Source organism: Nicotiana tabacum, chromosome 17 (assembly GCF_000715075.1).
Source record: "Nicotiana tabacum cultivar K326 chromosome 17, ASM71507v2, whole genome shotgun sequence".
Classification (NCBI taxonomy): domain Eukaryota; kingdom Viridiplantae; phylum Streptophyta; class Magnoliopsida; order Solanales; family Solanaceae; genus Nicotiana; species Nicotiana tabacum.
Window position 1 is genome coordinate 65,375,839 of NC_134096.1, and position 72,089 is coordinate 65,447,927.

At 35.7% G+C, this 72,089-nt stretch overlaps 3 protein-coding genes, 1 long non-coding RNA gene and 2 pseudogenes across 5 annotated transcripts; 2 read left to right on the top strand and 4 right to left on the bottom strand.

The window, feature by feature from the left end:
- Positions 1-2,677: 2,677 nt before the first annotated feature.
- On the top strand, positions 2,678-4,861 carry LOC107815914 (uncharacterized). Its single transcript, XM_075234417.1, has 3 exons — positions 2,678-2,832; positions 3,043-3,131; positions 4,556-4,861. Exons 1-3 carry the CDS (start codon positions 2,791-2,793, stop codon positions 4,701-4,703), a joined length of 279 nt encoding a protein of 92 aa, XP_075090518.1. The 5' UTR covers positions 2,678-2,790; the 3' UTR covers positions 4,704-4,861.
- Positions 4,862-5,682: 821 nt separating this feature from the next.
- LOC107815913 (protein transport protein SEC13 homolog A-like) lies at positions 5,683-6,795 on the bottom strand (annotated as a pseudogene).
- A 5,959-nt stretch (positions 6,796-12,754) lies between these two features.
- On the bottom strand, positions 12,755-15,637 carry LOC107815916 (uncharacterized; annotated as a pseudogene).
- A 34,585-nt stretch (positions 15,638-50,222) lies between these two features.
- Positions 50,223-53,399, top strand: LOC142171558 (uncharacterized). Its single transcript, XR_012701256.1, has 2 exons — positions 50,223-50,913; positions 51,077-53,399. It is a non-coding gene; the product is annotated as an uncharacterized LOC142171558 (long non-coding RNA).
- A 3,493-nt stretch (positions 53,400-56,892) lies between these two features.
- Positions 56,893-60,285, bottom strand: LOC107815915 (senescence-associated carboxylesterase 101). Its single transcript, XM_016641567.2, has 4 exons — positions 60,087-60,285; positions 59,594-59,963; positions 58,144-58,707; positions 56,893-58,045 (listed from the first exon to the last, which is right to left on the bottom strand). The coding sequence occupies exons 1-4, from the start codon at positions 60,101-60,103 to the stop codon at positions 57,239-57,241; spliced, it is 1,758 nt and encodes a 585-aa protein (XP_016497053.1). The 5' UTR covers positions 60,104-60,285; the 3' UTR covers positions 56,893-57,238.
- A 4,542-nt stretch (positions 60,286-64,827) lies between these two features.
- Positions 64,828-71,742, bottom strand: LOC107798671 (uncharacterized). 2 transcript variants are annotated; one of them, XM_016621690.2, is made up of 10 exons: positions 71,596-71,742; positions 70,963-71,105; positions 70,386-70,544; positions 69,319-69,378; positions 68,504-68,602; positions 67,243-67,335; positions 67,016-67,159; positions 65,788-65,895; positions 65,325-65,376; positions 64,828-65,231 (listed from the first exon to the last, which is right to left on the bottom strand). In XM_016621690.2, the coding sequence occupies exons 2-10, from the start codon at positions 71,059-71,061 to the stop codon at positions 65,197-65,199; spliced, it is 849 nt and encodes a 282-aa protein (XP_016477176.1). In that variant the 5' UTR covers positions 71,062-71,105; positions 71,596-71,742; the 3' UTR covers positions 64,828-65,196. The 2 variants fall into 2 exon arrangements, with proteins under 2 accessions (XP_016477176.1, XP_016477175.1); XM_016621689.2 differs by having other exon boundaries at positions 67,243-67,350.
- Positions 71,743-72,089: the final 347 nt, after the last annotated feature.

Here is a 72,089-nt window from a genome sequence, read left to right on the forward strand (position 1 = left end):
TATATGTTAGGGTGTGTTTGCTATAACGAAATTTTTTTTCAAGAAAATAAGTAGTAATCTTACTTATTTTCCGGTGTTTGGTTTGCATATTAAGGAAAATAACTTCTCAAGGGTAATCATAAATAATTTAGATACAATAAACATGAATCCATAAACTTTCGAACCAACAACCTTCCGAACCCACAAATTTCATAAATTTCCGAACCGCTAAACTTTGGAACCCGTAAACTCTATAATTTCTAAACACTCAAACTTCTAAACACATAAACCTTCGAACTCATAATTTTGGAACTCGCAAACTTTCGAACTTGTAAATTGAAAAATAAAAAAACAAGAATTGAAAATATAAAAAAAATATTTTTTGCCGCAAGGGGGGTTGGGGGCGGAAAAACGAAAAAACAAAAAATTGGAAATACACAAAAAAAAAAAAGTGGTGGTGGTGGTGGAGAGGTAGCATGGGGGGTGGTGACGGAAAAGGAAAAAAAAACTGAAATGTGAAAAAAAAACCTTTTGGGAGAGAGGTGGGGTAGGGGAGAGAAAGGGGAGGGGGTTGGGGTTAGATGTGAGGGTAGATAGAGTTTTTGAAAAATATTTTCCTAACTTTTTCTAGGGAAGTTATTTTCACCCAATTTAAAGAAAATATGATATCTAGAAAAATATTTTTCAAACTATTTTATGCAACCAAACAATGAAAAATGGAAAACGTTTTCCATCATACCAAACACACCCTTAACGTTCAAATTTTCTGATTGTCGTCCATTAGCAATGTCTTTGCTTTCTCATACTATTTTATTAATCGGCAAAGGGCCAAATATACCCTTCTACTTTCGAAAATGGTCTAAGAATATCCCTCGTTATACTATTGAGTTATCTATACCCCTGCAGTCATACTTTGGGTTCAAATATACCCCTTATTTAAACGGAGGGACACATGTCATCGTCCCGTTGGTCAATTCTAAATATCTCCTAATTAATTAAAAAGACCCATTATCCATACCCGAAAAATAATTTTTTTTTTTGTAAAAACTGGAAAAAACTAAAAAAATATTTTTACTAAAACTGAAAAAAACGAAAATATTTTGTTTTCCAGTTTTTACAAAAAAATGCTTTAAAAAAACTAAAAAATATTTTCTAAAATAATATTTTTGTAATAATTGAAAAAATAAACTGAAAAGTAATTTTATAAAGCAATTAAAAACTGAAAAAAACTGAAATATTTTTAACTAAAAACTGAAAAAAAAAATTATTTTTTCAGTTTTTACAAAAACACTGCTTTAGAAATTTGTTTTTTAGTTTTTTTTCAGGTTTTACAAAAATATTGTTTTAGAAAATATTTTTCAGCTTTTATAAAGCAGTTTTTTTGTAAAAACTGAAAAAAAAAATATTTTCGTTTTTTTCAGTTTTTATTAAAAAAAAATCAGTTTTTACAAAAAAAATTGCTTTAGAAAAATGATTTTCAGCTTTTATTTTTTCAGTTTTTTCTAAATAGTTTTTTTAAAAAACTGAAAAAAAAAATCATTTTTTTTCAGTTTTAAGTAAAATTGTTTTTTTAGTTTTTTTTTCAGTTTTTACAAAAAAAAATTTATTTTTCGGGTATGGATAATGGGTCTTTTTAAATAATTAGGAGATATTTAGAATTGACCAACACGACGATGACACGTGTCGCTCCGTTTAAATGAGGGGTATATTTGAACCCAAAATATGACTGCAGAGGTATAGATAATCAATAGTATAATAAGGGATATTCTTAGATCATTTTCGAAAGTAAAATGGTATATTTGACCCTTTGGTGTTTAATAATTTGGTGAACTGGGCTCTTTAACCGTGGATAGAAAAGATAGAAAAGGAAGGCCTATTTTTGTGAGTAAAGTGTTTATGAATTGGATATTGCTTTAGCAAGTTGCTCCAGTCAGTCCCCCCAAGTGGAGTTCTTGATAGTCGGTCCACTATCTCTGTGTATTTACTAATTTTATATTCCATTACTTATGGCATTTTGATATTTAAATTAAAGTTAGATGGCTGACCAAGAAAACGTTTTTAAAGATAAATTAATAGACTAGTTAGTAAATAATTTCATAGCTTTAATGAAATTGTTCGAATTTTTTTTTGGGGGGGGGGGGGGGGATGGACATTTAGATTAAGTTTAAGAGGTAAAATGATTCTCACCGTGGTACAATACACAATGATTTTAGCCTTTGATAGATTCTTATCGTGACACAGCCATAAGTTTATTTGAAATTCTTCACGATTTAGTATTTCAAAATACTACTAGTAATAATTATGTTGGTATTTACTAATACTGAAATTCAAAATAATATTTGATGCTCAATTAAACTCACAGTGGGTATCCCCTCCGCCACCGGCCACTCTGATGATCTTTAAACAAATAGTCGATCACATTCATTGTTTATTTTTTTTAATTATATACTCGGATTATACATTGATTATATATAATTATACATATATATTACATAAATTATGCATATATTATACTTTCACTGAATATTTTTAGTTTAAGTGATTAAGTGAGCGGTTATTTGAGTTATTTTTTTTTATAAAAAAAAAACATAAATAAAAATCACGAGTTAAGAGGCTGACAGAGCAACTTGGAATACAGTTGAAAACATTATGGGCCTTGGCGTAAATTGAACTAAACTTATTGCGGCCAATGAGAAGATTCTCGAGAAAATCCAAATATAAATATGGACGATAACATTTAAGTTCCTCGTTGCCAGTTTTGTTCATTGTTTTTGAAGTAGCCTTCATTTTCCAATTCAGCTCCACTTTCCCATGGCTGCCTCCTCCACCATTAACCGATGGCTGAGGCCCGAGGTCTGTGTCATTTCCCCTACATTTCCTCTCCCCCCCCCCCCCCCCAATAACTTAAAAGGGGGATCTAGCTTAGAGGCAGCGGCTGCATGTGTAGTATTATAGTGCATATAAGGGGGGTATGGGTTTTGGGTTTTATAGTCTGGTCGTTATATCTGATCTAACTGAGTACTGATGATGCTATATTATTATTTTGTGGTGTTATATATATAGGTGTATCCACTATTTGCAGCGGTGGGAGTAGCTGTTGGAATTTGTGGGTTTCAATTGGTTCGCAACATCTGCATCAACCCTGAAGTCAGGTACCCTCTCCCCACCCCCTCCCTTTATGCCGTTGTATGTATGTGTGTGTGTGTGTGTGTGTGTGTGTGTGTGTGTTACTATGAACCTGGTTCTTAAAATAATTTTGAATAATTTTATTTTGTACATTTTTATGACATATTTGGACTTTCTAAGCAGCTAATTTCTTAAATGAAAAGGCATGCAGTCATGCATCAAGGTTGATCCAGCATATATAAGTATAATTATGTATATAGTAAGACAAATAATAGTATTTAAATAAGTATATATATTTATAGATACACCCACATTTGATGCCTCTGTCACAACAATGCATCTCCTATTCTCTTTAATTTGATACCAGTAATTGCTCCAGAATTTTGGTTCAATTTATTGAAAAATGAACCTTTTTGGTTCATATTGAGTAATTGAATGCTATGCTTTTATATAGAATTTCTTATATTGACACCATTTTATATGCATAAATTATACATGTGTGAAAATAAGAAAGAACGAAACTGTAGGCGGAGCTAGGATTTTGAGTTTATGGATTCTAGATTTTAGAAAAGACATCTTACTGGGTTCTGAGTAAATTATTTCTACATATTAATTGAATTTTTTTGCACAAATACGAGATTTGTGCCAAAACTATTGGGTTCTGCCGAACCCATAATCACGCTTGTAGCTCCGCCCGTAACTGTAAGGAGGAAAAGAATGCAGAAGTATGAGGAAAAAGAATTCTAGAATGAGAAATCTTGCGGGCAGGGTGGTAGTAGAGAAATCTGGGGCTGGGGTGTGTCGTGGTATTAAGAGCATTTTTACAGAGGAGTTGGGCTGTTACATGGGAGCAATTTTTTGTTTTTTCGGGACATTATGCTTTCTTGCTGTTAAATAATTTATCGACACACAAAAGCAGTTATTTGTTGCCTCATCACTGAAAGTTTCATGGCTACATACAATTTCAACTGCAACTTTTGTGCAGTGTCTAGAATGAACTTCTGGGGCTTTTAAGAGATCAGTTGGCATTAGCTCCATTGCTTGAGACTTTTCCATGTTAGATATTTCCTTTTGAACTGACATAGAAAGGTAAGAAGGAAAACTGTGTAAAAGCTGGGCTTTCAACTTCTCTAAGCTGCAGCTTATTGGTACTTTTAATGGACTTTACCTTCAGTTCTGATTGTATGTTGAGATTTTTGCTTATTTGGTTGTTCATTATCGTATTAGATGTTTCTTTTTAAGCCAACATGAAAAGGGAGAATGAAACTGAAAACAGGACTTTCAACTTCACTAAGCTGCAGCTTATTGCTGCTTTTAATGGATGTTACTCGTTGTTTTTCCTAAAATTTTCTGGAAGTCATAAAGAAATGAGAAGTGGAGTATTAGAAAATAAAGAATTGCAATATATCTTATAGTTTCACTGGTGTCTTTGTGTTTATGCAAAACATAGGGTGACCAAGGAGAACAGGGCAGCAGGAGTGCTGGATAACTTTACAGAAGGGGAGAAATATGCAGAGCATGCTCTTAGGAAGTTTGTTCGTAACAGGGCTCCAGAGATCATGCCATCTATCAATGGCTTCTTCAGTGACCCAAAGTGATGGCTGAATTTAAACCTGAAATTGATTGAGACTGTTATTGTTTGTTTTTGACATTTGAATGAGATAGACTGGAATGGCAGTTTTCCCCACTAGCTTGGATTCAAAATGGATTCAGATATAAAAGAAAATCTCAAAATAAATGTCGTTAACAATCACAACTGCCTGTCTCTGATGGCCACATCTTTGCATTTTCATTTATATCTGCTGCATTTTGTTTTTCAAAATTTTATTGAGTATTAAATTAATGAATCACTATTTAAGTTGATAGGAGTGCAAGTAACTACTGTGTTTGCCTAAGTTTTACTGATGGCTTTGTACTGCCTTAGACATTTCGCTATTTGATCACCCATTTGTGCCACTTCTGGAGTAATTGGTAGGTCTTTCTGATACACAAGTCTTGGGATGACCTTTATTTCTTAATGCATGTGTCCACCTATCCTAACTTTGAGTTAGGATAAGCCCTAATAGAGGCACCCCATTAGCTTGGAGAAATTTCGGGTGCTGCTTATTAATTACTAGTATCATATTATTACGAGATTGTAAAATTTCCCTTACATTCACTACCTTGATGCTTCCTGAATGATCACAGTTAAAGTTTTGTTCTGATGTTATATGACAAGCTAAAGATTTAATGATGAACCTAGAGGCAGACCTAGCTTACTGGGTTTCGAATAAATTATTTATACGCATTAAGTAAATTTTTAAAGCTCCTATCATGTATAAGTTTGTGGTTGGCAATCTGATACAAGGCCATTAAGCAGACAACAATATGGAAGATTGATCTCAGACATCATAAATTCAACGGAAAAGCAAAACTTCAAGTAGCAAGAGGTGGCCATCACATGAAATCATTATGCTCGACTAGCGAATTGTAACTACAAATTCGACAAAATAGGGGCATAAAAATAAAATTACTCGAGCAATTCACTCAAAATGCAATATAATGGACGGCCATACAGCTCAGGTCCCGAAAAAAAGGGAAACGAATAAGGTCTATGAATTACTAATTTTTTGCAACTTACTAGCTCAAGTACACTGATCACATATATCAATTACAACGAAAAGGATCAAGGTAGAGAATGAGTCATGAATCATAAAAAAAAATTAACCCTCAGTCTAGCCAGGGAGAAAGGTTTGGAATAAAACAGAACTTTAGTTCTATTGGTCAACAGTGGAGACCTGTAGCCACTCCACATCAATTGCTTCTTTCCACAATGTGACATTGTTATCACCAGCAGCCACTGCCAACAAGTTTCCAGTTAAAGACCATGAAACCCTCCAAACAGGACTTTTAAAGTGTTTAAGAACCTTCCCTTCCCACTGATCTCCCTCCTTTGCCACAGTCCATATGACAACTGTACCATCTTCTGAAGCACTAGCAATTGTTGACCTTGGAAGGCCCAAGTTCGGCGCCCAGGCTACATCCCTAACCCAATTACTATGCATCTCAAGTGCAGGGAAGCAATCCATCTTCCATATGCCATTATATAACTTCCACACAGCCGCTAGATGCTAGCTTCTGAACAGGTTCAAGCACACCTGAACCTACTAAAGCACCAGGAGACATTGATGGCGCCCACGAAACAGATGTTACCCCGACCGGATGAGCTTGGTCTATTTTTGTGGTGTCCCAACCACCATCTGACCTAGCAGTGTGAACTGAGATATTACCATCAGAATAACCACATGCTAAACAAAGCCCAAGTTCATGAGGAGCCCACGAAATAGAGTTAACGGACGACTTGTGGTCACTAAAAACATGAGCTTGTGTCCACTCATTCTGATTGCCTTCCTTCCAGATTATGACTTTACCGTCATAGGAGCAGGAAGCAAGGATCGACCCAAATTTGGGATGCGCCCAAGCAACTTGCCAAACAGGACCACTATGACCACTCAGAGAGGCAAGGTGCTGTGAAGCAGAGTAGTTGCCTACACCAACGATTTTTATGGTATTCTCAGATGATGCTGTTGCCATACGTTTTTCGTAGTAGTCCATAGAAACATCATAAACTGTGTCATTGTGACCGGTTTCAATCTTGGCACCTTCTCTTGTTTCTATGCAATATTTCTGTGCTCCTACATTTATCAGTTCGATCCGATTTTAGTAAACATCTCTGTTTGAAAGATAACTACTTTAAATACACTCCTTTCCACACACACCCTATATGGCTAGAGAAAGAACGATTGTAAACTATAAATGATCGACCAAAATAGAAAATCAAGGCTAAATACTCAACCTAAAACATACATCACAATTAGCCCAAGCAATACAGGCAAGATACAACTATCAGGGACATCTGCATTTGAGAATCCATCATTAGAGCTTTCGCATGATATTAATTTTAAGCTCATGGTCCTTCAATAATAGCACTTTAATTCAAGACATCAGACCAGAGGAAATAATAACAGGGTAAACCTTCCTTCACAACAGTAAGTAGCAAGAAAGACAATGCTTCATTAATGAACATGGCATACACAGACTAGACTAGAGTAGGACAAAAGCAAATGATAGCTAGTATTATTTTGGCCCGGGGGAGAGCTGGCGAGGGGGCTTGGAGGGAGGGGGAATGATCTAAATCAAAGAATATAATGGGAGTACAAGTCAAATTAACCAAAGAATCAACCAACTTGCTGAAACCCCTTATATAATCATAAGAAGAAGTTGGTGAGTTGCAACATTAAAAGTTAAGCACATGAAATTGATGGCATCAGAGGATCATAGTAAAGCATTTGAGAAGTTCGAAGTAGCATATTGGTATAATAATTAATGTTCCACTGGTCCTGATCCTTCAAACAATATATTACACTTACTATCCTTGTGGAAAAGAAGAAAACCTATATCACCGAAGTTCATATTTTCTTGAATAAACATCAGAGTTAGCTTCTACATTTCTGATACTATTCTAAGAATTTATCAATCAATAATACAAAGCTACAACCCTGAGATCAAAAGACAAGAATCATAAACCCTGACTTGAACTAATCTGATGACACTCTGTACGACTCATTGAAAACTTTTCACTGTGAAATATCCGTCAACTTTATCAGCTACACAGTTCCTCTTTCTAAGCTGACACTATACAAATGAGCATAACCGTGGAACGTTTAGCTACAGATTAACTCCCAATCTAGGTTTTATGTAAGCAAAAAAAACAGAAAGATGCACATACAAATAACACATTACTGGCATAAAATTATAAATTAGGCCGATCAGCAGAGTCACAATTAGCTGACTTGAACCTCGAGTAACGTTTGAGGTAAAATAGAAAACTCCAATATATAAACATATATAGGTTGAACCTCCAGAAAAATATCAGTGCATTAATGGACACGAAAGATCGGTTCTTTTTTCTCACTAAAATTGTTCAGAGAGTGATATTTGAAGAACACATTTGCATTAGATAAAGATCATTATATATTCCGAGCTTCTTTTCCCTAATTAGATACCAAAGTCCTGAGCAAAGAACAATTAAAATATGTTTATCTCGTCTTACCAGTGGTAAGTAGATTAACTTCAGTTATTCAATTAACAGAAACATACAATAAATAACTCCAAATGTGATCCAATTTCAATGGGGAAATACCAATTGCTGAATAGCCGAAACCAAAATTAGGCCCACACAGGGGAACCAACTCTAGGACTCAAACATAAGCTATGGGTCGAAACTATTTCCCATATATATGAATCCTCTATATTCATTTTGCCCCATCCGGTTCATTTCATTCCTGGGTTATAAAAATGATGGATCTAGAATTTCTACCTGGATCTTAATCCCCAAAGAATAAATGTTACCAATAAAGCATGGGGAAAATTGAAGAGCAATGCAGAGTTATAGTTACAGCCGCACAAGCATGGAGTATATATAAATCTGTCACAGATTAAGGGGTAAGGGAATGGTTTACCTGTGAAAGAAGGGCAAATCTGGAGAGAAAGAACTGAGCTGGTTTTCTAATGCTAAATGCTTATTTAGTTGGTTTAATAATACAAAAATCAATTATCTTTTTTTTTAAAAAAAAGCTAAGTGTTTATTTTTGTAAATCGGACTATAAATTGGGAGTATCTTTTTATTATAGAAATAAAGGGATTTAAGTTTTCACCAACACTAATTTTTACAAATGTTCTACAATAATAACTCTCAAATTAATCAAAACACGTCGAAAAAATTCCAACAACTATAACCATGTTAATGAATCACAAAATTAAAGGTAGTTACTTAAAGCTCTCTCACTTTTATTTTCGTTTGTTCTTTTTCACGAAACAAAACCCTTGCATTAGTCTTGGATGATCCTCTTGTCTCAAATTTGAGATTATTCAAAGAATTTTCTTTTTGGTCAATCAAAGAAATTCATTAGAGCTAACACGGAAACCTTTTCTTGTGATTGTTTTTTACATTTTAAAGATTGTATTTTAAGGTGCAAAACACTTTCAATTTCTACATATTTCCCTTTAAAATGAGATGTCTCTCCTTCTTGTAATTGCAAGTTTGTAACTTTTTTTTGTTTCATGTACAAATTTTCGTTGCATATGGTATTACACTATTACTAAAATTCTCGTTGACTTTCTGATGTAGAGTAAATAAGTTGCACATGTTATATAGTTATAATGATTGCCAAAATTTAATCATTTATTGATTCTTTGGAAACTTAATCGTAAAAATTAATTTATAAAATTAATAATAACAAAAACATACCCAGCATTATCCCACACGTGGTGTCCGGGGATTGTTAGTTTGTATGCAGACCTTACCCCTACCTTGTGAGGATAGAGAGGTTGTTTCAAATAGACTCTCGGCTCAGGAAAGCATAAACACCACAATAATGAAAATATAGATAAGAAGGGACAGTACCAAAAAGTCATATAAGAGCAGACTAAAAACAAGACAGTAAGGTGATCAACAATAAAAGAAAACAACGGTTAGTCATAAATGCGTCAATACTACTGTGATGACCACTCTAGACTACCTACTCTACTACCCTAATCCTCGGCCTTCATACCTTCCTACCAAGGGTCATGTCCTCGGTTAGCTGAAGTTGCGCCATGTCTTGCCTAATCACCTCTCCCCACCTCTTCTTAGACCTTCATCTACCTCTTTGTGGGCCCTCCAATGTTAACCACTCACACCTCCTCACCGGGGCGTCTGTGCTCCTCCTCCTCACATGACCAAACCGCCTAAGGCGCGCTTCCCGAATCTTGTCCTCAATAGGGGCCACACCCACCTTATAGCGAATAACCTCATTTCTAATTCTATCTAACCTGGTGTGCCCGCACATGCATCTCAACATCCTCATCTCTGCTACCTTGCTACCTTCATCTTCTGGACATGAGCGATCTTGACTGGCCAACACTCAGCTCCATACAACATCGTTGGTCTGACCACCACTCTGTAGAACTTACCTTTAAGTTTCGGTGGCACCTTCTTGTCACCCAAAACACCGGAAGCGAGTCTCCATTTCATCCATCCCGCCCCAATACGATGTGTGACATCTTCATCAATCTCCCCATCTCCCTGAATAATAGACCCAAGGTACTTAAAACTCTCTCTTCTATGGATGACTTGCGAATCCAGCCTCACCTCCCCTTCCCCTCCTTGAGTCTCGCCATTGAAACTACACTCCAAGTATTCTGTCTTGGACCTGCTCAACTTGAAACCTTTAGATTCCAGGGTCTGCCTCCATACCTCTAATTGCGCGTTCACACTGTCTCGTCAATCATCGATCAATACAATATCATCTGCAAATAGCATACACCACGACACCTCCCCTTGGATATAGCGCGTCAGTACGTCCATCACTAGAGCAAGCAAAAAAGGGCTAAGTGCCGACCCCTGATGCAACCCCATCATAACCGGAAAATGGTCTGAATCCCCACCCACCGTCCTCACTCGGGTCTTTACTCCATCATACATATCCTTAATCAACCTAACGTATGCAACAAATACACCTCTAGCCTCCAAACATCGTCAAAAAACCTCCCTCGGAACTTTATCATACGTCTTTTCTAAGTCGATGAACACCATATGCAAATCCATCTTTCTCTCCCTATACTGCTCCATCAATCTCCTAACAAGGTGGATGGCTTTTGTAGTCGAACGTCCCAGCATAAACCCAAACTGGTTCTCAGAAATAGACATACTCTTCTCACCCTTAGCTCTACCACTCTCTCCCAGACTTTCATACTATGGCTAAGCAGCTTGATACCCCGATAGTTATTGCAATTTTGGATATCACCCTTGTTCTTGTATACAGGAACCATCGTGCTCCACCTCCATTCTTCAGGCATCTTCTTCGTTCTAAAAATGACATTAAATAACCTAGTGAGCCACACCAAGCCTGCCTTGCCCGCACTCTTCCAAAACTCCACTGGATTTCATCCGGCCCGGTCGCTTTGCCTCTGCTCATCTTACGCATAGCCCCCTCAACTTCATCAACTCTAATCCTCCTACAGTACCCAAAGTCACAGCGACTCCCGGAGAGTTCCAAATCACCCAGTACAATGCTCATGTCTCCCTCCTCGTTCAAGAGACTATAGAAGTAGGTCTGCTATCTCCGACGGAATTGCCCCTCATCCAACAAAACTCTACCTTCTTCGTCCTTGATGCACTTCACTTGGTCCAAGTCACGAGTCTTCCTTTCTCGCGCCTTGACTAATCTGAACAACCTCTTATCCCCACCTCGGCTCTCGAGTTCCTCGTACAAACGACTAAAAGTTGCAGTCTTGGCCGCCGTAACTGCTAGCTTTGCCTCTTTCTTAGCCAACTTCATAACAATTAATACATTAGTCAAATTTCAATAACAATTAACATAGCTTATATAAATCCAACAACAATCCCAACAACTTGTTCATGTATCTTGTTTACAGATAATTACAGATATGAGTTTAAGTTATACTATTGTTTGTTAGATCGGAAACGATGGAAAGTTAGGGAACGACCTCAGTATTTATTTAAAGAAAAGAGAGATCGAGGTGCAAGCAAAGTTCCTTTAACATTGAACATTTAAGTTGACTGAAACACAACTTACATTCCAGGAAGAGATTTGCTTTGGATGCAAATATGCAAGAATAGTATTGATTGAAACTTTCTAAAAAAAACATTTTTAAATAACATACAAAAATCAAAAGATTTTATTAGAAGTCTTTAAAGAGATAAAAGTCGTGGAAATCTTTAAAGGTCGATACCCTGCAAGTGGTAACTTTTTATTTGCAAAACACAAAACTTCAATCACCTGTAAAAATAGCAAATAACCTGCTATAACCTGTAAAATACACTAATATTATAGAATTCTTTACACTGTAAATGTATATAACTTAAATCCTTGAACAAAACACAAGTCAAATTTCATTCCCAACACTTCTCATTTCTCAGTTGCTCTGATCAGAAGATATCTTCTGCAGGCGCTACAAAATGCTAAACATTTAGAAGAGATACTGATGTTAGATAAAGTTAGAGGCTTTACCTCTTTAACAGGTTCAGTTACACTAAGCTAAATAAACAGGAAACCTTAAAAATTATTAGGACCAAGTTTAATATCATATGCATTATTATTTCTATTTAGAAACTAGCCAGCAGGCATGATTACCGGTAGTACTTCACGTAAGCTTATCGTAAAATATAGTACCAGACGGTAAAAGGACCAAAATTAATATCATTATATATGCAGAATTAGAAGGGTGTCTAGGAGGCTAGATATAAAAATCTATAAAAGATAATTAAAATAGCATCTCACCAAATATGCATCTCTTGTCACTGACATAGAGGTTTACTTTTGCGTAGAGATTGTTCAAACATGGCTGCAAGCAGGGATATCAAATACTATGCCTCTATTCATTGTTTCTTTTATCTTATGTAGCATTACAACCAGTAAACAGCAGAACTCAGAAGATAGGACAGCACAAAGCAATACAGAAACTGAAGGGCAAAACGGGTCAAGCACCAGTTTTCAATCACCTGGAGACACATTATTTTTATAAGGTTAGTTTCCCAATGTATTCGTTAATCATTCAACATGAAAACGGGTAGATTTCCTGGCAGGCAGCAGCACATCAGATAGAGTTCATTTCAACATTTTCTTTTAAGCTTCGTTAATAATAGTATAAAGATCAGAAAATACAAGGGGGTCCGGGGACAGAAATTATAGATACCTTAGAAAATTTATAAGGTTAAAAGAAAAAAAAACTATCACTTACTCAACCCACTGTACATCACTTCATATCTCAAGGGATCTCCATCTGGTATAGTTGAAGCGCACACTGAGCACTTCAAGTAATACCACCAATTAGACTAACTACTCTGGATGGCATTCTACTTGCATTGTCAAATCCTTGATCCCAGCATCATGTAATAATTCAGATACTTGTGCCTTTGCAGATAACTTCTCACTCTCGCTTGAGACGAGAAGATGAAGAGTCCCAATAACATCTGAGTTAGTGAAGCTCCAAAAATGAAGCTTCTGAATCCCAGATAAACCTTTTATCTTCATGACATCGTTTACAGCTTCCTTCAAATCATGTTCATGAGCCCTTGGAACTCTTTGCAGTAAAATTTCTGCTGAATTCCTAAGCAATGGGATTACTGAAGATATAATTAGAACAGAGATAAAAATTGAGCAGGCGGGATCAGCAACAAGCCATCCCTTGTACTTGATTAAGAGCGTCGAAATTACCACCCCAACACTACCCATGGTGTCAGCCAGAACATGCAAAAAGATGCCTTCCATGTTATGATCAATGTGCCGATGTTGCCGCTTATGTTTCTCAGTGACACCCTTGTCTTGACCATGAGAATAATCTGGTCCTTGCAAACTTGCAACAGAGCCGTGGTGCACCTTTATCGAAGAACTACTTGAGCTGCCAACATGACAATGTTGGTGAGCGTCATCATGATGATGGTGCCCATGGTTATGGTCACAGGAATGATCATGAGAATGAGGAGTCTTATGGTCATGAGAATGATCATGAGAATGGTGGTCATGGTTGGTGGTCATGGTTATGGTCATGAGAATGAGGAGTGTTATGGTCATGGTTATGGTCATGAGAATGAGGAGTGTTATGGTCATGGGAATGATCATGAGAATGAGGAGTCTTATGTTCATGGGAGTGATCATGGTCATGTAAATGGTGAAGATGGTGATCTTGGAGACTATCGCCTGTGGAATGAGAATGAGCATGTGAATGGGAGTGTGAACATGATCCACCATGGGCATGATGATGTTCCTCGTGAAAGAATATCAAACCGACAATATTAACAAGCAGCCCACCAATAGACACTGACAAAAGGCTGTTAGTAGAAACCTCCTGAGGGTCTAATATCCTCTCAAATGATTCCAGCACTATTAATGCTCCCACGAGGACAAGAAAAACCGCATTTGTATACCCAGAAAGAATCTCAAATCTTCCACGACCGTAGTTAAACTGACCATTCGCTGGCAACCGGGATATGTACGAAGCATATAACCCAATAGCTAGAGCCGCACAATCAAACAGCATGTGACAAGCATCTGATATTAACCCAAGGCTATTACTCATAAAACCAGCAACAAATTCCACAACCATGTAAGCCGTATTGATCAAAAGGAAAAGCGCTATCTTACGAGACTTCCTCTCACCCAAGATATGCCGGAGAGGTTTCATAACCGAAGTTGTAAACCAATCCGACGGTTCCAACCCCAACTCAATATAATTACTATCAACAGGATTCAAATTCCTTATTGAAATCCAGAGCAACAATCCACAGATCAACAATCCCCAAAGCGAAAGCTCAGGATAATAAAATAATTCCAATACAACAGTACATACATAGGTCACAAGATACTCCTTTTGAAAATCCTTAGACGAAACTGCCCTCTCATCAGTAAAATTCTCACTCAAAAGCACACCAAACACTACTGTGTTCACCAAAACCCAACCGAGACTCGATATAGAGATACTATCTCCGTCTGCTTCAAACACAAACATACTTATAACAGCAGGTACAAACAGCATTACAGTTGTAAAAAACAAAGATACCAATCTAACCTGCTTCCTACCCATTTCCCTTAAACTACCCATATTCATAAAGCTTCTCTCGTAAGACCCCAAAAACCCACAAACAAAAGGAAGCAACATTGGCCAAATCCTAATACAACTATACCTCGGAAGAATCGAAAACCCCATTTCAGTTACATTCACAGAAGACAAAGGAAAACATTCAATTCTATCCCAACTAACAGATAACAGCAACAACCCAATAAACATAGCAATAAACCCACAAACCTTAGACGATCTAATCTGATTCTTGTCAAAAAGATCGAGTCTTTTTCCATCAGAAATGAAGCGGGCAGCTATATTTCCGGAAACTTCAGCAAGAATCATTGCAGCAGTGCCGCAGTATCTCAGAGCTTGAAATCTGAGCAGAAAAACTATAGCAAGAAGAAGGGATTTTTGCAGTAGAAGCTTGTATTGAGATTTGGTGAAGGAGAAAAAAAAGAGCCGGTGGCGATTTTTGTGATGAAAAGGGTGTTTGGAAGTGAAGAAGGAGAAAGAAAAAGTGAGGAGAAAAGAGAGGAGGGAAACGAGGAAAGAGAAAGGGAAGAGAGAGAAAGAGGAAGGAGAAGAACGGAGGAAAGGGAGGAGAGAGTAAAGAGAGCGGAGAGAGAAGAGGAAGAGGAAGAGAAATGGTAAAGATGAGGTTTTTGTTGAAGATTTGGGAGTGGGGAAATAGGAGGGAATTCGGTGTTTGGATGGAGTTGGAGTTGGAGTTGAAGGTGGGTAGTTGTTGAAAAGAGGGTAGGGGGTTCTTGTGGTAGTAGGGGTGGCGGCGGTGGTGGAAATGGTGGTGCGTGGTGGGAGCGAGAGACGATGGGGCCGGTGATGGCGGTGGTGGTGGTTGTTTTCAGCCATTGTCGGAGAGTCCAATGGAAGAATTTCCCAACGTTAATGATCAACAATGTCGGAATTACGGAATGATCAAGTCATTGACTTCCATTGGGTTGGGCCTAGCTCCGGAATTGTTTCTTGGACCAATGGGCTATTTGTAAAAATAACGGGGGCTGGCTAGATTTGTAATTGAGAAATAGTCAATATTTGCAAATGGGATTGGCCATGACAACTAGGTCCAACAATTGGCATAAAAAAATGGGGTTCGGCCTTGTATGATAACCCAACCTAATAAATAGCATAAAAAAAACACAACTTATTGTTATTGGCATCTTATGGCCCGCATTTATATTTTAATTTAAAAAATTAATTTTGTATAAAAAAATAGGTTAGACCTTCTTCCCCTATGTCTCTCTCTTCGTATCTCTTCTCCATATCTCCTCATTCTCTCTCTTCACACCAGAAAATTTTAGAGCAATTGGCATAAATAAATGCCTAAAGGAATGGATCAACCATGAAACTGAATTCTCATGGCCCATTTTCGAAGTTGGACAAGTTTTTTCATTCTCACTTAGCATTAATGGATGAAATCAAGAAAACTTTCCACAAATTTGCATAAAAATTTTGTTCAGAAAATAAATAGTTTTTTTTGAATCGAAAGAGGAATGAATTTAGGTGACTATACACTTTTCAAGTTTATTGAACTTTCAAATTTAGGTGAATACACATCTCAATAGACTTATATATATATATATATATATATATATATATATATATTGTCTAAATATGATATTTAAAATATTATGTGATATACACTAATATATAATATGATATACATGTCTATGTATAAATCTTGTGTGATATACACACTGATATATGACAGCCAAAATACATAATGATGATTATTTGCGAAATGTCTATCACAATTTTATTTTCATTCTTTGTGTATATCAAAATGAATATTAAAATTTTATTTTCATTATTTGTATATCCAAACTATGAATTTATAAATATAGTTATCCAAAATTTATTATTGTCTCTATACCAATATATATCATAATAAAAATAATTATATTATTTGTATATCGCAGTGTATAATATATTAAATAATGTGTGTATGTGTGTGTGTGTATATATATATATATCATAAATTTATTTTCCTTCTTTGTGTGTATCAAAAAATTATTTTCTATCTTGGTATATCAAAATGTATATTAAAAATTTATTTACTCCCACAATTATATTTATGTCTTAGAACTTGCTCTAAACTTATATACATTGCTACAGTGGGAAGAAAATCAGAAAAGGATATAAAGAGGTTTTGGAGAAATTTTCAGATACTTTTGAAAGGAAATAAAACCTAATTTTTAGGAAGATGGGTGAAACCAATTAGAAGAGACAAGAGATTTTTTAATAAAAAAAACTAAAGAGATTAAATGAATAAGGCACCATTTGTGGAAAGGGGAGATACGAGTACTGAGTGCATTTTGGAAGAAGCTGTGGAACGTAGAAGACGGAAAACAATTGCTTTATTTACGTGATGCACAACGAAGAATTGGAGAGAAGAGAGAGAGCGGTTCTATAAATTCTTTTGCTATTTTTAAGGAAAATAACTTTGGTTATTTGGTGTCAATTGTTTTGGGATCCTTTTGCCAAATCTAATATAAGGCCAAAAATTTGCCAATTCTCCTTATGTGTTGTCATACCATGCCATTATTTCTAAAAAAATCCTACATTTTAGAATTTGGCATATGGTAGTCTAAAATTATTCTCTCTCTTCTAATGGTTCAACCAGTGTTTTAAAAGGCGTGGCCGTAAGGCGAGACGTTTTACATATGCCTCAGGGGCGTAAGCCCCATAGGTATTTAATTTTTAATATTTTATAAAATAATATAATGATATTTAATATTTATAAACAGGTAAAATTGCATAAAAATTAAAAAAAAACTATATATATGTGTGCTCCATCCCATAAAAAAACTAATCAAAACAATCTATTATACGTTACTTACAAGCACAAGTAATTTGAGTCTAAAAGAATAAAGTTTTATATATGGAGGAACAAAAAGGATGATCAATCTGCAATTTGAACTTTGAATTTGCTGCTATGAAGAAAAATGTAGTTCTCTTCCTATTTGTAAAAATAATTAAATATTCGTTGCTTTTGGAAGATATTAGCAGACTAGCGGACAAGATAAAAAATTAGAAAAATCATGAATTAGGGCTTAAATCAATTTAAAAAAAAATTTACTTTTAAATTTAATACTTTTGAGTTCCTTTTTAAACCTTTTGAGTAATTACCAAACTGACTTTTGAGAATTTGGGTATTATATGAAGGACTAATTCAACAAATTTTATTTTAATTTGAAAAAATCTCTAGGGCTTACTCCTTACTAAAAATATGCTCTCCGAACGCCCGGCGTACGCCCCGAACGCCCGGGCGTACGCCCCAAATTTCGAGGCGTATGCCTCTTGAGACGTTCGCCCCACACCATCGCCCCGTGGCGTTTTTGGTACGCCTCACCCCGGGGCGAGCCCCAGAAACGGCTTTTAAAACAGAGGGTTCAACCACCATCCTAAAAATAAGCTCCATCAAAATTATTTTTCTTAAAAAATAGCAAAAAATATTTAAAACCCTCTCTCTCTTCTCTCATAGCAACCATCATCCTAGAAATTAGGTTCCATTTCCTTGAATAACATCCGAAAAATCTTTCAAATTTTCTAAATTATGTTTCTTGTTTTTTTTAATATGTATATCCAAATATATATATAACACCGAAATAATTAATTATTTGTATATCACTGTGTATAACATAATAATAATGTATATATCAAAAAGTATATCAAAATTTTATTTTCCTTCTTTGCATAACACATTTCAAATTGAAAACACAAGTTTCAAGATGACTTCACCTGTGTATCCTCATTGTATCCCGTGTATATCTCTATGTATATCAGTGATATCTCATGTATATCATGTGTATCTGTGTATATCCATAAATATTTTTGTTATATACATGATATACAATATGATATGCACATGCATCCATAAAATATTTGTGTTATATACACGATATACAAAGTGATATACACACACGTCCATAAAAATCTCTGTATGATATACACTGATGTACACGATATACAACGTGATATACACATGTCGTAATTGAATTTTTAGGTCTGACTTTCTTATCTGAAGCCAATCTAAATCACTTCTAATCTTGCTCAAATTTTGTATATAGCCCCAATTAGGTATTTTCAACCAATTTCAGTCATACCCACTCATTCGATCTAACAACAACCAAAAAAAAGAGAGAGAAAAGAAAAATAAAGTTGAACTTTATTTTTCTTTTCTCTCTTGCTTTTTGCTTCTGATTTTCTCTGGTGTAGGATCAACCTTACATTTTCATCCCACTGATTTTTCTACATAATTTGCAATAATTTTCCTAAATCATGAGAGAGAAAGAGGTTAGATAGAAGAAGAAATATAAGGATAGAAATGGAAAGAGAAAAGCAAAAGATATGTAGGTTATAGAGAGATAGGGTGGGGGATATAGAGAGAGAGAATAAATAGGAGGTATGTTTTTTAAAATTTGGTTATACAATGCCAATTTTTGGGGGGCTGCCTTTGCCAAAATAAATTATGGCCAATAATTTGCCAATTCCTCTTGTTTGTGTTACCGAGTGTCAATTTCTCATATGCAAAGAAGTAGAAAAACAGTCATTTGTAAGTCAAACTCTAATATACTGTTTTGGAGTTGGAAAAAAGCGGACAAGATGAAGAAAATCTGCTTTTTAAATCAGGGGTAATTTTCTTTCATATTATTCTGTTTGAAAAAATAACTAGATTTCGATTAGTTTTAAAATTATAACTTGTTTTCATATAGCAGTGGTAAAGTTGCTTTTTGTGAATTTTCTCCTATTTGATTAGAATAGATTGTAGGATGATGGGCTGGGACTAACATGCCTTTTAATGTGGCAAGCTACGAGCCTGAGGGGCTTCTATGACCCACCAACTAAAGAAAAATTACCAGTTATGTCTATTTATAAGTAACCTATTATAAAAATTAGTCAATTTATAAAATATTATTAATATTAGCCAAAAATTACTAATATTATCCAACTAGTTATGTGTATCTAAAAAAGGTCAATCTTTTACTTTCTTTTAAGTGGGTGTTATTAGAATAGATTGGTACATCTTACGGAGCTTTAATCTTAGTCTTGGGACGATTTGGTGAAGTTTTGAAGTGATTTGAATTGAAAATTCGAAGTAGAAGATGAACATGAAAAAAACGATATGTGTATTACACTGTGTATCACATATGTATCATATTTTTCTCAAATATGTATCACATGTATATCCATGTATACATGTGTGTGAGATACATGCGTGATACATGTTTCATAGAAGAATTTTTTTGAACTTGATTTTAACTACGGATAGTGATACCATCAGTCTGAATCATCTCCAATCGTCCTCAAATTTTGTATAGTGACTCATCTATATGTTTTCAATAGATTTCAACCATACCCATTTGTAAAAAGTCCCTTTTTGCTAAATTTTTTGGAATCTTGAATATATATATATTTTTGTATTTTATCATCTTGTTTGCTACCTCATCCTTGAAATTATCTTTTCGTCTTGCATCTAGTATTGCTGATCACGCTAAAAATGTGAAAGGAGATCTTTGCGTGTGATTCTTGGAGAGAAGAACCTTATTTATTTGGATTTTTAATTTTTATATGTGGTTGGCTAGTTTTGACAAGTCTATGATCAATGGCTATACGTTGGTGGTAAGTTGAGACTTATTTGGGACAATTCTATAAGATTTCCTAACTTTTGGCAAAAAAACATAAATATGCAAAATTTAAGAAAATTTTTCATAAACTGTCACGACCCAAAATCTCACCCGTCGTGATGGCGCCTATCTCAATACTAGACAAGCCGAAAATCTCAATAAACCACAATTTCTCCCAAGATTAAAAATATAATATTTAAATACAATACAAATACTCTCCCAAACCTGGTGTCACTGAGTACATGAGCATCTAATTATGAATACAAGTCTGGAAAATATAGTCTATAATAGTCTGAGACCAAATACAGTGAATAAAGAGATAGAGAAGGAGAGATAAGGTATGCGGAACACGGCAGCTACCTCAAAATCTTTTAAAAATTAACCGCGTGAAAGGATCAACACCCGCTATGTCCGGGAACACCTGGATCTGCACACGAAGTGCATGGTATAGTATGAGTACAACCAACTCAGCAAGTAACAATAATAAATAAGGAACTGAAGATACTAACGAGCTACACATTTATGGTTCATTTCCAGTAATTCCAGCAAAAGAATAGACATGCTATCAAATCTGGCAGTCTAATGTCAAATCAATTTTTATACAGTTCCTGTTCTTGTAATCCGTATATCAACAATCTTTTAGAGATTTCACAACAATGACAGATAGCAACTAAGTGCAACAACAAATAGAAATCAAGTACAATCTCTTAGGACAACAATCACTCTCTCGGCTCCTAGCCCTCACCACTCACTCTCAATGGGTACCCACACTCACTAGGGGTGTACAAACTCATGAGGGGTTCCTACAGCCTAAGCGCTATAAGCACGGACAAATCACGTGCTGCACGGACAACTCACGAGCCATAATATAAATATCTGGATTCGCACGGCCAACTCACGTGTTGCACGGCCAACTCGCGTGCAATAATAATATAAGGATTCGTACGGCCAACTCACGTGTTGCACGACCAACTCACGTGCAATAATAAGCCAATAAGGCCTGCTGCAGGCAGGTAGCCCCGATCCATAAAATATCCTCACGATCAGGCCATCGGCCTCCCTCAGTCATAAATCTCTCCAGTCTCTCGGTCTCTCAATAATCATGAAATCAGCCCAAACAACAATGATATGATGTATCAATAATAATAACAGAGACTGAGATAAAATGTGCAAGTAAAAACTGAGACTGAGTAAATATAGCATTTAGCAGGCAATTCAACAAGTACACGACCTCTGTGGGTCCCAACATTACTATCACATAGCCTAAGCATGATTTTTAACATGATTTACAGTCAAATTTTATCAACACATAGAGGGCATATAGCTAACAATAAATTATTCAACTTTACAGTTTCTCGGGACTTACCAAGTCACGATCCCCTCGGTGCACACCCACACATTCGTCACCTCCAAAATAATCACATGATACCAAAATTCGGGGTATAATACCCTCAGAACCAGATTTAAAACTGTTACTTACTTCTAGGCGTGAAATTCTTATTCTGCAATGTCCTTTCCTCGTGAATTGGTCTCCAAACGCCTCGAATATGGTCATAAATAATTCGTTTCAGTCAATAAAATTCATTGGAATTTATTCCATAAGAAAATAATGATTTTCCATAAAAATTAGAAAATTAGCTCAAAAATCGCCCATGGGGCCCACATCTCGGAACCCGACAAAAGTTATAAAATCTGAAAGCTCATTCCACCACGAGTCTAACCATACTAATTTTACCAAAATCCGACATCAACTCGACCTCCAAATCATCAAATCTTATTTCAAATCCCTAAGTTCAAAACCCCTGATTTACACCTCAAAAACATGTAATCTAGTCGGATTATTCGATGATAATTCAATATTATGGAGTAGAAATGATCACAAGGGACTTTCCTCAAGTTTTTTCATGAAAACCTTGCTCAAAATCGCCCAACCTGAGCTTGAAATGCCCAAAAATGGCAAAAGCTCGGAACTCCTCTGTTTTTGTAATGCCCAGAGGTTTTCGCACCTTCGGCAACTTGGCAGATTCTGCGCCAATCGCATGTGCGGAAAAGGTCTCGCATCTGCGCCTTTGCCCATATCTGCGCGCCTATTTGCGCTCATGCGCAAGCCGCTTCTGCGCGCGTCCCTCCGCATCTGCGCTCACGCAGGTGTGGAATTTTCCTCGCACCTGTGACCACTGCCCCACAATCCATTTGCGTATCTGCGCTTGCCATGCTCGCTTCTGCGTGCTCGCACCTGCGATGGAATTTCCGCAGGTGCGATTGTAGCAGAGGGCAGAAACTTTAGCTATTTCTTCTAAGTCCGAATTTGATCCGTTAACCATTCGAGACTAACTCGAGGGCCCCGGGACCTCAACCAAATGTACCAACAAGTCCTAAAACATTATACGAACTTAGTCGAGCCTTCAAATTATATCCAATAACACTAAAACACGAATCACACATAGATTAAAGTCTAATAAACTTTGAAATTTCCAATTTCTACAAACGACTTCAGAACCTATCAAATCACGTCCGATTGACCTCAAATTTTGCACACAAGTCATAAATGATATAACGGAGGTATTCAAATTTTCAGAATCGGATTTCGACCCCGATATCAAAAAGTCAACCCCCCCGGTCAAACTTTTTAAAAATTTAACTTTCGGCATTTCAAGCCTAATTCTACTATGGACCTCCAAATAATATTCTGGATATGCTCCTAAGCCCAAAATTACCATACGGAGCTATTGAAATCATCAAAATTTATATACGAGGTCATTTACACATAGGTCCATATCCGGTCTATTTTTCGAACTTAAATTTTCAATTATGAGACTAAGTGTCTTATTTCATTCCGAATTCCTTCCGGACCTGAACCAACTAACCCGATAAGTCATAAATCAATTGCAAGACATAATTTGAGCAGTAAATAGGGGAACAGGGTTATAATATTCAAAACGATCGGCCGGGTCGTTACATTCTCCCCCTCTTAAACAAACGTTCATCCTCGAACGGTTTTAGAATAATACCTGGAGTCTCAAATAAGTGTGAATATTTGTTCCGCATCTCCTGCTCAGTCTCTCAAGTAGCTTCTCTGACTGGCTCGCCTCTTCACTACACCTTTACCGATGTTATGTTCTTTGACCTCAACTTTCATACCTGCCGGTCTAAAATAGCCCCCGGCTCCACATCATAAGTCAAATTACCGTCCAGCTATACTGTACTGAAATCGAGAATGTGAGAGAATCCCCGACATACTTTCGGAGCATGGATATATGGAACACTGGATGAACACCTCATAGACTAGGTGACAAAGCAAGTTCACAAGCCACCTCCCCAATTTTCTTAAGTATATATCAAAAAGTATATCAAAATTTTATTTTCCTTCTTTGCATAACACATTTCAAATTGAAAACACAAGTTTCAAGATGACTTCACCTGTGTATCCTCATTGTATCCCGTGTATATCTCCATGTACATCAGTGATATCTCATGTATATCATATGTATATGTGTATATCCATAAATTTTGTGTTATATACACGATATACAATGTGATATGCACAGGCGTCCATAAAATATTTATATTATATACACGATATACAATGTGATATACACAGACGTCCATAAAAATATCTGTGTGATATACACTGATGTACACGATATACAACGTGATATACACATGTCGTAATTGAATTTTTAGGTCTGACTTTTTCATCTGAAGCCAATCTAAATCACTTCTAATCTTGCTCAAATTTTGTATATAGCCTTATTTAGGTATTTTCAACCAATTTCAGTCACACCCACTCATTCAATCTAACAACAACCAAAAAAATGAGAGAGAAAAGAAAAATAAAGTTGAACTTTATTTTTTCCTTTTCTCTCTTGCTTTTTGCTTCTGATTTTCTCTGGTGTAAGATCAACTTTACCTTTTCATCCCACTGAGTTTTTCTACATAATTTGCAATAATTTTTGCTAAATCATGAGAGAGAAAGAGGTTAGATAGAAGAAAAAAATATAAGGATAGAAAGAGAAAGAGAAAAATAAAAGATATGTAGGTTATAGAGAGATATGGAGGGGATTATAGAGAGAGAGAGAATAAATAGGAGGTATGTTTTTTAAAATTTGGCTATACAATGCCAATTTTTTGGGGGCTGCCTTTGCCAAAATAAATTATGGCCAATAATTTGCCAATTCCTTTTGTTTGTGTTACCGAGTGTCAATTTCTCATTTGCAAAGTAGTAGAAAAATAGTCATTTGTAAGTTAAACTCCAATATACTATTTTGGAGTTGGAAAAAAGCGGACAAGATGAAGAAGATCTGCTTTTTAAATCTGGGGTAATTTTCTTTCATATTACTCCGTTTGAAAAAATAACTAGATTTCGATTAGTTTTAAAATTGCAACTTGTTTTCATATAGCAGTGGTAAAGTTGCTTTTTGTGAATTTCCTCCTATTTGATTAGAATAGATTATAGGATGATGGTCTGGGACTAACATGCCTTTTAATGTGGCAAGCTACGGGCCTGAGGGGCTTCTATGACCCACCAACTAATGAAAAATTACTAGTTATGTCCATTTATGAGTAACCTATTACAAAAATTAATTAATTTATAAAATATTATTAATATTAGCCAAATATTACTAATATTATCCAACTAGTTATGTGTATCCAAAAAAGGTCAATCTTTTGCTTTCTTTTGAGTGAGTGTTATTAGAATAGATTGGTACATCTTACAGAGCTTTAATCTTAGTTTTGGGATGATTTGGTGAAGTTTTGAAGTGATTTGAATTGAAAATTCGAAGTACAAGATGAACATGAAAATTCGAAGTAGAAGATGAACCCCTCTGTTTTTGTACTACCAAGAGGTTTTCGCACCTGCAGCAACTTGGCCGCTTCTGCGCCAACTGCATGTGCGAAAAAAGTCCCGCATATATTCCTTTGCCCGCATGTGTGCGCTTATTTGCGCTCCTGCGCAAGCCACTTCTGCACGCGTTCCTCCGCATCTGCGCTCACGCAGGTGCGGAATTTCCCTCGCACCTGCGACCACTGCCCCACAGTTCATTTGCACATCTACTATTGCCAAGCTTGCTTCTGCGAGCTCGCACCTGCGATGGAATTTCCGTAGGTGCAATTGCAGCAGAGGGCAGAAACTTTAGCTATTTCTTCTAAGTCCGAATTTGATCCGTTAACCATCCGAGACTCACCCGAGGCCCCCCGGGACCTCAACCAAATGTACCAACAAGTTCTAAAATATCATACGAACTTAGTCGAGCCTTCAAATCACATCCAACAACACTAAAACACGAATCACAAATAGATTCAAGCCTAATGAACTTTGAAATTTTTAATTTCTACAACGACTTCGGAACCTATCAAATCACGTCCGATTGACCTCAAATTTTGCACACAAGTCATAAATGACATAACATAGGTATTCAAATTTTCAGAATCGGATTTTGACCCCGATATCAAAAAGTCATCCCCCGGTCAAACTTTTCAAAAATTTAACTTTCTGCATTTCAAGCCTAATTCCACTATGGACCTCCAAATAATATTCCGGACACGCTCCTAAGCCCAAAATTACCATACAGAGCTATTGGAATCATCAAAATTTAAATTCGAGGTCGTTTACACATAGGTCCATATCCGGTCCATTTTTCTAACTTAAATTTTCAATTATGAGACTAAGTGTCTTATTTCATTCCGAATTCCTTCCGGACCTGAACCAACTAACCCGATAAGTCATAAATCAATTGTAAGACATAATTTGAGCAGTAAATGAGGGAACATGGTTATAATATTCAAAACGACCGGCCGGGTCGTTACAGAAACATAGCTGCAATATCTATTTTACACACATGGCAACTAAATAATTATATTCCTAGCAGACACCATTAAACCATGTACCTATAATCACGCACCCAATATATTTATTTTCTTAATGAAAATGTTCCTAGTACTTACATTTTCCCCTATATTTCTCTTGAAATCAATCCCTAACATATTTAAATTTAAATGATAATTTGGTTTCCTATTTTTTGCTGGAATTAATTCATTCCATAACAGATTTACTACTTTTCATACATGGATCTATTTATTAGAAAAAATTTACATGTACCTTTTTATACAACATAAACTCTAGCGAAAGTATACATCTTTATATTTTGAAAAATAAAATACATATGTTTCAAGAAAAATTTAATGTATATTTGAGGTATATATACATTATAAACCATGTAATTTTATATCATGATTATTCCAGGGAGTAATTTCTTATTAAAAAGACCAAAGGTATATTATTACCATTGGTAAACATTGTATTTCCCATTAAAATGGTATATTCTTAAAAAGACCACAAAAGGGATCTTACGTTAATATTTATATACATGGCATTTCTATAAAAAAAAAAATTATACCAGATATATGTTAATATTTTACCTTAATACCATCATAACATATATTGAATTATACTATGTATATTAATACATTAGTATACCTTTAAAAATGAATTATACCAGGAATATATAATATTATACTTCAATAAAAATATAATATAATTGAGTTATAAGATAATTGCTCTAGTGGTGAGCACCATCCACTTCTAACCATGAGTTTGTGAGTTCGAGTCATCCCAAGAGCAAGGTGGGGAGTTCTTGGAGGGAGGGAGACGAGGGTCTATCGGAAACAACCTCTCTACCCTAAGGTAGGGGTAAGGTTTGCGTACACACTACCCTCCCCATACCCCACTAATGGGATTATAGTGGGTTGTTATTGTTGAGTTATACCATGTATATTACCTTTTCCCCCATATTAATACAAAGTATAAACAGAATTCTTCAAAAGGTTATACCAAATATATGTATAATGAATAGTTGGATATGTAGTATTAGTTTCATAATGATTAAATGAGTGTAACAGTTAAGAAATGTAATAAAAAAATATAATAGCATAACTCAATCGTTAATTTAAAATAGGAGAGAGAGAGAGAGAGAGTGTGAAAAGACAAATACCCCATAATTTGTGCATTTTGGCTGCTCATTAATTATGTGCATAATCTCTATCTGCCATTAGTGTAAAAATATTTGCCATTTATGGAATACACAAAGATTAGTATTATTTCTAAAATTAAAAAAAAATTATACCAGATATGTGCTAATATATTACCTTAATACCATCATAACATATATTGAGTTATACTATGTATATTAATACATTAGTATACCTCTAACAATGAATTATACCAGGAATATATAATATTATACTTCAATAAAAATAAAATATAATTGAGTTATACCATGTATATTACCTTTTCCCCTATATTAATACAATAGTATAAACAAAATTCCTCTAAAAAGTTATACCAAATATATGTATAATGAATAATTGGATATGTAGTATCATTTTCATAATGATTAAATGAGTGTAACAGTTAAGAAATGTAATAAAAAATATGAGAACATAACTGAATCCCTAATTTAAAATAGGAGAGAGAGAGTTGAAAAGACAAATACCCCATAATTTGTGCATTTTGGCTGCTCATTAATTATGTGCATAATCTCTATCTGCCATTAGTGTAAAAATATTTGCCATTTATGGAATACACAAAGATTAGTATTATTTTCTTAAATAATTTTTAAAAAGTAATCAGTTGTGTATTTTATCCAATTTTGAATGGATGGACATATATTTAGATGTGGATTTGTTGATATGCCAGTCACTCCTCACTAGTGTTTGATTCATGCAAAAATCTTGTATGGACTTTAGGTCAAGGGTCAACTAGGGGCGGATCTAGAGCAAAAGTTACGGGTTCACGTGAACTCAATAATTTTTATTTAAATCTTATATTTGTACAAAAAAAGTTATTAAGAATATTTAGCTTTAAAACCTAGTTCGTTGGTTCAATTATCATGCATATTAACTTAAAATTGTTATAGAAACACACAAACTTAAATATACAGATCCTCCTCTGGGATCAACAACTAAGAATCTTGTTTTATGATATTAAAGAATATTCATTCCATGAGCTAGTTTATGGAGTTGAATTTTGCTAGCTACCCCTGAGCTAGCTAATTGCTTTGCAGTGCAATTGTTTTCATGCAAAATCAGTACTACAAAAGGATTTGTAAAAAGAATTTTGCTACAAATCGGGGGGACTTTTTAGCATTTTAATTTACTTATTTCTAGCATAAATTTCTTTACTTGTTTTAAAGCATGTTTGGCCAAGCTTCTTCAATCCCACAAAACACTTTTGTTGCTTTTTTTCCCAAAGTTTAAGTGGGCATTTGGACATAAGAATAGTAAAATTCCAAAAAGAAAAGTGAAAAAATAATTAAAGTGGAAATGATATTTAAAAATTAGAGTTGTGTTTGGGCATGAATATAATTTTGGGTTGTTTTGAAAGTTTTGTGAGCGATCTGAATGAAAATTTTGAAAAATAACCTTTTGGAGTTTTTCAAATTTTCGAAAAATTTCAAAATTCATGTTCAACTGAAAATTAAAAATTTTACGGCAAAACACTGATTTCGAAAAAAGTAAAAAAAAATCTTATGTCTAAACAGGCTCTAAGTGTTTGGACAAACTTTTGAAAGAAAAAAGTACTTTTGAGGAGAAGTAGAAACAATTTTGGAGAAGCAGAAAAATGTATTTTCTCTCCAAAATTACTTTTTAAAAAATCACTTTTGAGAAAAATATACTTAGAACTAATTTTAAAAGCTTGGTCAAACACTAATTGTTGCTCAGAAGTATTTTTCAAATTAACTAGCCAAATATTTATCCGTAAAATGGTAAAGTTGAATATATACATGGTTTCTAGACAAGTGAATTAATTTGATCCTGAAATAATAGATAAATTATATAAAAATACAATACTAGATGGAGACAAAATAGCATAAATAATAGTTCCGGGAGCAGGGCTTCCGGGAACAACAACAATGAAATCAAAAGGCAAGAAGATAAGATTATATTAAGCTTGGAATAGAGTATAGCGTATGTTTGCCAGGAAATTCGTGTCGTCTATAATGATGATAGAGCTCATCATTTATAGCTACACTCAGGGAACAAGGTCATAGAATTAAGCTCCTCTTTAATGACAATTATGAGAGCCATTGAAGGGTGTGTAATGGTGGGCAGACCATATTCTCTGTAACGGATAATGCATTTAATACTGTAGAATATTCTTCATTGAATGCTACTGGATGACAACATTAATTGCATCGTTATGGGCATCATTCTCTCCGGTGACAAGCGAGATCATTGCCTTCGGGTTTAGCTATCTTTTGCCTTCGGTTCCACGTGTCGCTTTCTCATGCGATCACTAAATATGAACATATTTTACCCCATACACCAAACGCAAACTGTTTCTCGTCAAAAGTATTATTGTATCACGGGTTGTGCAGCTGCCCAGTCCACTATCAAGGAAGCCCACTAGAGTTGAACTGGCCCAAGTAAAGCCTCCTTGACACACATTAGTATTGTACTATTGTAACATAATAAGACCGGGTCCATTTGTTGTAATTAGAGTATCTGATTCATTTTTGTACAGATGGGTTGAATATCGAATAAGAAAAAAAAAATCATTTTCCTTTTGTTCTCTCTCAGACATTGAAAACTAGGGTTTGGCATTTACATTTTCCCTTAAATCTGCTTGGATCCTTCATATTTTCATGTACTTTTGAGAAAAATAATTTTAATAAAAATACTTATCAAAATAAACTAATTTTTGCAGCTTGACCAAAAAGGATATAAGTTAGACCTTATTGTTCAAAATCGGGACTCTCAATCGCGCCCGCAACCGCGTATTGCTTTATCTCCGTCGAGACTATCCACCGAGCAGTTCTCTTATGTGATAATAGTAGTACGCAGTACGATTTTTCGAAAACATTTTTTTCAAAAACTTTTTTCATTCTCAAACCACACTTTCAAAAAAAAAAAATTAGGCAAAAAATCTTTTTCAAAAGTAAGTCAAGTCATTTTATGAAAAGCATATTTCGTGTCATACCAATTAACTTTTGTTTCTTTGAACGTGTTTTGTTTTATTTTATGAAAAACAAACTGTTTCCACAATTCTTTTATGAATGGTCGTTTCGAAAAGGCAGTGTTGTCTTCCTGTATCCTACTCAAAGTAACCTTTTATTTATTCATTTTTCAATTAAGAAATTAAAAGTTAAGTTCTCAAATGGGTTCTTTATTTGAATCATCAATACTAAATTAAATCTTGTTTTTTAGTGATGGGAACGAAGAGTAATGTATACCGTCAAAATCGAGTTTGCCCTTCGTATGAATAATCGAGATTGGAACATGATAAGACCGAGGTTGATGCGAAGTTAGGTTGCCGAGCTCGGGACCCAGAAACTGATCAAGATAAAGACTGGTCAAAATTGAGATCGACTAAGATCAAGGTCGAGCAAAATAGAGGTCGGCCAAGATCGAGATCGGACTAAGTAGAGACCGATCGAGGCCGAAATCGGCCTCGATCGAGGACAGCTTATCGAGCCAAAAAACAAAAAACCGGAATATCCGCAATTGGGCGAGAATCTCGGCGCATATCAAGGAGGGGCAAATTAATTAATCTATCATGGGATTTCCTAATGTATTTAAAAATTGTATTAAGAATAGGACTTCTCTACTATATAAAGAGGGGTATGATTATTTGTAAGGGCCAGATTCATTCAGATTCATAAAACATAAAGCAATATGCTATCTCTTCTGTTTTTGATATTTTAACCTTCTTGTTCTTCTATCAGTTACTCTCCATTCCTTTTGAGGGTGACAAAACTTGAAGGTTTGAGCTACGTAACCCATTCTGTTTGTATTCATTTCGTTTATAGTTAACTTTGATATTCATTTATATATTTTCTCAATTTGTACTGAATTATACCACGTATCCTTAGAACAACGTATAAATTCAATTGATTATCCGTTTTTCGGATAAACAGTTTGACGCCCACCGTGTGGCTAAGCATAATAGTGGTTATTTGATACAAATCACTATAAAAACACACTATTTTATGGTTGCTCTTCGAAGTATCTTTGATTTTAGATTAAAAATGACGAACTCTCAATTTGTGCCCCTACATATCGACAACGAATCTGGCCATCAAGGTGAGAATAACAGCGTGACGCCCGGGGATAAAAGGCCACCCGTTGACCCCGTTGGGACTCGGGCCGTGGATCCAATTGATGTTAATTCACATGTGGCCATTGAAGTGAACCAATATTTCGGTCCCTAAAACAAGATCCATGGTAGAACCCGATCTGCAGTTCGAAATACCTAAAATATTGGAGAAGACGGGATCAACCTATGTATGATCTTCGAAATGCTGCAAGCGCAACATGTAGCGATAGCCGAGTTGCAGAGCCAAACCCAGGCACCGAGCAGGCCTAAGCCCGGTCCACCCCAAGAAGTCACCTATAGAACGAGGCCAGCTGTAGTAAGGTCAAATGAGCAAGAATCGGGGACTAACCCGGAAATTATAAAGATGCTCGAGGAACTGACAAAGCGGATAGAGTCAGGAGAAAAGAGGATCGAAGCAAACGATAAGAAAGTGGAAACTTATAACTCTAGGGTTGATCAGATCCCGGGGGCACCACAGATATTGAAGGGCTTGGATTCCAAAAAGTTCGTGCAAAAGGCTTTCCCCCCGAGCGCAGCTCCCAAACCGATCCCCAAGAAGTTCCGCATGCCCTAGATTCCTAAGTATAATGGAACGACCAACCCCAACGAACATGTCACCTCTTACACGTGTGCCATTAAAGGGAATGATCTAGAGGACGACGAGATCGAATCCGTATTACTAAAGAAAGTCAGGGAAACCCTGTCAAAAGGGGAAATGATATGCTATCATAATTTACCACCTAACTCTATCGATTCATTTGCCATGCTTGCAGATTCTTTTGTAAAAGCACACGCCGGAGCCATAAAGGTCGAGACTAGGAAGTCAGACCTTTTTAAGGTAAAACAAAAGGAGAATGAGATGCTAAGAGAGTTTGTATCTCGTTTCCAAATGGAACTAATAGATCTACCACCGGTCATAGACGATTGGGCCGTTCAAGCTTTCACTGAAGGACTAAATGAACAAAGCTCAGTGGCTTCACAATAGTTGAGGCAGAACTTGATTGAGTACCCGACTGTTACCTGTGCCGATATACATAATCGGTATCAATCAAATATCATAGTCGAAGATGACCAGCTGGGGGCTCCTTCTGGTTCAGCTACCAAAAGAGACATCGACCGAGAACTGAGGATGAACATGGATCGATACCAGCCGTATAATAGAGATCGTAGGGGCAACGGACATGGGTACAACTCCATACGAGATAAGAGGAGAAGCGATCGAGGCCAAGGCTCTTAAGAGCTAATCAAAAAGAATGGTTTCGACAGGCACACCAAACCTAAGGATGCACCGCAATTGTCGGAGTATAACTTCTACGTTGATGCATCCACTATCGTATCGGCTATCAGACGCATCAAAGATACTAAATGGCCTCGACCTCTGCAGACCGATCCAGCCCAAAGAAATCCCAATCAAGTATGCAAATATCACGACACCCATGGCCACAGAACGGAAGATTGCAGACAGTTGAGAGAAGAAGTAGCCTGGTTATTCAATGAAGGACACCTTCGGGAGTTTTTAAGTGATCGGGCCAGGAATGACTTCAAAAGCAGAGAATTCAATAGGCAAAACGAGCAAGAAAAACCTCAACACATTATTCACATGATTATCGGAGGGATCGATATTCCCCAAGGGCCAGTATTTAAATGCACTAAGGTCTCGATCGTAAGGGATAAGCGATCTCGAGCTCATAACTACATACCGAAAGGAACCTTGTCCTTCAACGACGAAGATGCAGAAGGACTCATGCAACCCCATAACGATGCATTGGCAATATCTGTACTCATGAATAAGACTAAAGTTAAGCGTGTGTTAATTGATCCAGGTAGTTCGGCCAACATCATTTGATCAAAGGTGGTAGAGCAACTCGGTCTACTGGACCAGGTTGTGCCCGCGACCCTAGTGCTAAACGGATTCAACATGGCATGTGAAACTACTAAGGGCGAAATAACTTTGCCATTAAACATGGCCGAGACTATCCAAGAAATGAAGTTCCACGTGATCGAGGGCGACATGAGGTATAACGCCCTGTTCGGGAGACCATGGATCCACAACATGAAAGTAGTACTCTCGACCCTTCACCAGGTTCTGAAATTCCCAACACCAGAGGGAATCAAAACAACCTACGGGGAGAAACTCGCCTCAAAAGAAATGTTTATCGTCGACGAAGTGATTCTGATATCGTCTCTATCATCAACAGAGGGATCAAATTAGAAGGGAAAACATGAGACAAAATAGCAATCACAAACGCCAGCCTCGACCCAACTAGAAAAGCAGGAGTCTGACGAAGATGATGATTATGGGATCCCTCGATCCTTCATAGTCCCCGATGATTCCGACGCTACTAAATCAACGGTCGAAGAACTGGAGCAAATTACACTAATCAAATATCTGCCCGAACGAAAGGTATACCTGGGCACGGGGTTAAATCCCGAGATCAAGAAAAAAGCTTATTCAATTTCTTATATCTAACATGGATTGTTTCACTTGGTCCCATCTTGACATGACAGGGATCCCACCGGAAATCACCACCCATAGACTAAGCTTGGATCCGAAGTTCCATCTGGTGAAGCAAAAAAGAAGACCCCACTGCGAGGTCAAACATGCTTTCGCCAAAGATGAGGTAACCAAGCTTCTTAAAATAGGGTGCATCCGTGAAGTAAAATACCCCGAATGGTTAGCAAACGTAGTAGTAGTAGTCCCTAAAAAAAGGAAACAAACTTAGAATGTGTGTAGATTACAAGGATCTAAATAAAGCATGCCCCAAGGATTCTTTTCCTTTGCCTAATATCGATCGCATGATCGATGCCAAGGCCGGACACGAGATCCCTAATTTCCTCGATGCCTATTCCGGGTATAATCAAATACAAATGAGCCCGGATGATCAAGAAAAAATCTCGTTCATCACTAAGTATGGTACCTACTGCTACAATGTAATGCCATTTGGATTAAAAAATACTGGTGTTACTTACCAACGCCTAGTAAATCGGATGTTCGAATAACAAATAGGGAAATCTATGGAACTTTACATTGACGACATGTTAGTTAAGTCCCTGCGAGCAGAGGACCATTTAAAGCACTTGCAGGAACTCTGAGTATATTGAAGAAGTACAACATGAAGCTAAACCTAGAAAAATGTGCATTCTGGGTCGGGTGAGGCAAATTTCTCGGATTCATGGTATCTAACCGAGGAATCAAGATCATTCCCGACAAGATCAAAGCTATCAATGGCATCATGGTGGTAGACAGCGTAAAGGCCGTGCAGAGGTTAACCGGGCGCATGGACGCCCTGGGGCGATTCACCTCAAGGTCCTCCGATAAAGGCCACTGATTTTTCTCGTTACTAAAGAAGAAAAATAATTTCACATGGACCTCGGAATGGCAGCAGGCCTTGGAAGAGCTTAAACGGTACTTATCGAGCACGTCACTGCTTCACACACCAAGGGCAGACGAACAACTTTACTTATATTTGTCAGTATCAGAGATAGCGGTAAGTGGAGTCCTAGTCCAGAAAGAACGAGGTACGCAATTTTCCATTTATTATGTCAGTCGGACCTTAGGTGAAGCCGAAACTAGATTTTCCCACCTAGAAAAATTAGCACTCGCTTTAATAAGCGCCTCTAGGAAACTAAAACCATACTTTTAATATCACCCCATATGTGTCGTAACAACATCTCCACTTCGAAATGTTTTGCATGAACCCGAGTTTTCGGGGCGGTTGGCCAAATGGGCTATAGAAACCAGCGGGTATGATATCGAATATCGACCCCGAACAACAATTAAGTCTCAAATTTTGGCAGACTTCGTAGCTGACTTCATATCGGCCCTAGTACCCGAGGTCAAAAGAGAACTATTGATAAACTCGGGTACGCCCTCAGGAATCTGGACCCTCTTCACGGACAGTGCTTCGAACACGAAAGTGTCCGGGCTCGGAATCGTACTAAAACCACCCATAGGCAACATGGTTAGACAATCTACTAGAACTGTGAAACTGACTAACAATGAGGCCGAATATGAGGCCATGATTGCAGGTTTCGAACTAGCCAAAAACTTGGGGGCGAAAGTGATCAAGGCCAAATGCGACTCCCTCATCGTAGTGAATCAGTTTAACGGAACCTTTGAAGTTAGAGAAGACCGAATGCAAAGATACCTAGATAAGTTACAAGTAACTTTGCACCGGTTTAAGGAGTGGACTTTGCAATATGTGCCTCGGGATCAGAATAGTGAGGCCGATGCTCTTGCAAACTTAGGGTCATTAATCGAGGACAACGAGCTCGATTCAGGTCCCGTCGTGCAACTCTTGAGATCAGTAGTAGAAGAAGGTTACACCGAGATAAATTCCACAAGCTTGACCTGGGATTGGAGAAATTAGTACATAGAATATTTGAAGACCGGAAAGCTTCCCTCAGATCCGAAAGAATCTAGGGCCCTACGCACGAAGGCAACACAGTTCACTTTGGCCGAAGATGGGACCTTGTTTAGGAGAATGTTCAATGGCCCATTAGTGATATGTCTGGGACTGAGAGACACCGAGTATGTTCTAAGGAAAGTTCACGAAGGTACTTGTGAAAATCACTCTGGTGCTGAATCATTGGTTCAAAAGGTAATCAGAACTAGCTATTACTTGACTGACATGGAAAAAGATACGAAAGAGTTGGTTCGAAAATGTGACGAATGTCAAAAGCATGCGCCGATGATTCACCAACCTGGGGAACTGCTCCATTCAGTCTTATCAGCATGGCCATCTATGAAATGAGGAATGGACATCTTCGGCCCCTTCCCATTGGCACCGGGTAAAGCTCAATTTATTTTGTTTATGACTGGCTATTTTTCTAAGTGGGTTAAAGTATATACTTTCAATAAAGTCATCATATGTTGATTCGGGATGCCATTCGAAATTGTGTGTGATAACGAGAAACAGTTCATCGGCAGCAAAGTAACCAAATTTCTCGAAGATCATAAGATCAAAAGAATCCTATCAACACCTTATCATCCTAGCGGGAACGGGCAAGCCGAATCAACCAACAAAACCATCATCCAAAAACTTAAGAAGAGGTTAACTGACACCAAAGAAAAGTGGAAAGAAATCCAATACTGGGGCGTATCGCACAACCTCGAAATCCAATACTGGGGCTACCCCATTCTCATAAGTTTATGGCACCGAAGCTCTAATACCAGTCGAAGTCGGAGAGCCGAGTATCCGATTCCGATATGCAACAAAGGAATCAAATAACGAGACCATGAATACGAGCCTAAAACTATTGGACTAAAGGCGTGAAATCGCCCTCATCCGATTAGCTGCCCAAAAGCAACGAATCGAGAGATTCTACAATCGAAGAACTAATCTTCGATATTTTAATGTCGGGGACTTAGTGCTAAGAAAAGTCACCCTCAACACTTGAAATCCTAATGAAGAAAAATTGAGTCCAAACTAGGAAGGACCATAACAAATTCTCGAGGTCACCGTAAAAGGATCTTACAAGCTCAGAACAATGAATGGGGAACAACTACCAAGCAATTGGAACATATCTCGCCTAAAACGGTACTACTGCTAAGGTACGCCATTTTCTTCATTCCTTTCCTATTTTTCAGATTAACACATGCAGGTGGTCGAAAAGAAATGACAACTGACTTTTTAGTAAACAGCACGAAATCCTTAAGTCTGAAAGCACGTGTTACACTCTTTTTCCTTCAGACCGAGTTTTGTCCCAAATGGGTTTTTTCGGCAAGGTTTTTAACGAGGCAACAACAAATCGTGCTAACTTAAAATCAAGTCCGATTACGAATCGGCATCGGAGATCCATTCGACATTATCTGAGGTTCCTTTGTAATCAACCTCGAATACTGGGGGGATACCCTCGAATATGCGTTATATTCGAATTTGAATATTAACTCTATAAAGGAAACTACTTCATAAAAGGAGGATCTCGAGAAATAGGATTTATTGTAAGGGTCAAATGGTTAAATCGAACCGTGCCCATGTAGATTTCTTGAATCCTGTTTCGATCGAGAATAAAGAGAAATGTGTTCCTTACAAACATCTTATGCTTTAAAATTAGCAGAATCGTTTTCTTCTTCTTTCTTTGGAAAGAGCTTCATACTTCAGAATATAAACAAGCCCAAGGGTGATACTTAACCGGAATATGAACGACCTCTCCCTCGCTCGGGGACTGCCATTCGACTCAGAACAACCCAAGTCATCGCGCCTAGGGAGCAAAAGACCTAATAAGCAATGCCCCGATTTTTAAAAGTCACGGCATCCCACTCGAGAACTATTATCTCGGGCAAGCCCAAAAAAAAATGGGAGAACAAGCCCAATGGGTAACTCCCGAACTAAAAGGCTACGACCGATTTAACACGGCTCGGAGACGTCTGAAATCCGTAAATAGGCCGTCGAAAATGTTAAAATTCTTTACAACCGGTCCTAAAGGCTACCCTCGGCAAAATCTCAAATTTAAGAAAGGAAATAAAGGCAAGATTTGTCCGAACCCTTGAACACAACCTTATTGATTCATGCTAAGGCATTTTCAACCTTTGTAAATACAAATAAAGCAAAGGATAAATACGATGGCCGAAAGGGCAAGAAAAGTCATATATTTATACACAATAGTTTTTTATCTAGGCCAAATTGGCCTAAATTTAAAACGGCCAAAAGACGGCCTCAGAAAAAATACAAAAAACAAGAAACCTAATGTCCTAAGTGGCTTGGTCTGCATCGGAGGCTGCATCCTAGGGATTTTCTCCGTCTTCAGATTCGCTCGAGCTCTCAGAGTCTTCCTCAGGGAAGGCCAGCCTTCGGGCCCTATCTTCTTCCGCTTTGGCATTTTCAATTTCAGCCACAATATTGAAGCCTTGGGCACTGACCCACTCGAGAGCTTCCCTTCGAGCCTGCCATTTCGCATGTTCGACCATGCCTTTGGCCTGGTTGACCTCGACATCGACCCTGAACTGGGCCACTTTAGCATCGGCTCTTTTGTTAGCCTCGGTCACCTCAGATCTGGCTATGACCACCTCGGATCTGGCCACTTCTCGATCTGCACCGAGGCGTTCTCTTTTGCAGCCCGAAGCTGGGCCTCGACCAACTCCAATTGCGCTTGAACGGCCTCCTTTTTCGAGGCGAGGATGTCCATGTTCTTTTTGAATTTTTCTGCCTCGACTAGTAGCTCATCTACCTGCGAATTGAGCCATCCGATCTATTAGAGCCTCTGACGAACCTGCTGAATCGGATCGTTAGTGGTTATCCCAATTCATCTTCGCTATCGTGAAGAATTCGGAATACCTGCTCAGCCATATCCTCATGCTCTTCCCGAGCCATTGCCAAATCTGCCCGAAGCTTCTCACTAAGAAATCTGTAGGTGTCACTCTTCTCAGCGATGTTCCGAACCTTAGCCTCATGCTCTTCCCGGATTCGGAGAAAAGCCTCGTGATGCAACACCGAAACTTGCAGACAAGGAAAATGGTGTTAGAATTATCTACATCTCTAGGTAAAAAGAAATAGTAGAGAGACCCTCAAAGTTACCCGATTCAGAGCATGTTGGGCCTCGTTGAAAAGGCAAGCGGATCCTACCGCGTTTATCACGGCTTGATCCTCTTCGGTCACCAAGGACCGAAGGTAGGGAGAGAAAATTCGAGCATCCTCTGGGACGGAGAGCACTATCTTCTGCCTACGATCAGAACTAACACTCGGGGTCGTGAATCAGTCCACCAGTTTTGGGCCCGATAAATACCCGATAGCGCCCGACTATGATGCTTTCTTTGGTACCAGTAATCCACCGAACCAGATAATATCCTCCGAGGCAGCGGACTCAAGCCCATCCAGAAAGCCATGGATATAAGTCGACTCCTGAATACCCTCGTAGGATCGACTCTTCAATATGTTGGCCTCACGGATCATAGTATCCAAAATCTGAGGGGATCCAGTAATATCGATTATCCCGAGCTCGTCCCTCAAGGTATCTTCTGTTGCCCGTGAAGCCTTGCCCTCGGTCTCTCCTTCGACTATTTCAGCTCGGGACGGAACGGCCTTAGCTTTTTCTTGTTCAGGAATTATGGCCAGAGCCCCCTTGTCAACCTCCGCCGATTCAGATGATTGTTGTATCACGACATTAGCCCGTACACAGGCTAATTCCTCTTCTCCTTCTTTGGGCTCATCCTTTAATTGGCGGATCGAGTCCGGAGGCATGGTACCAGAGCCCCCCTTGGGCTTTCGAGATTTCTTCACCGGTTTTTTCTTTTCCGAGACTGGGGAACTCGGAGCTTCTTTTCTCTTCTTCTCTTTAACCTGCTTCGGGGCAGGGACCTCTTCGTCACCAGATGGGGGCCTCATGGCAACGTCCTTCCCAAGGCCTATAAAGGAAAAAATGGGGGTAAGCAAGTGAAGAAGTTCAAACGATAAACAAACTAAGAAAGAGACTTACCATGACTACGTGCCTCCCATCGACCCTTTGATAGTTCCATCCAAGCGCTCGGAGTACGGTCTCTGCAACACCAGATCTTCAACCCATTGTTTAAGTTCCGAAATCAGTTCCGGTATCCGGGCCACAGATGTAATAATAAAGAAAAAGTGGATCAAGAAAATGAAAAGCAGATCCACAAAATTAAACGCTCGAAGTGGAATAGTACTCACAATTCATATTCCATTTCTCGGGAAACGGCATGTCATCAACAGGGATCAGGTCCGAAGTTCTAACTCGAACGAATCGGCCCATCCAACCTCGGTCACGAGTGTCATCTATGCTCGATAACGGTTCTTTGGTGGCTCGGTGAGCAAGTTTGTTTATAGCCCTCCTCGATAGAGTCGGGGACGGTAAAGGCGCATGATATGATCGAGGGTGAAAAGACACCCCTCGATTTTGCTCGAGAAAAATCGGAGGAGAATTACTATTCTCCAAAAAAAGGGTGGATCTGGACGAGGGTCACGTCGTATCTTTTGCAAAAGGCAACGACGACAGGGTCTAATGGACCCAACGTGAAAGGATAAGTATAAACAATTAAGAACCCTTCCACGTGGGTAGTAATCGATTCTTCAAGCGATGGGACTACCACGTGCTTGTCGCCCCAGTTGCATTCTTTTTTTACTTTGTCGAGGATTTTCTCGGTGATTGTACACTGATACCTCGAGATTGGCTCACATCCGCCCAGTACCGAAGATGATTTCTCAATCTTAAAATCGATGACAGTTGAGCACCCTACCAGAACGAATTCCTCGGGACGAGGCTTTGCCGCATCCTCGCCACCGGCGGGTCGTGATGAAGAAGCGGCCTTTTTTTGCAGCATTGTTTTGGAGGTTTTCGCCATTGATGATCAAAGGAAATGAGAATTAAGGTTGTATGCGCTGTGAGAATTATGAAGCAAAAGGATTTTTTGAAGAAGATGCGAAAGTAGAGAAGAAATTTTGAGTGAAAAGTTCAGAATGAATATGAAGGTTTGAATACTTATAGCCTGGTAATGACAGTTCAAAACTGGTGGTGGCCAACCAACGACTGACATGCATTTAATACCTTGGTAACTGAACCGACGGGACGTTTGTCACATACGTCATAATCGGGCTCTTTGCTGACGTCGTCACCCACCTAGCCGGAGTTTGGAAATTCATTTCGTTTATCGTCATCATCTCTCTGAGAAACGAGGGGACTATCTGTATACGGTCAAAACTGAGTTTGCCCTTCGTATGAATAATCGAGATTGGAACATGATAAGACTGAGGTTGATGTAAAGTTAGGTTGCCGAGCTCGAGACCCAGAAACCGATCAATATAGAGACCGGTCAAGATCGAGATCGGTTAAGATCAAGGTCGAGCAAAATAGAGACCGGTCATGATTGAGGTCGGCCAAGATCGAGATCGGACTATGTAGAGATCGATCGAGGCTGAAATCGGCCTCGATCGAGGAAAGCTTATCGAGTCAAAAAATAGAAAACCGGAATATCCGCACATGGTCGAGAATCTCGGCAAAAATCCCGGCGCATATCAAGGAGGGGCAAATTAATTAATCTATCATGGGATTCCCTATTTTATTTAGAAATTGTATTAAAAATAGGACTTCCCTACTATATAAAGAGGGGTATGATTATTTGTAAGGGGCAGATTCATTTAGATTCATAAAACATAAAGCAATACTATCTCTTCTGCTTTTTATATTTTAGACTTCTTGTTCTTCTATCAGTTACTCTCCATTCAGTTTGAGGGTGATAAAACTTGAAGGTTTGAGCTAATTAACCCATTCGGTTTGCATTCATTTCTTTAACAGTTAACTTTGATATTCATTTATATATTTTCTCAATTTGTATTGAATTTTATTACGTATCCTTAGAATCACGCATAAATTCAATTGATTATCCGTTTTTCAAACCCAAAGCAGAAGAGGTACTAGGAATTCAGAATGTACAGACTGAATTTGCACATGTAAGTGAATAAGACGGTGTTTTGGGGGAATCCAAGTAAACCCTGCGGAATGCTATGAATCATTTCCAAGTGGACCCTAGACCTAGGGTTATGCCCTCTCTGTTTCCTGTCAAGTGCCTTTCTTCCGAAAATAAAATAAAAAAAACAAATTGTTCCAATTTCAGTGTTTTGAATTTACTTGGGATCCTTTGGCATTTACAGTAATGCAAACGTCTGTTTAACCTAAAATTTAATTATTAAATTAAGCAATTATATTTAAAGAATTAATCCACAACAAACAATGTGACTAAACTAAGGCAATTGAACTTTTGCTAATGAAAAATAGTATAACATTGATATGAATGTAAGTAAAATAACAAAATAAGTAAAGAACAAGAGAAAGAGATTTTTGTTGATTGATTCCAAGTGAATGAGAGATTATGCAATTGAGACGATTTTCAAGAAGTGTAGTAACTTTTCTATAATTTCAACAATAGTCGTGTGTATCGGAATCACGAGAATGAAAGCGGATACAAGACGAACTTCTTGGACGGCTCTTTAGTCTTCAACTAGGTTGACTTTCAGCTAACCCGGAGTTGATTAAGGCGTCTACATGTGTTTGTTACATGTTTGACTTTTGTGCATGCCACACGTCTGAATATTTTCTACCAATAAAAAATCACAATGCAAAAGATTGTTATGCGTTGATTAATTAATAATTAAAAAAATTATTATGCGATGATTAATAGTAGAACAATATTAATAAATGAATTACTTATTTTAAAATGTTATTTTTATCTTTAAATTATTTAATAATTGGTTAATACATATAATCTTATTTCACATTTTATCCCGTATAATTTTTTTGGGATATGATGTAATGTCATCCACCAAACATTGCAATAATTTTATAGGATATGATGTAATGTCATTCACCAAACACTGCATTAGTTATGCATAAGTTTATGCTACGATTAATTGCTCAAATTCCACAATCAATGACCCCTTTATAGTGGGGTACAAATCATTTTTCCTGTAGATAAAAATACGGTTAAGGGTTTAATTTGTCCATTTACTATCATAAATAGGTCTTATTTATCCTCCATTTAAATTTTTTATCAAAAATATCCATACCGTTATACATTAGGGTCTGATTTGCCCCTCTACTATCATAAATAGGCCTTATTTACCCTTCGTTTAAGTTTTTTATCAAAAATATCCCTACAGTTATACATTAGGGTCTGATTTGCCCTCTACTATCATAAATAAGCCTTATTTGTACGCGTGTGGAGGGTATTTTTAACGTATAAGGGGTAAACATGAACCTAATGTATAACTGTAAGGATATTGTTTTTATAGAAAACTTAAACGGAGGGTAAATAAGGTTTATTTATGATAGTAGAGTGACAAATAAGACCCTAATGTATAATTGTAGGGATATTTTTGATAGAAAACTTAAACGGAGGATAAATAAAGCATATTTATGATAGTAGATGGGCAAATCAGACCCTAATGTATAACGGTAGTGATATTTTTGATAGAAAATTTAAACGGAAGATAAATAATGTCTATTTATGATAGTAGAAGTACAAATCAGACTCTTAACCGATAAAGATATATCATTTAATTATGCTTAAAATATATATATTCTTACTTTATTTTTTCAATCTTAATTAATGTAATTAAATATTATCGTTCCAAGTGGACCCCGGCTCTAGCTCTAGGTTTTTGCCCTCTGTTTTTGCTGTCAAGTGCCTTTCGCACATTTCCGTGGTAGGCTCCATGTTTCTTCATGTTTTTGGATGAGAGCCAAAGCTCTCTGTGTGCACTCGTTGTTTCTGCAGTGTATACGGTTCGCAGCGTGCAATACAGCCAAAGGGATAGTTAGGCGTTGGTTTGTCGGGAAATTCTTCATTCTTTGCCTCGCCATTTTTGTGACTCTCTTTTTTGCTGCTTTTACGTGTAATTGTACTACACAAAAATTATGTCAATATATATAATCACTTCACTGAACCCAAACTCTAATTACCACAATTGCAGAGGGTAAAGATTCATAGTCTAAGTCGGATATAATGTACCCAAGATTTAATTAAATACTCCTAATTAAAAGTGTGTTGACTAACATATATTTCAAATAAGATAATCATACAATTAACTATTGTATCAGAAGTTCATAACACAAAAAGGTTCTGAATTCAAGTTTGACATATGCATTTTAAAGAGGAAAAAAAAAAGAATAACTTTATAGTTTAACATGTTTTAGCTAGCATGTTATATGTAGTACTATTTATAAAAAAATTGACATTATTTTCTTATTAGTCTATTCTGAAAAGATTGATATCTTTCAATATTTTCTTAATATAAAGTATTTATAGCCACATAAATATTATGGCAGATTTTAGACGACCACAAATTTCAAAAATTTTAAAGTCACACGACTATTATGGCTTATTTTCATCACACTATGAGTAGAGGCTCTTTTGGCTTTCTCAGAAGACACTTCATATTCGTGTACAAGAATATAGAGATACATACATTATGATCTCGAAATCATATGATTCTGATTATTTATAATTACATATTTAAACATGAAAAATAGAGTAGTGAAAAAAGGTAAAAGCTTACCCACACCAAGTATTTATACCCAATTTAGTTACGTTAATCTTAGAAGACAAACTAAAACTATTAGAAGTCCTACTTTTAATAAATAAAAAAATAAAAATAAAAATAAAGTCAAAATAACTTAACGTTAGAAAGTTCAGCATTAAAGTCACCGTCCTTTTTTGTTATTTTATTCCGTTCTTCTTCTAGGTTCTGGCTTAGTCCGAAGTTTTGCGTTTATTCTCCTAAACTACGACTGGTTGGAAGTTAAAAAATTAGAATATAGCATGTTGGTTAATTTTATACTTCTACAAGTGTCATGACCCAAAATCTCACCACACGCGTCGTGATGACACTTAGTCTCTAAGACTAGGTAAGCCGATTACAATTACATTTCAAGCCATTTTTTTTCTTTTTGAATTCAATACAGGTACCAAAAACCAACAGCGGAAACAAATATGAAAACCTTCCAAGACTAGTAATACTCAGTCACAAACTCTAACTGAATACATAGAATGATCACGAGAATCGAATATACAATACTGTTCGAATAAGAAATTAATAGTACAATAGAAATAGAAGGACTCCAAGGGACTTTGATGACCAAGCAGCTCAACCTTAAGTCCTTGAGATCACCCTCTAACTTCGTCCGAGTCCGATATCTCCAATACCTGACTCTGCACAAAAATGTGCAGAAGTGTAGTATGAGTACACCACGGTCGGTACCCAGTAAGTATCAAGACTAACCTCAGTGGAGTAGAGACGAGGTACAATCAAGACACTCACTAGTCTAATAACCTGTGCAATATGATATACAAAATAATAGAAAACAAATAATAATAAGGGCAACACAAATCAACCACTGATATGTACAGCAGGGCAACAAGAACACCATTAATATCGCTCAACAATTAATAAATACAAGTACACCCAATTAAATCAAGTCCTTCAAATAAATATCTTTCACATATAATTCTATCAATAAATCTCTTTCAAATATAATTTGCTCAAATAAATATCCTTCAATATAATTCTTTCAATAAATATCTATCATATATAATTCTTTCAAATAATACTTTTTGAATAAAAATCCTTCCAAATAAATATTTTTGAATAAAAATCCTTCCAAATAAATATTTTTGAATATAATTCTTTCAATTAAAAGTTACCATGTGACACCCCATTTCATAATCATAAAAATATGGGTCTCAGCCCATTTTTATTTTTTATTTTTCATAAACACGAGTCTTAGCCCACTTTCATATTTTCACGGCACTTCATGCCCATAATTAAATCATCATATTTCCCCGACACTTTGTGCCCGCTTTTCATATCACAACTGCACGGGCAGTTCACGTGCCAATAATAAAACCATCATATTTTCTCGGCACCTCGTGCCCACGTTTCATAACTGTTGCGGCGTGCAACCCGATCCCATATAACATTACCTGTCCGGTAATAGCCACAGGCTCACAATTTCAACATAAATCAGGCTATTATCAAGTTTACTGAAACAACAAGACAAGTTTCACAAGATATAAAATAAACACAAGGAATAACCCAACATCACATGAAAATTACCAACACAATAACTCCACATCATCACATATCATCGCCGATAATAACCACCCTTATCACTCCTATAATAGCCTCCCCTATCCCTCCACCCTGACAATATCAATAGCCACCCTTATCGCTCACATAGCCACCCTTATCTCTCCTATGACCACCCTTATCGCTCCTATAGCTACCCTTATCGCTCCTATAACCACATTTATCGCTCCGCCCAAATAATATTTCAACACACATAACAACAGTGACATGCCTCCCTTATGCCCACATAATATTAACAGTGAAATGCCACCCTTATACCCTCAAAATAATAACTCAATTAACACAATAATTTACATGAAATATTATCACGGCCACGTAACAAAATCAATTCATATCACAATTGCCCAATGGCCACAACCAATTCCAAGGATATAACAAAATCAATTAATTTCACAGCAAATAGCCCAAGACTCCACACAATTTATATAAAATCTAAAAAATAATCAACAGAGATAGAAAATAATCAGCGTAGGGCAACGCCTTTATTTATCCAAATTTTGGTAATTATATTAACACTTCTTCTTATGTTGTGTAATTAATTATTTGCAGATGAAAAATTCATAATAAAATTAAATTCCAAGAAATATCAAATCATCAAATTCATGGAGCCACATAATATACAAGTAATAATCACATCAAATTATCATACAAAAACAAGTTCAATAAATGTGATTTGAGGTATGGCAAATAGATGATTAAATAAATGCCAACAATTATCCAATTTACTACACAATATGCCCAAGACTTTAACTCAATAAATTTTGCACATATAGCCCGAGTACGTACTCGTTACCTCACGTACACGGCTTTTCACATTTCTCAAATGACACATACGACTCGATGCCTAAGGGGTAATTCTCCCACTCAAGATTAGGCAAGACACTTACCCTTTTGAAGTTATGCCGATATTTCAAAATCGTCTTCTTGCTTGAATTGACCTCCGGACAGCTCAAATCTATCCAAATTAGTTGTACAACTTCATTAAAATTTATCGGAAACAATTCCGGATAATAATACGTCGACTTAAATTCTATTCCAAAAAGTCAACAAAAGTCAACATAGGGCCCGCCTCTCGGAACCCGACATAATTTTCACGAAATCCGAATACCCATTCCGATACGAGTTCAACTATACCAATTTTATCAAATTCCAACTACAAATCGTCCTCCAAATCGTGAATTTTCGTTTTAGGAAGATTTTTCAAAAGTCTTGATTACTTCCATTTAAATCCGAATTAAACGATGAATATAACAATAGATTCATGAAATATAATCACTTTAGGATATAGAACACTTACCCTAGTCGAAGTCGTGAAGAAATCCTCAAAATCACCCAAAAACCGAACTCCAAAAATCCCAATCGAAAATGAAGAAATGAGAGATTTTCAATCCTTAAGTTTCTGCCGAAGTTCGCATTTACGGACAAAAACTTCGCACTTGCGAATGAACAATACCCCCCATGAATAGTGTTTTCGCAATTGCGAGTGAACAATATTTTCGCAATTGCGATAAATGGTTCGCAATTGCGAATGAACAGTACCTCACCAGAGACCAGCAAACTCAAACTTATCCGAAATGATGTGAAACACCCTGAAACTCATCCGGAACCTCCCGGAGACAAACCATATATGAATTTCAATCATAAAATATGCTACGGACCTGCTCGCGCACTCAAAATACTGAAAAGAGGTCGTCTTGACCCGATATTGACCATGGTCAGACTCCCAAATTTCTTAACTTTACTAGTCTCTCATCGAATGATCCAAAAATACACCCAAGCCCTTCGGGGTCCGTCAAATCATACCAACAAGTCCTAAAATATCATACGAACATAGTCAAAACTTCAAATTATATCGAACAATATTAGAACCACGAATCATACCCCAATTCAAGCTTAATAAAACTAAAAAATTTCAACTTCTACATTCAATGTCGAAACCTATCAAATCACGTCCGATTGATCTCAAATTTTGCACATAAGTCATAAATGACATAACGGACCTATACAAATTTTCAGAACTGGATTCTGACCCCGATATCAAAAAGTCAACTCCTTGGTCAAACTTCCCAAATATTTCATTTTAGCCATTTCAAGCCAAATTCCACTACGGACTTTCAAATAATTTTTCGGACATGCTTCTACGTCCAAAATCATCATACGGAGCTATTGGAATCATCAGAATTCGAATCCGAGATTGTTTACATATAAGTTAAATCTTCGGTCAACTCTTTTCATTTAAGCTTCAAAAATGAAAATTATTCTTTTAATTAAATTCTGAATCTTCCGAAAATCGAACTCGACCACATCCGCGGGTCATAATACATATTACGAAACTGCTCGAGACCTTAAGTCACTGAACGTGGCGTTAATTTTTAAAACGACAAGTCGGGTCGTTACAACAAGTATATTTGCATGTTGAAAGAATTATGCTTTTTAAGAAAAAATTGTTAACACATAGTTTAATTTTCTTCTCCAGATTAAGTTTTTTTAAAATATATGTTCTTAATTTTCATGACTAGTAACCGCGCAAGTATGGAATCAAGTGTAATTCTGTGATGTTTATTTGTATAAGTTTGCCAACTTTAGAAATTTATTTTTAGAATGATTTATTTATTTAATTCAAGAAATTTTTCTTTATAAAAAAAAAAGTACAATAATATAAAATAAAATCAATCTACTTGATGTTGGCGTTTTAGAACACAACAGAGAATATATGTTATAGCAAGATAATAAGTATTTATTATATTATTGATTAAGATTATGTGCAAAACACATAAGTAGTTAACGATAGTTACGTATTAATAATTGTAGTTAAATAAAGCGACAATTGTCATTTGCTTATTATCTCAAATAATTAAATGTGCAGTACAACTTTTCGTTTTAAGGTAGCTGAATCTCCACATAAACTTTTTGCTATTATATATTTCCGAACAACACATGCGATTGTACTGAAGAGTATCCTTTCTTTTGGCCCTATTCTGTTGTTTAGTTAGAGTAAATGTTACTAGCTGGTTTCTATTTTTCTGAATAGTTGAAGTAAATTGAAACAACTCGACGAGAAAAAAGTAAGCTTCTTTCGGAGTCCATATCATCATTTAGAAAACTAGGACAGTTTTCCAATTTTCTCAGTCTTCCATTATTTCTATATAAGAAAATTATGGACTTTAAATTAGTGCCATTTCGGGGTACTTAATTAAGTAAAAAGTTCAAATACAAAAACAGAACGAGCTAGCTGTTTTGTGAAATTAAAATATTTTTTATGCCAAAGGAAAATAAAGATACTTTAATATTTTTTTAAAATGTATGTTATTGCGGAACAGTTACATAAAATAACTTATTACATATATTGACAATATAGCACTTTTTTAGACCACTAATATTTTAGATAACCAGTTATAGCAGATCTATAGTGTTCTCTTATTTTTTTAATTAAGTTTATACGTGTTGTATTATTTTTTACTTAAATTATTTTATACTGCCAGTGTATAAAATTTAAAACTTAAAATAGAAAAGATGCAGAGGATTGTTCCTTTCTTCGTCCTATTTCATGTGATATACTTTGACGAAACACGAATTTAATTTTTTTAAATTTTGTTAATTTAAACAAAGTATAAATATTTATGTGATGATAAATTATTTTATTAAAATTAAAAATTAAAAATTTATTTATTTTTTAAATATAAAAAGTAAGTATCCTTTAGGACCCACTAAATAGAAGAGTGCATTGCATGATTGGAATACAAAGAATATTTAAGGACAATCAAACCTCCTTATAAAAGTTTCTTTTATTTTTTAAAAAATTAGTTGTTATAATAAAATAAAATTATAAAGAATACATATTAATATAACATAACATGAAAAATTAATTTTAAATTTTTTTAAATATTATTAAAATATTATTGCATAGGATGGTTATCGAGAGACCAAAAATTATACTTTATTTGTTTTAATTTATATGAACATGTTTGACTGGGCAAGGAGTTTAAGAAAAAATAAAAACTTTTAAAATTTGTGGTACTAAATAAGTCAAAAAAAAATTCAGAGTATTTGTGTGATTATAAAAAAATTTCATTAAAGATAGAATTTAAAATTTAAATTAAATTATTTCTATATTTAAAAAAAAATCATTCTTTTTAAACTGACCAAAAAAATAGTATTCGACACTCTAGATATGAATTTTCCACAAATTCTCTCTCCTTGTCGGAAGACGCTTTCTTCTAGTAAAGGGTAAAGAAAAAGAGTGCACGAAAAACATTGAGAGAAGCTAAGGGTATAGTATATATTTATCTTTCAGGCCTAGCTTTCCCTACTACTAACCTTTCAACGCCAAAAGCAATCATAATGTTCTCTGAATCATCACCACCACCGAGACCAAAACCTCACCGCCGTCATCATTATTTCCACCACCAAACATCATCATTATCATCACCACTTTCTTCAAATACTAACAAGAAGAACATCAGTAGTAGTACTACTACTCGTCAGAAAAAACGTGGACATCTTCTTTTTCTTCTTGAGGATGATGATGACGAAGAAGAAGAAGAAATAAAGAGTGTTTTTATTATTTTTTACTAGCTCTTCTCAAGACATTGAAATGAATGACTCTTCAAAAGTCACTTTTTTTCTTTGTGGGGGAATCAAGCTTCGTGGTCCGATCCGATCCGATCCTTTGCTATTTCAAGCAAAGCACTCACTTTAGTTTAATTTCTACAACTAATTATACCCCTATATTGGTGCTATTCTCTTTTCCAGCTTCTTATAGATCCAGCCCTACGTACTAGATCGTTCTTTTGGATAACTGGTTAATGTTTTGCTGGTTGCTTTTGCTACTTCAAGAAGAGAAAGAAGACGGTTTTATCAACTGCTGCAGGTCGGTTTGTATTTATTTGTAGTGTTAATTTTTTTTTTTTAATTGAAGTTTTTAGGTGTGGTACGTTTTGGTGCATCTCAATTAAATGGATCTTCTTAATCCTAATTGTAAACCTCTAGTTTCGGAATGGTATACTTTCTAATGCTTTTGATCTACTATTCAGGCATAGATCTTCAACATATTATCATGAGAAATGAAGGTATATATTATCAAATCTTACCTTCTAGTGAAATTAGGGTTTGATGAGCAGTAATGGCACGATCTCATCACTAATTTATTTAAACTAGTTGATTAAAGGTTGATAGAAAATTTTCTAGCTGCTACTGGATACGTAGTACTCCTGTATGATTGCATTTGCTTAGACAAGTTAAAATATAGGTATCCATAGTAGTTGCAAGTGTATGAGAGCAATTACGCATCCTTTGCATCTTGACTTTCTTGTACTTGTAAAAGAATTTTTGGTTATAACTAGTCTTATTTTATTAGTAGTGATTGGTCATAAGTATTAAGGGACAATGACTTATTGGGTCTTAGATTATTTCTTAGTTTCCATGTAATACAGAAGAAGAAATGATCACTTGGGGGTATATAATGTTAGTAGTAATTATTGATGTATTAGCAAACGAACATACTGTACATCCTTGGAAGTTATGATCATGAGCTTGCCAGTAATAGTATTCTCGGACTTTCCAATAGCAGCGCCGAACAGCTAAGTTGGTATGGAATGCCAAAGACAAAACAACAGAGATCTGAACTTTCAGGTCGAGAGTTTTGCTTTACGTGCGGTTCACTCGGATTATTTGCCGTTATGTTCATCACCTTGTGAAATACCCATATTCAAGTTGAGGATCATAATGAAATTAAGATGGTAGTATATGCATATGGAGTGCTACTTAAGTTAATATAGAATTGTTGGAGGATTAGGGATAGTGTTTAGATCGTTATTTGTGCTCGGGGTTTACATCCAATAATCGTATGTTCAAGTGTTTAAATGAAGTGATATACCGTGTAATAATGTTAGTAATTAATCATGACTAAGTGATAAAAAATTAACTAGGGTGCAAACACATGTCAGTGGCGTACGGCTTTAATTTCACGAGTGTATCAGTACTCACTGGCTTACTGCTTTCAAGCATCAAAACCAGTACACTGAGAAGGAAGCATTCCTTACTTTTTTCGATGTGAACGAATTTCGTTCTCATGTATGCAAGTGTTTCCTAGTCTCTGATTTCTCTGTCTTTTTTCAAAAAAGTTGGTGCAATTAAATTCAAAAAGTTTTGCTTTTTCTGATACTGATCAAAGACATGTACCAAGTTTAACTCTTTTGATTTACATCCTTTTTCTACTTCGTACCCTTTTACAAGATGCAAGTGCTTGTTAGCGCATATGCATGACAAATGATCAGTAAAGTATGTAGTCAAGTACATTGGACAGCTGATTCAAGACTTAAAACTTGTAGATTATATTGAACCTTATAAAGTTTTTACACTAAACTCACTGTACTTTTATGGGTTCAGAATTTAGTATTTGTGTGAAAATTAGTATTTCATTCATACATATATCTATGTTTTATGTGTTTCATCCATTCATCTACATATCTATGGTAAGTTGAACTCGTAGCACAAAAACTCCATCCGCGTTGATGAATGTGAATCTTAATTTATTAGTTAGCATGTGAAGGCTTCCATTGTCTTTCCTCAAGAGTAACATTTGTTCCAGTAATAGAGCTAACTGATTTTGATTTTGTGGTGGGGAGGACGCAAATTTACAATTAGGATTTGAAATTTTTGCTATGTCCATCCTTCAAATGGTGTACATATATGGGTGGAAAACAAACTGATAGTTGGAGCTGAAGAGGAAAGCATGCCAAGGAAGCTGCTTAGAAAGTTGCTCACAACGTTTTAAGTGTGTCTCGTATTGCCCATCAGTAGTATAGCACGATTCATGTACACTCATGACTGCTCATCATTGCCTGGCTTATGACTCGCATGCAATTGTCAATATCTTTTTGTCTTTTACACTTCACAGCCTTCATATACAACTCCACATATATATACATGTTTCTTTAGTTTAATTTCTATGCAACTGCGGGGAAAAAATAATATTAATTTATACAATTATCTAGTAGTTAAATTTCTGATGAACATTATTTGATCACCTAGTAAGAATGATAGTAACTAATTTGCTATCTCCGGTTATACGTTAGAGTATATAACTTAAATCTTACTTTACATGAAGCGTCGGAAGATTATTGAAATGAGCAGACTTTAGTGGCTCTTGACGTTGTTCATATATATATATATATATATAAAATACTAGGAAAATATACATTGTATGGTCTTGAATATCTCATCAACAAGGTATTATGATCGAGGTAATGATCGAAATCTCACTAGTTGCATACCGTCTTCAACAACCTATGCATGTTCATTTAGTATTGACACAGCCCCCTCCCTTCAAAAAAGGAAAAAGAAAAAAAAGAAAAATGAGAGAGGCACATCTGCGATTTGGAAGCGAAACGAGTTTTCTTTGATCAAGGGTTTTTGCAAATATTTTTAAAGTATAAAATGTAAATGGGGATAGAGAACTACTCATACTTTGAATTTTTTACCAAACCGCGTTGAGCATTGGAATGAAATGTTTAAAATTAAGGGATTCATACATATAGCCGTGTTAATAGTTACTAATTAAGTTATTTTTCCAGTATAAAAATAGTAAATAGGAGTAATAATATTTTTAATAAATTTAAGAAATAATTTATACCAAATATTTAGATGCATTTGATTTTCAATTCTTATTATTCCGAAAAGGATTATTTTTCCTGGAACAAATTAAAGAAGTATACAGTATAAAGAAAGAGTCTCCTAGATGAAGACTGTCCAACCTCTGTTAGTGCATGTACGTTTTCTTTCGTTGGGCATAAGCAAATTGTCAGGCACTGCAAAATGCTATAATTATCCAACTTCAAGTAACAACATCTAAAATTCAGATATACAGACGAACTTAAAGGGACAAGGCAACAGAGCCAACGCAAAAAACAACAACCTAATAAATCTTTTCTGGTGTAATGTGGTGGACGAAATTTAAACATCATTCTCAATTCAGCTTAGTTACATGTTTTGTCGTACGTTGAGCCAGAATTTCATGATGTTAAAATGCTTTTCAGGGTTTAAAGTCGTAAAACAATAAATTGTTGCTGTCAACTCTATGTAAGAAGACATAAAAAATGTCATCATTTAATCAGGAAAAGGCTGCTATAATTCTCCTTAAAATTATTACTAATGATGTGGTGGTCACTTGAAAGAAACATTTCATTTGTCTCATTACCAAACTACTGTATCTTATTACAATGGGGAGAATGTTACCCTGAATTTGGAAAAAGTAACATTCCTGGCATTATTTATACGTTTGGTAGCTATATGCACCACCATTTGGTCTAAAATTAGTCTTGCTTTTTTTTTTTTCCTTCATAGAGTTAATCGGAGAGCAGGTAAAAGTTTATTGAACACCAGTGATCTTTGTTTCGAACTTTTGATATAACAATCAAATTGTAACTTCTTGCTTATCTAGTCGACTAAAGAAATATGTGATATTCTTAAGCATCCATTTCATTCGTACATCGTCTTTTAAAAGAAGAGGAAATTTTGACCAAGCCTGAGGTCAGTTCACTTTGCAACTAACACCTAGTGCGGGTGAAGTTCACAAATGACCTTAAATTTTTTACCTTTGTGGCAGATCACCTGGTGAATGGATAAAATTTCAAGTTTAATAAGGGACAAAATTACTTTTAACTTTTAACCTTGAAGTTTTACTCATTGGTTAGGTGACCTGCCCCAAAGGCCAAAAATTAAAGATCACCCCTTGTTTGTAGTGTTATATTTCTGCTATTTTCTAAATAGCAAGCATTGTAAACTTGAGGCCCAAAAGACTATGGACCGAAGATATGGAATGAGTCTACCCTAGTGAAGACCAGTGGAAAAGCCCAGGTGAGCTCTATTTGTAGAGATTATAAGAGTTCAATCTCTTAATTCTCTCAGTCTAGCTCCAAGAATTGCCAGGTTTTTGCAATTCTATTTGCTGCTAAAGGATGCATTTTGCCTTTTGCTTAGCAGACAATTTCCTCGCAAAGATATAAGAGAAACAACAGCAAACATGTGAATTGTGATGCTGCAACGTCCTATATTTTGCAAATAATACATATTCCTTATGTACAAGATGTTAGAACATGCGCAGCGGAAGCAAGCAAACAAAACAGGCATCAAATACATGTAAACTAGACAATGATATATTACTCGATTAGAAGCACTAACCTCTTGAAATCGTTGCACAAATCCTCCACACAGCAAGAATCCAGGGCTGCAATCTTCTGCTATGGTCCTAGTAAGACCTTGGACAAATTTGCTTTGAGTGGGCAAGAAAAATACAACTCTAAAAAGTCAGTTATTGGGTGAAAATTGTCTTCCTTAAGTAGACACGTTTTCAGATAAAAATAAGGCTCTCAAAAACGTGTAGGATTCTACTTGCACAAGTAGAATCCTACTCTAACTCTACCGGATGACTTTTCTCCCTAGTCACTTTTTACCCAAGTCAGTCCAGATTTTTACTAGGCATAGCAGTGACCACATAAATAATAAGAGGCTACTAATTATAGTATTAATTCGAAATTTTGCATGAATTAATTCTTACTATAATTAATTGCAATTTATTCCACTAAAAAACTGCAATTGAACTCCTCAATATGAACTTCGAAAATTCACTAATACTTATTTTAACTCCCTATGTTAAGATCCCAAATACCAATTAATTAAATTAATCACTGAAAATTTAATTTAATCAGCTAATTAAATTCTTTATAATTTCGCTTAAACTTTTTCATGTGACGGATACAAAATCCACCGGGCAGGTTTTCACATGAAAACTTATAAGCTTACATGAATAGAGTTGTACCTTTTGATAAATCAAAACAATAAACAAATCACATTGATCATAATAATTATATCAAGATTAGGAGTATAAGCTCATTTTAATGAATTAGAGAAAATATTTTATATATATTCAGTACAAAAATATTCTTTTCTCTACTTGGTCCGTTCAATATACACTAAGTATACTAGCACAAGAAGTCGGAGAAAAATCACTCCCATAATCAAGACAAATTATACTATAATCTTGTGCTACAATCATCAAGATATTTTGTCCAATAATATCTTTGATTGTGAACATAGTTTATTAATTATGTGAACCGACAATTTAATCTTTTGTGCATGAGCTAAGACTCCATACATTAAATTGTCTACTACATAACTAAAAGGACACACATGTAACAAATGATCTATTTAAAAGGTACTTTATTGAATTGAATAAATTAAATAAACAATTGTTTCATAAAGAATTAAACAAAATACTATGTCTAAACCGCATGGTTAATAGTATATCCCAACAAAAGATTTCGATGTAACATTCAACTAAAAATCCACATGCATCTAGCTCATTGGTGCATTCTAATCATATTGAATGTGAATCATTATTCTTCATATCTATTTGCATCACATCTCGATATGTTCTTGTTGATTAATGCTGAAGAGTTAGTATGACAGCATAGGTTAAGGCAAAATTTTGAAGTGATTAATCATTGATGCCAGCCGAAACTTAGATACATTGCTTTTTCGCCTTTTCATTTTTATGGACTTGTGGTTCGTTCTTAGTGCAATGAAAAGGCTTGAAGAACGGAATGAATATCAATCATATACTTGACGTTAACTAATTAAGGATATAGTTGTTCGATTATATTGATTGGTCGATTGTATTTTGTTCTTAGTGCATCCAACATTTGATTCATACTTCCAACTTTATAATTCTTATTGCACCTCTGCCGCTTTCTGCTAGTGGGAACTTCTCTCTTTAAGTTTTTTAAGTAATTCAAAACTGTATATCTCAGCTATCTTCATCCATAAACTTCATGTTCCAACAGATTCTGGATTCTGAAAATTGGCATTCCTCCTTCACTTCTAATTTGGATAAGCAGTAACAAGAGAAAAATGACTAGCTACCTAGTCTCCGAAGTGAATCAACGATACATCTGAGATTTACTGATCTGTCCAGGATACAGTATAAAACTTACATGTCCAGCCACTCTTAGAATCAAAAGAGCTAGACTTGTACAAGATATAACTTATTGTTTATTCTACTTGGTATATAATACATTCTCACATGTCAATCTTGTTAGGTATGCTACTAGAGTAGTTAACACTACAAGATTGACTGATAATAATGTCACGCTCGGTTACAGTGGATTAGTATGAGCTACTAACTACCATTGTCTTGCTCAAGCATAACTTCTGTATTCTTCATTTTCCATGTAAAAGGTCAAAGGACAATTATACAAGGAGCTTAGCATATCTTGCCGATATTCCTGCCACCATTTCATCATGAAGGTACTCTGAGGCTGGAAAATCTCAGTGGATACTGAGTAGCTCCTTATTAAACTCATTACATATTCCCCAAAATTAACCAAATTCCTCCTTGAATTTTCCTTCTCTTCTGAACTGCCTTCTCTCAATCCTTTGGAAGCTATAATAGCTTCCTCCACATATGCCCAAAAGCAAGAATCCTCAGTGAGGCTAACAGCTTTCCTTCTGTCATTAGCAATTCCACCTATTTTGTCTTCGTTCATCCATTTCTCCAACAGTTTATAGTGCTCCGATCTTCCAAGATTTACATAATCTCTATTCCCTTTCATGTAGTATTCAGCTATCTCAAGTGGTTCAACCATCCTTCTATAGTTTGTTCCTCCATATAGCCAGCGAGTACGAAAAGCTGCTTCCTCTTTTTGTGGCAGTTTCTCTACTTCTGCAACCATTCTTTTCCAGTACTTGGTGAGGATTCTGTGGCGCTTGACAATTTCTTCTCTGCTTTTGACCACATCCCTACTTCCCGATCTTCTCTCTTTGAAACAAATATAGTAGCCTCCTTCATTCAAGGTGCCCTTCTTGTACCACTCTAGATAAGTCATATCTTCTTTTATTTTTTTTAGCTTCTTGCCGGGATCAAAAGCATTCATCTTCTTCGCGAAAGATGCTTCCACCCTGTTCTCCATGTTCCTAAGAAAGCTCATGTTACTTGTTTGCTGCCACTGCAAATATATACATATAAAAGTTAGAAAAAGGAAAATACAGGTTTAAAATTAAGTTCCAATCAGTTTTATGAATGTTATCACTATTTTTGTTTTACCTGTCCGCCAATTCCAATTGCTTCTAGCTGTTGAATGATGCCTGCTTGAAGTTGATTCACTCCAAAGTCACTCAGCTGAGAAGTTCCCTTACAGATTACTCTATGCTTGAGGCATTCCAGAATCGGCCCATAATTGAAAATCAAGAAACCGTTGTCCTGTTGTTGGCCATTTGAGTTCATTACCATCATAAGATCCAAAACTGATTCAGATTCCTCAAAACAAGAGTAGTCTGAATCTGAACACAGCAGAAATGTACCAAATGGCCTGTAAACACAAGACTGAGGAGTAGAACCAGAAAAGCCATTAGTAGGTGAGACTAAGAATCTGGGGATTGAATCTTGGTTTGAGACTACATGCAAAAAGCTTGAATTCCATGACGAACGTTCTAATATGGCTTGTTGCAGGCCACTGTCACCAAGAAGGGGCGAACCAAAAGTGATGCAAGTGGGACGCTTATTATTGTCTTTTGGAGAAATGTTGTCAAGTAGCCAGAGAGTGAAGAGAGATGCCACGGAAGCTCCCAAAGAATGTCCAGTGATTATTAGCGGACTGAAACTGCCCAACTGCACTCAATCAGAATGAACAAAATATCATCGACCTGAATATATGAATAACAAGGCTCTGCAGCCAAAAGTTGTTGAAATGTGTAATCATTTCATTAAAGTTTGGCTTTTAGATGAGATGGTCACACAATTAAACATAATATCATAGCAAAAGAGATCACGAATCCAAGTCTTATCATCACCCATTATCAAAAAAAGTACTGGCTTGGCCCATGAAAAATCAAAGACCTACACATGTGAGGGCGCATTGAAGACATAATTATGTAACTAAAATTGTTCTCTCCTATAGCTTAAGTTTCTAGATCAAGTGGTAATACAATTCAACAAAGTAACACCTTAAAATTAATGCTTCAGGAGAGGAAGTGTTTCTTTGCCTTGTAATCGAGTTTCAAGTTTTCAAGTTCTCTATCACCAGTTTCCAGTGTTACCATTCTAACATGTTATGCCTATGGACTCAAGATGTTGGACAAATTTCTCAGTTTGTTTATAGAAAATTGCGCAATAATGAGAAGAGTTTACAGGTGAAGTAATACAAATAAACAAGACACATATCTTAGTTGACAACTGAAGAGAAGCTCAATATTTGTAAATCCAAAAGGAGATTTCTTTAGCAGTGAGTAGCAGAATCAAACAAAATCTTCTGCACATTTTTGGGAGCCACTTAAATGTAAATCACACAGTTAGCATAGCACAGTGTATTGAAACCACATAATGCTTCTTCTCCAAACTTCCAGCTTTCTTTATTTCTTAGAGATATTATGGTCAATAATTTCCATGGCTTACTGAAACTGACAAAAAATAACTGAATAATATATACCACACAGTAAGAAAAGCTCAAAGTAAACAAAGAGGCTCAATTTTGCACAGAGAAAAGAGGTCACATTACCTGTTCTTTGAGGGGAGAGAGCTGATTCAATAATGAGGCAAAAAGGGCTATTGCCCCTTTGTGAATTGAGAAATGAGGGTTGAGTTTAGTAGAAATGAAGTCAAAAGGAAGCTGGGAACTTTTAAGATCTTCTGAAGAGACCATTTCTTTCTGAATATGATGAACAGTACTACAAGTAGGGGATGATACAAAAGCAACAATAGCACCATTTGTATTATATGGGTAATAAACTTTGAACGCAATTGGAGCTGGACTAGTTGGATTATTCAAATTATAAGCATGACTAAGAAGGTCATAAATTGTAGCCCAAGAATCATGTAGTAGATCTGAGCTCACCACCAAATTTGCCAATTCTTGGCCACTACTAAACCTGTGGAACAACAAGAATGAAAAGTTAGTCATGTAAAATCTTCAACAATAAAGCAAAAAAGCTTTGAACTTTTTTGAGTATATGCAATTAAAAAGGGAAAAAAGAAAAAGTAGCCACACTCACAAGGAATCCTGACTCATATTCTTGGCCTTTGGAATAAGTTGAAGAACCCCAAAAGGCCTAGCATCTAAATTTAAAGCATAGTAGTAGAAGATTCAGGACAACAAGTTGGTACTATACAAGGTTGACTTAAAGAAAAAACAAATGAGAAAGGAATGAGGAAAGAAGTGGTTGTTACAGACTTAGTGAGTTTTTAGCCGTCGTTATGTTTGGCGTAAGTTTTTCTTTTATGTGTTACCGTGAGCACTTATTGTCTTTTAAATTTGTTAAACTTGAGATTTAGTCCACTTAAGAGTTTTTAGTCAAAATTGTGTCTTATGTCTGAGGTAAGTCTAATTTTGTCTTTTATCTCTTGCATTGAACACTTATTGTCCTTTAAGTTTGTTAAATTTGAACAGATTTAGTCCACTTAATAAAAGACCCAAACTGGTGGGTAAAAAAACTTTCAATACTCAAATTTTGCAGAACCGATGTAGTGAACCTAAACCTGTTTAACGGGCCGGGTTAACCCGGTTCCGGACCGGCCCGGTGGAAGAGGGCCAGGTTGGGTTGGGTTTGGGGGTTGGTTCGTATATATTTTTTTACCGGTTAACCGGATCGGTCAAACCCGATCAATGATAGTTACTTTTGAACCGGTTAACTGGACCGGCCCGACCCGGTTCAATGACTATTTTTTATTTTATTTTTTAAATTATCACACTTGTTTCTACAATCTTAAAGATGACAAAGGGGGTGGGCCGGGCCCTTAGGCCCAGAACCGTTCCGGTTCAATTTTTCATCGGATGGGCCCGAACTAATTAAGGTCGATTTTAAAAACTTGGCAACCGGCCAGGATTGGTGACCGACCGATCACTATTTTTCTCAACCGGGCCGGTCCGGTTAACCGGTTCAACAGTAATTTTCATTGATCGGTTTTGACCGGTCCGGTTAACCGGTAAAAAAATATATACGGACTAACCCCCAAACCCAGCCCTACCCGCCCCCCTTCCACCAGTCCGGGCCGGTCCGATTTACTACCGGTCTAGGCCGATCCGGAACCGGGTCAACCCAGCCCATTAAATAGGTTTAGGTTCACTACATCGGTTCTACAAAATTTGAGTACTGAAAGTTTTTTTACCCACCAGTTTGGGTCTTTTGTTAAGTGGACTAAACCTGCTCAAGTTTAGCAAACTTAAAGAATAATAAGTGCTCAGGGTAATAGATAAAGGACAAAGTTAGACTTACCCCAAACATAAGGGACAATTTTGGCTAAAAACCCTACTTATAGTCAAGACAAGGAAGAAATGAGGTAAAAGGACAAACAAGAAAATACACAGAAATAGAAGGAAACTAAAGGGATTGGCGGTCATAATCAAGGGCGGCCCAACCATAAAGCAAGTGAAACACTTGCTTTAGGCCCCAAAAATTTAAGGGTCCCAAAATTACTAGTATTCTCTATATATAGTAGTATATTATTTATATAATTATCTTTTATTATTGATAAATTTATTTCTTTATTGTCATATTAATCTTTAATAACTCGATTTCATCCTCTAATTAATATAACTAAAATAGTTTTCTGTCAATCTTATTTTGCTTTTTTACTTAATTATATTTCTCTATTCATTAGTTGGTCACGTAACTATATCTAATAATCTAACTTATTATTTATTTTTCTTACATAAATTATACTCTCTCCGTCCCAATTTATATGAAAGTGTTTGACTGGACATGGATTTTATGAAATAAAGGAAGGCTTTTGAAACTTGTAATCTTAAATAAATCATAAAAGTTTTTGGGCTAGAAATCATCTCATTAATGGTAAAAAGAAAAACCTAAAGTTGAATTGTTACCAAATATAGAAAGGGACTTGCTAAAAAAAAGGAGTCACTTGTGTTTTCTGGATTCTCCTATTTCAGTTGTGATGCAATCAACGTTAAATTCATTTAATTTTCTGTATTTTATAAAACTAAGTTCTCATTTTTTTTAATTCTACATCCTCACTTGTCGATTTTTTTTAAAAACGATGTTCATTAAATAATATATATATATATATATATATATATATATATATATATATATATATCAAGGCCTCTTATTAAGATTTTACTTTAGGCCTCCGACGAGGTTGGGCCGCCCCCGGTCATAATCAGTTAAATTTCGAAGAGATTTCCTTCTAAGCCATGCTTCAGCTTCCATCTTTAAAGACTTTTTCTTCTCAAAGTTGAAAAAGTCCTTTAACTTGTTAAATTAATGCTTATTGTACTAAATAAATTTAAAGGTGAATATGATAATTTAAGAGCGTATTATGAGAGAGGGGTTGGTGGGAAGAAGAGGATTCCATGGTTTCAAATAAGAGTATTATTTATTCAGTTTTATGCAGTGTCTCTATCCGAATAAAAAATATATAGGTGTAGTATAAAGTTTTGGCATACCTGATAAAAAAGTTATTTGGATTATTTGAACTAAAATAATAATATATTAATGTTAAACAAACATCTTCGCCAGGAATAATCTTTATTTTGTGTGTGTATCTATTATGTCTCTTTTGTTATTCTTGCTGTATACTCAATTTATGTATTGGTGTTTGGTTGTATATAGTTTAAAAGAAAAGAAAGAAAAAAGACTTTTAAACAAGCTATAAGCATTTATAATTTAAACAAGCTTTACATGACACGAAACCGGAATAATAAGGGTCCCAAAGAAAATATTAAGTATCGGGTGAGAAATCAAAAAACATAAGTATCTAAAATAAAATATTGATTGGTTACATACATTAACCGTGTAAAAAAATAAATTATTATTATTATTTAGCTTATTTACTTTTATCAGATTGCACGTTAATGTTTTGTCGCATAAATTTGTATGTTATTTAATAAAAATAATTTGATTGTATAAATGTTTTTTTTATATAAATGGCTCATAGATTGGTTGCAAACTGTTGTGGCTGGTATTAAAGATTGAAATTTCCCCAGCTCAATGAACAATCTAAATCTTGGTGTTTCATCGGACATTTCCTGCCCCTATAAGTTACGTGAAAAAATATCCGAGTAGAAATGACACCATGTAACCACTTTAAAGGGTTGGTATTTAGGAATTAGTCAATACGTTCTGAATTTTAATTTTTTCGGTTCAATTTTTAGGACAAAAATGTCCTGAAGTTAAGATTTTTAGTTTAAAATTTCAGGACAAAATAAGTACTGGTTAATCTCTAAATAGTATCCCTGAAAATGGCTATATGTGCACTTGCCCCTCTTTTTTAAGTAGTACTATTATTATTTGAAGAGTCAGCGAGATCTTTTGTTGATCATATTTTTTAAAATATTATTTTAAATTATTAACTATTTGTGAATTATGTTACTGTGTACGTGTCTTTTTCTTCTGGTTTAATACGTGCTGTTGAAATTCACAAATTTTATTTTATAAACATGGAAATCCTATATTTGAATCCACACCAAAAATAAAATAGTTTGACTTTTATCCTCGATATCTCGCCACATCAAATGGAACTAGGAAGCAACTGAAAATTTGACAAAGAACAAAATAAGATTGAGAAGAGAGACATGTAAGATTTATAAAATACTATTAGTAAAATTTTGAAATATAGAATTAGGAGAGCAACTTGGATGAATTGCTCGTTTATAACTTTGTGCTATCCTAAAAAAATATTTAACTTTCAACACGGAGGGTGTTCTCTGAACATCCATCAAATAATTGATTATGGGAGAATCATTTAAAATATTCAATTTTGAAAGGAGAGGGTAGTTGTAGACTCGTAGTAGTTTTAGTTATAAAGTCAGGTATCAGAACTATACTCGTTGTGAGTAACATAAAATTTCTAGTTATCAACTTCGTCAAGTTTGTCAGAAAGTCAAAAACTTAATGACCATTTGGACAAATCTATATGTTATGTCATATATTTCGAAGAAATTGCCTACGAAGTCCTGTCTGCATCTCACGTTATAACAGGAATGGGCCCAGTATGGCAACATTAACATATGACAAAATCACGAAATTTAACACCAAATTATGTGAGTGTCATGATTAAGTGATGAAATACAATATAGTAATAATTGATCATAGTTTAGTGATAAAGTGAATATGGAAAACACAGGTCATGACTACATTAGTTTGCTACAAGCACCACTTCCCTTCAAAACCCTCAGACTTTGGACGCAAGTATATACGAGTTAAGTAGGGTACCAATGAAACAACCATAACGTAACTAAGTATTGTTAATTATTATTAACAAAATACAAAAAAAGAATGTTAATCGAAATATAATATGCCATAATTAAGAATTCATCGCTTTTTAAAGATTTTTTTGCTGATTGTTCATGGTCCTAAATGAGGTTGAAAGGTGAAAGAATACTCATAGAATACTAATAAAACATATACAGTACTACTTCAGTAATTGACAGAAACAAGGCAGACACTGTAACTTGCGATTTGCGAAGCTTTGAACCTCAAACGACTCGAAAGAGTGAAGTCATAGATACCAACTATAGTACGTTGGGTCATTTGGGTTAATAGCCTTGGCCCTGCGTGCAATTTTTGGTCAAGACACAAACGATGAATTGCAAATTGTCTGTGACCAAGCTTATCCAAATTCCAAACATCACTATATTTGAAAATGAATTAATAGCTCTCTAACATGATAACTTGATCGTACTATCTTCGTACGAGGGCACAGGTCTCAAGTTTGTAACTAAAACAAAGATGATTGATAAAAAAATAAAAGATTCATAAAGCCAATTCCAACTTGTTTTGAACTGGAATATAGTTGATAGATTAATAAGTTATAAACTACAGTAGTTACATCCATACTAGGTGAACCAATTACACAGTTGCTCATTCCAGTATCCAAGTTGAAGCGGTTTAAGAATAACCCTAAATAATCCATCAACTGATAGTTACAAAACCAGGATGATGGAGTCGTATTACTTCAGTTTGCACAATCTTAAGCAACAGAGTAGTTGGTTAGTGTAAAGCCGAACATAAGTTAGCTAATCCAGATACACAATTAGGTTACATGCAACAATATCCAGATCATATATCTGGAAGGAGAAATAAACTGTTCAGGGCCCTCCAAAATCCCAAAAGCTTCAACTGGTTCATGACTTCACAGTATGACCTACTTCATGTCACATTCCACTTGAGTTTCACCATCTGCAAAAGCATCCTGTTTAACACATTTTCTCACAAGAGAAAAAAAGAGAAATGATTTAAACCTCAAGGAAAGGAGCTTAGGAAAGGCCTTACTCTTAAGATACACCGCTAGATTTGCCTGGGCATCAGCTTCAGTGTTGAATTCCTAAGATATTAAACAAGTACACCTCAGAATGGAATGAAACATGGGTATAACAATAACCTGAAGAATTTTTTTTTTATGCAGAGATGATGATTCATGTCGAGCAATGCAAAAGTCAAAATCTATGCTTAGGGCGCATGCATTCACATCCGCAAACAGATTAATGGAATCATTTTCAAATGGAACAATAGCAACAGAAAAGAAAATGTTTATTGCATAAATCGAACACGACCTCCCAGTACCCACTGCTTGCACCTCTTTCATTTCAGTCCTTTTCAGCAGATTATACCACTCATAAATTCAGAAATATCATGCAGCACATATCCAAGTCCTCAGCACATCATATTTCAACTAAACACACTCTTTTCAAGCAAGAAGCTTAGAATTAGTAAATATAGTAAGAGTTGTCCATACTCTCTCTATATGGCTGATCTGGAAAGACATAAACTGATCTTTAAGCTCTTTGACGATCTTGCACAGTTCTGCCATGTTTTGGTTCTTACATTTCCAGATTCCCTGAGTCTGTTACATGATAAAATTTAAAAAGTATAAGTAATTGGTGACAGCCGATCATGACCAACAAGTAGATCTAGTTAAAAAATAAACGTCAATGAATTGGGAAATTAATAAAATCTAATTGAAAAAAATAAGGCAGGCATAGTGAAGAATAACTTGATCTCGGTGTAAGTTAGGAAGCACATGGGTCAGATAACATTCCAAAAAAGCAAGGCCGAACATAACCCATTATTTCATGAAAATCCCTTTATCCACCATTTCAGTTAAACTTGATATGGATAATGGTTTAGTTAATGCCTTAACGGTCCAAGATCCTAACCCATAATTTCAGTTAACTAGTTATGTTATGCCTCAATGCATCTTAAATCTTATAGGAATTTACAATCACTCCCAAACATGTTACAGTTACACTCTTCTTCTTTTCTCTTTTTGTTAAGTCCTGTTACAGTTAATCATTTACGATGCAATATTATAATAATATTCAGACTAGAATAATAACAACAATAATAGAGAAAGTAAGCTTCTTAAACTAACTGTAAAACTACATTCTCTTTTCCCGCTTTCACATTAGGGAATCATCGCAAAACAATGTGTGTCCCACAGTGCTCCACTGAAGCTGCTCATTCTTCCACTTCATTTTCTCGTGTTGTCCTGTTGGTGATTATCTTTGTTCCTAGTGGTTTATTTTATTCATTACCTGACAATATAGGTGTTGAATGCATTTCCCAACGTTCATAACAGACCAACTTCATACTTTATAGGTTACCTTGAGACTTCATGAACAATATTTCTCATTGCACTTGGCTCCTTATTGTACTTTCGGGTAATTCTAAAACCAAGTACCTTTTACTAGCCTTTTAGCCTTAAAACAGTTAATTGTCTTCACTTTAGACAGAATAAAATCGCATGAACAATTACTATGCCGTCGTTAAGCTATATTTTTAAAGAAAGCTTATCAAAAAGGGGCACGCTATATCATATATCTATATAAATGGATAGATGGATTCACACCTAAGATCTTTCTTCAGATAGTAGGGGTATCCACCCCTGTGGCCATGTTCTATTTGGAGGAATAAAAAAAAATAGTCCTTCGAAGAGATGTCTACAGAAGAAAGAGAAACATGACCTGCATGCAGACAAGTTTTGAGTCTCCTTGAACTCGAATGTGTTTAAAACCTTTCTCAAGTGCATATTTCAGGCCTAAGATTACACCTCTGTATTCAGCAACATTATTAGTTGCAACACCCAAACCTTCACGCAGCCGGAAAACCTAGAAAAAAGAGAATTAAAAGTCGAAAAACTATAAATTTGTAATGAGAAAGTGATGTCTTCGAACCAGAAAAGGGAGCATACCATACTTCCATCTGCTGCTCGCAGAACAGCCCCTGCACCAGCTAGTCCAGGGTTTCCCTTTGAAGCACCATCAAACTCAAGAATGCATGTAAGCTGCATGTCGGGGAACTGATGCTATCAGTTAAAGAGGTATTCCAAGAAGCTTTATCAAAGCACATAAAGATATTAACACGTACAAGAACACGGATGTTCATATCATTAAGAGTAAGACAGTTTACATAACTCCTTTTGGCAGCAAGGAAAATCGATTTATTACCTTATCCATATCTTTAGAAGATAATGCTCTGTCATTTGGAACCTAAGCGCAAATAGGATTTAGTCGCTTTCAAAGATTAAAAGTAATATAATGTACTCACTCCGTTCACGTTTATGTGAACCTATTTCCTTTTTGGTCCATTCCAAAAAGAATGACCCCTTTCTAAATTTGGAAACAATTTTGCTTAAACTTAGAATTCTACCCTTAATGAGAAGTTTTTATAACCACACAAATAATCTGGGGCCCTTTTTGACTTGTTTAGGACCACAAATTCTAAAAAAGTCTTCATTTTTTCTTAAACTCCGTGCCCAATCAAACAGGTTCACATAAATTGGAACGGAGGGAATAGCTTATAACAGAAGTCCAAAGAAAATATTTGTTTTAAAAACAAGGAGTTCCTTGAAGTGGAGTTCTACACGCGAATCATGTGATTGTGCTGCAATGAAGGCCATATTTCGCATAGAGAAGGGAACTCTCTCTGATTTATTTAGTTAAGGAGTTAACCTCCAGGCCAAATTACTCATCCATAAGCATATATTCTCCTCACATACTGTCACTGAATTGTCTCACCTATCCTGACATCAAAATTCAAAGACAAACATAACTTCCATCATCCAATAAGAACTAGATATTTTAGTACTTGCACTGAGGCAATGCCGTAATCAATAGCCGCTTAACAATTAATGGGACTCATAAAAAGAGCTGGCAGGAACTAGTAACTGGACAATGTTTATGTATTTTCATTAGTAGCTGCGACGGAAAGGTTTCTCTATTTCAAGCAACACCACCATTATACAAGAATATAGGGAAAGTGTGGCAGAAGAGTACCCTGAATAAATAGAACATGTCATGAGTAACCAAGCAGTCCTCAAAGCCAAACTTTCATGCATTCAGTTGACATATTGAACAAATACTAAAAACCTTGATCTATGTTAAGAAGAAATTGTACACTGAAACCAGAAAAGATGTAGCTACAAAAATAATTGGCTATAAAAAGAAACTTACACAATAAGTAGATATTGGGGGATCTTCAAGGAAATTGTCCAATTTGGCATGCTTTTGCTGAGCAGCAGCTGAAAAAGAAGCTGATGGAACCACGGCTAACTGAATGAAAGACAGCATACTTTAACCTCTTTGAAACAAAAAAATATCAAGTAAACTTCCAAAATATACACAGAAACACATAGAATCTTCATGTATTCAATTACTGATAAAAACAATTTTGTTTCCATCCCATAAGGTATTCAAAGACATTAACCACGAGCATCACTGCACTCATCTGGCTTAAATTCTTCAACAGGTAAAGCCTTTTTCTTATATAGTAGTCTAAAGTTTTAATTTTTATACCAAAAATTAGAGGAATCATGAAATTTTCATTAGCCCAAGTCCCGATTAACTAGAACTTCCGTATGGCATGCATGAGAGTTGAGTTCTGATGATATCAAAAACTCATTATCAGACTAAAAGCAACTAATGCTAACTATAAAGTTGTTACAAGATGCTCTACAGGCTGCAGACAAATTTAAGTGAGCATTTCCCATTCTGGTGGGTATAAACCTCATTCTAGACCTCTCAGTGGACCATCTCAAATGCATTTCACTAAAACACAACAGCTAGAGAATACACAAGTAAATCTAATTATCGCCATCCTATCCTACCAAAAAACGTTTTAAAGTGACCAATATGAAATACCTTTTTGATGACAGAAGCTGGGTGACTGGGTCTTAAAAAGAGAAAGTGGTTGTGAAAGTTCAGTTCAATGAAGTATTTCCCAAACAATAAACAAAAGAGTAACCTGGATAGACAATTCAAGATCTTACCTGCATACTCTTTTCCTGATAATTCTTCCCAATAGGTTTATCTTTGGAAGAACCTGGTTGCTACAAAATAAGTAGATTCATAATTTCAGTTGCATGACATAATATTTGATGTAAATTGTAGCCGTTGCAGGACAAGTAGATACTTTCTTCAAATACATGATCCATAATACACCAAATATAGCTAAAACAGACCAAAAGATCTGAGGCCTCCATATAAGTGCAATATATAAAAGCCGTATTGTGTAAAATATATCATGATCATCTAGTGACCAAAAGAACATAGATTGTGGGATATAATTACATGATGTCAATTGACAAAATAAGAAAAAATAACACCTCCATTAGTAATAGAACCTAATTTGATATTCATTCAAAGCCTGGGTATCTGAAACATACAGTTATAACCAGACTTTTATCAACTTAACATAATACTTGTAGAAAGGAAGATGTGCGGCGAGGAATATACATCTTTAGATGTAGAAAGCCAATAGTGTAATCATACCAATGGGTTGCCTTTTACATAGTTGAAACATCAATAAGACCACGCAGTTTGACCTAGCAGAAATGATAGGTTAAGATAATCTATTATGGGGTCTTTGTTGAGACCTCAGATCGATTCTGGATTCATTCAATAAAGAAAAATGGAAAATAACCATGCATCAGTTAAGGCCTATAGCACCCTAAAATGTGTCTACACTCTACAGAATAATGTGAAAGGATAGATTACAAAACTAATAACTGGCATCTAGACAGGTGGAATAAGATAGCAAATTTGGTATTGGTACAATCCTTATTAACCAAAACTTGACCCAACCAACACCAGTTAAATGAGAGACAATAATCATAAATAAGAATGAGGACATGAACTTTCTGAGAAGTTGATACATGAACAACAAGATCAGAGAAGCAGTACACATTCTTTGAGTTATAAACCTATAATGATAAGAGATGATAATCTATGCTGCCAACTCAAACTATTCAAGTGAGCAAGTGGGCATACAACGGTCTAACATTACATAATGAACTGGCAAAGGTAGTCAAATAACAGGCCAAGGATTATTTCTAACCCGAAAAGGACAGGGGACAAGTATGCCAAAAAGATCATCTCGGACGTCGCTGGAATCAATAGAATACATTGCATTTTTAAGTCCATGTGAGGCAAGATACTCTTCGGATTCTTTAGCCAGGCGATACCCTTTAAAAACACTTATGACAGGTTCACCAACCTGAAATGAATGAAAATAAGTCAAATGATATTGAAAGAAAAACCATAAAAAGATAATATTTCATCAGTAAACAATATGGGGTTAGGAGTATGGGGATCAAGACATCTATCTTAGGTGTGAACTAAGTTTTAATTGATTATATACATATTTAAAACCTTCATAAAAATACTATAAATCATACGAGTAATTTCTTTCCAGCAAAAACTTTATAAAACTGTTTTAAAACGTAGTAAAAAATAAAATTGAATGAAATTAAACAATAGTTGTGCATTCTTTCTGGGACAGGCGAAGTAATAATAAATAGAAAATTTGCACTCGTGGATAAATACCATTAGAGAAAACAGGCTTTTAGCAAATAAACTTGACATGCTCAAGGGCTGAGCTACTGGAAAAACTGCAGAAGGTAGAAAAAACTTACACAAGATCGGAGAAGTGCTTGGAGATCGCTCAAGCTCTTATAAACCCCAATGACGTCCCCCTTACGAACAACATAAAAAGCATCCTTTTCATCTCCCATTGACGCTTCAACTACAACCCTCTTACTTCAATGTGCAAGTTACTCTACAACCAAGTAAAAAAAAACCAAAAATTCCATAAGCAAAGAACCATTTCGCGACTGAATAAACACTGTTTTACTTACAGATTAGCTATATGTATGAACAAAATGGATGAATTTCAGCATAGCCAGATCAAATATTTTAAGCAGAGTACCACCCATCACTACTACTTTGTGACAATACTTTCAAGTTAAAATGAAAAATATATAATCAAATTATAGAAAGTCATCATTTTTTTAGGACAGACTAAAAAGGAAAAAGTATATTATAAATTGAGACGGAGAGAGTAATTTCTTAAAAATGTTCAACATTTCAACTTATGGAGTATAATTTAAGGCGAAGACAGTGGATGCATCATACAGCTGCATCCGCCCATGTAATTTACTACTCATAAATTACTCTTAATGATCATTTAATTCAGCAGACTGTAATAAAGAAAACCCTAGAGAATGGAGAAAGGTATTGAAAGCAAAGATGAATTAGTGGAATCTTACCGAACAGAGAGCGGAGAATGATACTAGGGAGAACTCCGTGCCGAGTGGTAATGGAGGATCTTAAGGAAAGAAAAAGAAGGGAATTTGTGTGTTGTACTTTTGGCTATCATAAGTGCACTTTCAGTTTTGGCAGTGAACTGTAACATCGGAGGTGACTTGTCGAAACACGAAATACAGAAACCGGAGCCATTTTTTGGGCTTGTTGGCGGGAAAACTTTGTGGGCTCTCCAATTCGGATGGTTTTTCGGCCCATCGGACTTGCTCAAGTATGTGATTGTAAAAGTCAATTCGTTCCCTCTCTTTTTAGTTTGTGCAATTAGGGGTGCTTATCGGGCGGATCAGGCAAATAATTAAGCTTAACGGTTCGCCTTATCGATTATCGAATTATAAATATAATAATTTGTTAGCCATCCAATAAAATAACTGACGGATTGATATCGGATTAATGATTATCGGACGGTTACATGACAGTTTATCAGTTAAATTAAATAAAT

Excerpts from the sequence above, each read along its gene's own strand:
- LOC107815914 (XM_075234417.1), top strand. The coding sequence starts at position 2,791 with ATGGCTGCCTCCTCCACCATTAACCGATGGCTGAGGCCCGAG. Across the intron at positions 2,833-3,042 it reads ACCGATGGCTGAGGCCCGAG|GTGTATCCACTATTTGCAGC; the intron begins GTCTGTGTCATT and ends TTATATATATAG. Across the intron at positions 3,132-4,555 it reads TGCATCAACCCTGAAGTCAG|GGTGACCAAGGAGAACAGGG; the intron begins GTACCCTCTCCC and ends TGCAAAACATAG.
- LOC107815915 (XM_016641567.2), bottom strand. Across the intron at positions 58,708-59,593 it reads TCTCTCCCCTCAAAGAACAG|TTGGGCAGTTTCAGTCCGCT; the intron begins GTAATGTGACCT and ends GATTGAGTGCAG. Across the intron at positions 58,046-58,143 it reads CAATTGGAATTGGCGGACAG|TGGCAGCAAACAAGTAACAT; the intron begins GTAAAACAAAAA and ends ATATATTTGCAG.
- LOC107798671 (XM_016621689.2), bottom strand. The coding sequence starts at position 71,061 with ATGGGAGATGAAAAGGATGCTTTTTATGTTGTTCGTAAGGGGGACGTC. Across the intron at positions 69,379-70,385 it reads TTGTCCCCTGTCCTTTTCGG|CAACCAGGTTCTTCCAAAGA; the intron begins GTTAGAAATAAT and ends CTTATTTTGTAG. Across the intron at positions 67,351-68,503 it reads CCCCAATATCTACTTATTGT|TTCCCCGACATGCAGCTTAC; the intron begins GTAAGTTTCTTT and ends TGATAGCATCAG.